Below are 72,089 nucleotides of genomic sequence, written 5' to 3'. Positions count from 1 at the left end.
AGGAGGAGTTAATCCAGGATAGAGCCTTGTGGGAGATGTCTATTTTTTGGATCCACTGAAGGAGTATGGTGTGGGAAATGATACTGAATGCTGCGGAGAGAACAAGCAATATCAACACCATATTATTGCCAGCATCCAAAGTGAATTTGATGGTTTCAGATACTACTAGCAGAGCTGATACAGAAGAGTTTTTGGGTCTGAAACCGGATTATCAGATGTGTAGTGAGCAGGAATTTTCTAGAACGGAGATGAGTTGCCCATTAATTTTTTTCCAATATTTTGAGCAGTGAAGGAAGTAGGCATATGGGGCTAGGATTCAACAGGATGGTGGTGTCAGCTAGGGTTTTTTTTGTAGGGGTATCACAACTGCCATTTCGAAGGGACTTTTGCTGAACATAAAGATGTATTGAGAATCTGTCCATGTATAGTATAGCCGGTGAGCATGGGTCATCAGGAGAGCCAGACTTACAGGAAAGAATGGCTTGGCGAGACTGAGAGAGCAAGATTTCCTGAAATGCGGCCAACCTGGCATTTGTAGCTTTGGGAGGGCTACCTGAGAGATGGTTGGTTGTGGCGGTGTATGTTGAGAAGCCCGGTTGTATGGTCTGAATCTTCTCATCAAAAAAGGCTCCAATTCTCCAACCTCCACATTGTTATGTGGCATATGAATTGGTAGACTAACTACCTTTCGAATTTAATGAATATATGAGAATATGTTAGCTATTTTTTCCTCTGACGACGATGGCTAAGTAACCTCTACGTGGCAGCAGAACGGGTGGTTGTGTGAAAAGTTATATATTAAAGATTCATTGCATGAAATGAACAGATTAGAATTAATTTGATTCCTCTGTGGTTCCAAGGGGCATATCAACAACAACCGGCGATAATTATCGCTCAGCGCTCTTAGCGTGAGGATAATTATCGCCGGCTAGCGTGAATTTTTATCGCTGAGATAGTGTGCTATTAGCAACGCTTATCTCAATAGCGATAAAAATCTACACGCTAACAGGCTAACGTGTGATTATCGCTGGAAACCCAGCGATAATCACACGTTACCTTGTTGATAGGGACAGGCAAACTTAGCCATGATATCCTCCTTCCATAGGATATCATGGCTAAGTCTGAAAATTAGCAGACGTAAAAAAGCAGCGTTAACCGCGGTTAGCGCTGCTTTTTTTGTCTCTAACAGGGTTAGCGACATTCTTGATAATAGGAGAAATGTCGCTTAGCGACATTTCTCCTATTAATTTACTCTGGAACGCCCCCTTTGCATCTCATTAGAGATGCAAGGGGAAGCGTAGAGTAAAAGGGTGCTAACATGCAAATTTGCGTGTTAGCACCCTGTTGTTGATAGGGCGCTAGTTTTATCTCTGCTTTTTTGGCTTTTAAAGCCAAAAAAGCAGAGATAAGTCCCTTGTTGATATGCCCCTAAGTTTGGTGGTAAAGCAAGTTCGATGTTACTCCAAACCTTTCTGTGGTCTGGAGGGAATACGCATAAGTAGTTGGAGCAATGTATCTGATTATTGAAATTAATGTAGTTTTCGCCAGAGTCTCTGTTGGATTTCAGATTTTGTATTTAGCATACGACTGAGGAAGCGCGCTAGGATGAGCGAAATGCATTGAGTTACTTGAATTCATGCACATGCATGGGAATGAAACTCGATGTATATAATATTATTCGGCTAAAAAATTAGAACAAGGTTTTTCCCAATTTACTTTGGGAATTATTTCGTAAGAAAATAATCAATTACATGAAGGCTATATGAGCTAATACACTGGAAATATTTCATATAGATACTTTGATTGTTTATTGTGCCAGACACCAGGAGACTGCTGTATTGGTGTATTCTTGGATAAATATCCACAGAATTGACTTTCATGATATGAAGAATGACGCGTCTCAGAGTACTTCGCCTTTGCACCCATACCTTTGTTCCCAATTTTTATTCCCTTAATTAAAAATAAATGATTCAGTAGAACTGTATACTATCTCTGTGCTACCAAAAACTGTTTGCTAATTACATACTTACCCAGTTTAAAATTGGAATTGCCAGATAGTTTTTGCTCCAAATCTTATTCAAAAAGTAGGAATGTTGAGATTCGACATACTTAGCCAAACTTTTCATGGTGGTACCGTTTGAACAAATGAAGATGTCTTTCTCGAAGTTGACTGCCCTTAAGTCTCAAATCGAGAACCTGCATATGAGGAAAAGTGGTTGATTAATTTCTATCAAAATATTTGACCTGTAGGGAGATCCAGATCAACAGCCCCTGCGATGAAGGGGGGCCCCTAACTCTTCAGAGGGCCCCCACTCCCCAGGGGCCCGCTAAAGCTTTTGGGGTGGGGCTTTAGTTAGCCCAAGATAAACGACTAGCTGGGAAATATGGGAGACTGCGGGGCCCCACTTCACATTCGGTAGGGGGCATCACCATTTTGCATTTAGCCGCTGCAGGCTGCCCCTAGCGGGAAACATCATTTACAACGCGGGGATTACAACGCGATGCCATTACATCGCGGTTTTTACAACGCAAGTCGTTACAACGACTTGCGCTAGATGGCGCTCTAGGACAAGGAATAGTATATTTTACTATCCAACACCTTCCCTACTGTACGTAGACTGGAGTTGGAATAGTAAATTATACTATTCCTAAGTCCTATTCCTTGTCCTAGAGCGCCATCTAGCGCAAGTCGTTGTAACGACTTGCGTTGTCAAAACCGCGATGTAGTGTACCGCGATGTAAATGTATGCGTTGTAACGTCATACATCCCCCCTAGCTCTGCAAGAGGTGGATGCAAGTGCATAGGAGGCAAACCCATCCAAGAAAGTGGTTGTGGGCAGCCCATGTCTCCTGTATCATGACAGTATTGTTAGATAACGATCAACCACCAAGTGCTGTACAGCCACAAGCTTATATAAGGGATAAAGCACCCAATGTTGTACATTATAAGGATATTGCAAGTTACCACTGAGTTTGATAAACATACAGAGGAATGAGGCCGAAGGTCAAATTCCTTTATAAGGTTATGAAACTAGAGGTGACTTGTAATATCCTTATCATGTACAGCAGGGTGTACTTTATCCATATAATCATGGTCACACCATCATCTTTCCCAGAGACCACTTAAAGCCTTGGTGTGTAGCTTATTCCTTTGAAAGAAAGAGCATGTTTGCAAACATAAAGAATAAAAATAAAACACCTAGTGCAAACTTAAATTAATCAAAAAACTGTTACATATTTTTACAAAAAGATATTAGAAAAAGGTCAATGCAAGTCAGTTTTAAAAAAAAGTAGCAGTAGATCGGAATGTGTAGAAACATGCATAAAGATTCTAACTTTTCTGTAATTATCTTAGGAGTGCAAACAATTAACATGAACTTTCTGCTTGATACTGTAAGCTAGAAGAAAAGAGCAGAAGAAAGAAAAGCAACGTTTCATTTTTGCTGCTTTAAACAGCTGCTCCATGACCTGTCTGCCTTTCCTCTAGGCTGCTGGCTCTGGCAGCAGGCATTGTGACATCAAAAGTCGACTGTAATAACTTATTACAGTTGAGTTCTGATGTATATTCTTTATACTAGTAAACATAGGGATCCACCCGTAGGTTGAATGTGTAACAAGACTCCCCAGGGGGACAAAGATGTATCCCTCAGCCGTGGAGAATACAAATCAGTTGTTTAAATACCCCTCACACACCAAAAGGGCCCTTGGTGTCATGCTTCATCATGGGGGTCTTCCCGCCCCTCTACGGGACGGGGCGTGCTACGACCTACGACTACGCGGGAGCACTGTTAACATTGAGAAGACTATGTGTGATGCAAGGGTGTGAGAGGAAGGGTCAGGGGTGAATGGAAAAGTGAATTAAAAAATACCTGGCTCTTTGGTCTAACGAAATTTATTATACCGTATGAGCTGGTATTAATAAAAATTAGTGGGGGGAGGAGGAAGTATGCCTCAATGAGCTGTGCCTCCTAATGGTGCCAACATGTTTCGAAGCTTCCCCAAGCTTCTTCTTCAGGACCTTAAGGATCCCTTCCTGAAACTCACTGTGATGTGTCAATAAATAAAAAGGTGTGAATAGATCAATATAGGAAGAAAATAACCTCCTATGGTAATGCCTAGATAGGTCTTATATGGTCCATAACCTAGAAAACACAAAAAGGAAAAAACCAACGTCACGTAGATCGAGGATCAATCCATCATGTGTGAATAGTGATCTGAAAAAGAAGTGATACAATAGTCGCCTCTTAACGCAATCCATAACGTTATCACGTGATCTGTGGTGAGAATACAGTGTAACACATAGACATTGACTTGAGACGAACAAAACACGTAACAAAAAGCACACACTCTATTCAGAAAGGAACTGGGTTCCTAAGTTCTAAAACAGATGGTAATACAAGCTGGTGGTAATACGTTTAAAAATAACATACTTGCTGTAAAGAGAAAATTGCCTCATGAGCTCTGAAACCGGGTGGTGGGATTGCCCACTCGGCTATCTGAATGATAAGGATTAGAAGAAACGAAAAAAAGCCCCGTCGGTCATCAAAATGGCGTTTGAAGTTAACCAAAGGAGGAAGTCCCTACAGGAACAGGCTATGCCGTACTTACGAATCCCCGGATAAATATCCGCCAAATCACCCACCCCGGCCGGCTCCATCGATGGAAAGGAATATGGGCGTGGGGTTTTTTAAATGGTGAAGCGCGCAAAATATCGCGTTACTTTGCTGGCTCTGCGTTAGTAGACCCGGAACCGGAAGCCAACCGGTTGGGTTCCTGTTGAACGCAAGAGCCTGTATCGCCGCTTGCACTGTCAGTGGTGACCCGGAACCGGAAATACCGGCCGGGTTCCCGGGTGAAAGGGACTAGGAGTAAATAACAACGAATATTAGAAATTACCATAGAATACACAGGAAACAGGCAGGGTAATCTCTACGGGCTGGAAACCATCTAGCGGTGTTCAGGTAACGGAAGTCTAAACGGTGGAATCACTATCCAGAGGAAGCAAATACATCCCAAAATAAAAAATAATAAAAAGTAAAAAATAACACGCATCAATCACCGGCAAGGCAAAAAGGAGGAAGCTAGTATTGCAGGAAGGTAACGGGATAATAAAGGGGGCCCCCCTGATAAAAGGTGGCCAAAACTCGGGACACAATCGATGGGGTCCCAGGTAATGCCCAATATCAGGCGCAGTAGAGGGAATTGATAAGGTGCCAGAGGGTTTACAGTCGTTAATGGGGAGCCAGGTAAACATATACTAATGCCTACAAGGGACGCAAGTAGTGGTACCAGACATTATTAGTGGGAAATCAGGTACAGATACAGTAATATCTGTAGTAGGATAATGTAGATACAACAAGGGGCAGCCCCTACAAGGTGACCAAAGAGAAGGGGAACTGTCAGTTCAGGCTATCAAGTTAAACCTCAAAGATGGAATTGGTTCCATGGTATTTCATCATTTAATCCATCATTGTGGGTCCCCAAACGGAAGACCCAACGTTGTTCTTTCTCAAGGAGACCGTGTTCACCACCCAGTTGTTCGATCACTGTCCACCTCAGATCGTTTATGCCATGACCACTGGATATGTAGTGACTAGACATCTTGGTAGTGCTCCTCCCGCATCGGACATTGCTACGATGTTCGCCTACTCGTATCTTGATTGGTCTCGTGGTCATCCCCACGTATTCAAGACCACATGGGCATGTGATGAGGTAGACCACATTCTTACTATTACAATTAGTAAAACTTCTCTGGTCCCACCTTTCACCATTCCGGAAATTTATGTGTTTGCTTCTCCTCGTGAGGTGACATGTACTGCAATTACCGCAAGGGTGATGTCCTTGTATTGGTGGTAGTAAACCCTCCACTGTAGGTCGAGATGTGTTCCTGGGTCTGGTGTGGACGAGCATGTCTCTCAAGTTTCTGCCCCTTTTGTGTGCGAACATTGGTTTGGTGATATTCAAACCGCAACTGTTGAGAAGTCGCCAGGCATCTGAACTACGCCTAAAATTGATCAAACGGAACTATCCTGACAAAATCATTGACAAAGCCCTAAAAAGAGCAAGGAATAACAACAGAGAAGCCCTTCTGGAAGACAAAGGGGTCACCCCGGCTGAAGGTAGACCTATCTGTGTAACAACATATAACACGCATTCCAATCAGATTACAAAGATAGTAAATAGACACCGGCGACTTCTCAACAGTTGCGGTTTGAATATCACCAAACCAATGTTCAAACTTCAGACCCATCTCATTGTTGCCACTCTGAAGTAAAATCTTGGAGAGTCATATTACCACTTCACTCTCCAATCACATTGAAGCCCATCACCTCCTAGCAACTAATCAGGCCGGATTTCGGCCGGCTCACTCTACGGAATCCGTTGTCCTCTGTGTAGTAGATGAGCTTAGGCGCAGTGCCGACACCAACTCCCCCCAGGCCCTAGTTCTCCTCGATCTCTCTGACGCCTTCGACACGGTCGATCATTCCATCCTTCTCGACCGTGTCGGAGGCATCGGCCTGCGGGGTTCGGCCCTAGCCTGGCTCACCTCCTTTCTAACCGGCCGTACTCAGGCTGTTCGCCTGGAGGGCTTTCTTGCACCCGTCAACCCTGTCACCTGTGGAGTTCCCCAGGGTTCTTCACTATCTCCTCTCCTGTTCAATCTCTACATTTACCCCCATATTGTTGCTTTACAGGATATGGAGGTCACGGCGTTTAATTACGCCGACGACCTCCAGCTCATCTTCAATCTCTCTCCCTCCCCTGATTCTATTTTTAATGTGCACTCCACGCTTACGTTCATATTCAACTGGATGAACTCCAACCAATTGAAATTGAACCCCGATAAGACCGAGCTGGTTCTTTTCGGTGGCCCCTCCAATCCCTGGTCTTCTGTTTTCTGGCCCCCCACCCTTGGCTCCCCTCCCTTACCTTCAGCCTCCGTGAAAACCGTGGTCATTAAAGTCAGTCAAGACCTCTCCATGCGCCCTCAGATTAGTTCCGTAGTTTCTTCATGTTTTTTGGCCCTCAGAACTATTCGCAAAATCTCACGATATTTTTCAGTTGAAGCCCTCAAACTCATCATTTTAGCACTTATCTTGTCCCGCCTGGATTACGGCAATGCCCTTTACGACGGCATTCCTGCTTATGAATGTCGCCGCCTACAGCTCATCCAGAACCAAGCGGCCCGCCTTATTTATAGGCTTCCTAAATCTAGTCACATTACTCCTGTATTACGGACTCTGCACTGGCTTCCCATCAGGGAACGCTCACTTTTCAAGGTAGGCTGTTTGAACTTCATGTCCCTCACTGGTACTGCCCCTGCTTTTGTCAGATCTAAAATAATTGCATATGTTCCCTGCAGAGACCTTCGCTCATCCACTCTGTTTCTTCTTGAGGTGCCCCGTTTCCGTAAGAAGAAATTCGGTGGCACCAGATTTTCTACTCTTGCCCCTCTCTTCTGGAACTCACTTCCTCTTGCGATCCGTTCCACCCCTTCTTACTTGGACTTTTGAGCCAAACTTAAAACTCATTTGTTCTCCCTAGCTTACCCCTTCTAAATGCTCTCCTCCCCCCTTTCTCTCAGGTTTAGTCTCCGGCCTTCAGCGCCAAGAAACCGTTTGGTGATAGAGCGCTATATAAATTCTTTTCAACTTCAACTTCACTTCCACAGCCATTAATCAGGGCAGTAAGAGCTAAAATTTTCTCATTTGTGGAATGCAGCTTCACTCTTTCTGGCACTGTAAGCTAAATTCTGGGCACACAATTACAGGTACATTTGTTACCATAGCATGAAGCCTTAAAGGGAGACAACAGGACAGACTTCTGGATCGCTCTCTTTGGTACCTTTCTGTTCTTTCTCTGACAACCCTGTCAACCTCGACCACACCAGGCTAAGGAAGGGGTTGAGGCCCAGTGGGGCATACTAGTTCACCCGAGTCTACCACAAATTCTGGGCAGGTTCACTGTCACTCTAGGCCCAATAGCACCGGATGATTCACTCACTTCCCTTCCACTGGGCACCTCCACCGAGGCTAATATGAATGTGCCTCTTCGTAAGGCAGCCTCCTGCTTGCTGGTATACCTCCAGACCATCCCTCAGCAGGCCAGACAGGCGTGCATCTTGAATATCTACCCAAGAATATATAGACGGGGCACAATATTGAGGACAAAATATTGAGAAAAAAATATCGACAAGTAAGTAAGCCTTGATTGTCTATACCTAACTCCACATATCTTTAAAGTACATAGATGTGGAATTAGGAATTTAAAATCTATACTTCCCTGTATGCACTTACCATTCAATATTTTGTCCCTCAATATTCTGTCCTCAATAATCTTGTGCCCCAATATTCTGGGGGTCTATATTCAGTAGAACAGTCCTTTATCACTGGATTGTTGGCGGTCAAGGACATTAGCCCGTCTCTCTGAATATTTTCCCAAAGTCATGCTGGTTATCGCCTACATGGGTCAGTGAGAAGTTCAGGAATCCTGACTAGCTGCCTCAGTCCTCTTGTTATACCCAGTCAGTTAGTCAGTCAAAGTTCTTCTATTCGGCTATGTCGCCATAAAAAGGCAAAAACATATTTAAAAATGCAAAAAGTACACATAGAGTCCTGTAGGTACCTGCCCCAGTACCCAAGAAAAGTGATACAAGTATAAAACAATTTGTTAAATACAAAGCATAAAAGTAACAGTTATATGCAAAAACAAGTCTTGCACAACATTCTGCTTCCATACTCATTTTCATTTGTGGTTAGTGCATACCTAAAGTGCTGCCCAGCCCAGGATGGTTCCTTATCTTTGTGCATTCCTCTTCTTCCATTGATGACACACTTTTTGTCTATAGGTGATGGCAGGCAGTAGCACTGGGAGAAACCATAACATGACCACAAAGAGGACAAAGTCCTTCACTCCTGACACCCATGAGCCGTTTGGGAGTAGGACCTCTGGGAGTACAAAAGGGCTAGGTCCAGTCAAAAGGTTAACCCTTCCCTTATCGAGACCTCCTATAATCTCCATCTAATTTAATGTGAGTACTCCACCAAGGAACAAAGGCCAGAACACAGGAAAAGGTCACTTCTGCAGCTCTAAAGCTTACTTGTCTCCATTTAGGAAAGCTAGCAATATACAATGCGAGTCTGGCAGGCTACCTCCGACCGCCATCTTGACCAACATGCATTCAGAGGAAATTCAAGATGATTTTCACCCACCCATGTTACATAAATGTGCTGTTCAGGCACACAGGATTTAGTAAATGGTTCAGATTAGGCAGACTTTTGAGGGTGCTAGATCACTTGGCCAAGTGCAGAAACAGGAAAAGGGGATCTTCTCTGACTATGATACAAAACCACAAGCTGCTACTACTGCCTGGCTAACAGAAATCAGTATAGGAACAGTAAGGTCATCTGCTAAGAAAAGTCACGCATTGGGGAACCCTCCAGACCATACAGCCCTACCTTAGTTCTAGTATTCCACTTATTTAAAGTGGCCCTCGTCTTACAAGTATGATGGCTGTGTGTGCTGAGGCCAGAAAGTCAAAACACAGCAGACACTTGCATTTGGGTTACTCAGGGAAGGGGTTCATGCTTGCAGCATCATGTAGGAGACATTCCTATCCCAACATGAGCCTAATAACAATTCAAAGTAGCTGAGCCTAGATGATGACTGCGGAATGCCAACTAAAGTAAAGAGTATCAATGGAAGAGGATTGTATAATCCTTGGTATCAGATCAAAATGTTTTTTTTCTACAGCATCTGTTTAATGGTCTTGCTATAGCATTTGACAAAACCATCAGTTGCAGTATGGTATCCCGCCATCACGTTGTGGGCTATTTTTAACATTTTGCAGTCTTCACCCAGCAAATAAGAAATCCCATTTGTTTCCTAGTACATGATAATCTCTGGTGAAATACCTAAATGAGCAACAAATGGAATAAGAATGTTGCCTACCTTGGGCAGCTATGGTGCCTCTCAAAGGAAAACTCTCATCTTATCTTGTCACGTAAGCTTGTTGCTGAGGACTACAATGGTGCAATTATACTCATACCGTATCTTATATCTTTTGGAATTAACTGCCATTCCTGGTAAAGGTTGAAGGTGGGCCTGTGGTACATATCATCTGTTGGTGAGTTGGTATTTAGTGCAGTTTTTGCCATTTTTCACTGTTCAGTGTATACCTCATATCAGATGAATCTATAAAGGACTAGTCGCTGTGTCATGTCTGCTACTTGACTGCCTGTAAGGTGTTTATGGGGCGCCAATAGAACTGTTGGTTGGAAGGCCTCTGGTACCAGTAAACATTTCCATTTGGATTAATTCTGCCACAAGATAACTCGATCATCTAACTGCTTGCCCCATTCAAAATGTGGCTTTGCCAGCACAGGGTTAACCAAAATTTCTTTCCTTGAACATAGTAAGGAATGGTGTAACGTGGGATCTTGATTGTGCTCCCAGTGGAAAAAGAGTCAATTTTATGAGGGCCAGTCTTTTGAATGTGGCAAGCTTGCAGGCAAGTTGAGCAGCCAGCAGCCCTACTTTTGAACTATTCTTTACATGTTGTTGACTTTTCTTGGTCTTCTGTGATTGGTTCCCTATCACAACAGTGGATAATCATATTTCAGACCACACCTCTCTCTGAGAAACATATTTATACACTACTTGAAGAAGGATAGCTACTGTCAGTAACTATATTTTTTACATCTACAGCCATGGTTATAACTTTTCTAGGAGTCCCTCTTTGTGTCTCCATGTCTACACATAATTGCTACTGGCTACTCTTGCCCCAAGTAACCAAAGACAGGACACACCACTGTAGCTTTGTGCCCCTATTACCCACAGTCCAAGACAAGTCAAGAATACTTTATTCGACTCTAAAAGAGCCATAAATGATTTCACATACATGTTTTCATTAAAAAAGTCAGCAACTCCATATACAAAAAGGTTGCAAGTTATACAAATATCTAGTATTTGCTGCGAATCTTAAAAACAGTACTAAGATAATTTAAAATACAATATATAATCTCATTTGTTTCTAGAGAGAGTAGGTATTCCATTGCCAGTTCATGATTTCTATCCCTGCTGCAAGCAATAATGGGTGGATGAACTGTTTCCTCTGGGGGGTATAAAATCTACAGAATAACATAAAGTGCGTAGTGGTTTGCCATGTGCAGCTATCACAGGGACAGACCAGGAGTGATGCAAACCATGATCCTTGAGTAGGAAAGGCAACTCAAATGTTTACAGTTTTTAGATGCAGCCTAGTCAACAGAAATTTCCGCCTTTCATTTAAATCAATTTGCAAATAAAGAGCGGGTTCTCTTTGAGGCTGAAAGAAAGGCTCTAGGTGACCAGTCAGATTACATATAGGGCCTGCCCGCTCATGACTTAGAAAAAAGAGTGACTTTATAGTGGCAGACAATACATTTTTTAGGGTGTCGGGATTTGTATAATATTCTGGGACACCCAATTTAGCAAAACTCGTTTTGTCATATCTTAGCCAGGGTATACCTAAGCTATTATCCAGCTTCATACAGTCTGTCAATATTGTCCTAATGAGCACTGCCTCAGGATTCTTCCATGGTTTAATCTACCCGCAGTCAAAATACTGGCCTTTCTTCTCTGGTATTTTTCAGGTGTAGTTTCCTTTCCTGTGTTCTAGTCCCTGGACACTTCTTCCATAGGGTGGTCTCATCAGGGAGGATTGGTTACATGCTCTTGGATTATGAATACTTGAGGTTCAGCATTGGTAGGCATTATTAAAGGCCACTACTTCAAAGTGAGTGGGAATGGAGTGCTGCCCGCTGATCTTTGAATTGAATGCGGCAATGTCTGAACACATTTTTTCATAACAACATTGTCCCTTCATAACACAGTTCACTTCAGTCTTTGCCTTCAGTCATATACTTCTGAATATAGCGATTGCCCTGTGCATTATATAATACTCTTTAAATTTAATCAGATCATTGTCTTAATATATGTAGTACATTGAAAAGCATTACTTCCCAGTGTCTTTCTCATGGGGATGTAGCAGTATAAATGCTTAGGATCTTCCTTCAGCAGTTGCAATTCATTCTCCTTTATGGATTTGGTTTTCTTCCCCCTCATTTCATCCTCATACTCATAGGCACCTGGGTTGCCATGTGTCTCACAAACCGTGAGAGCATGCAGTTGTTTCTGTTGCTCCTGTGTCCCAATGATCACACCTAATACAAGCTTCATAGTATTCTAATGAAGACAAAAATGGCAGCCTGAACATCTTTCTTTCCTTGCAGCTCTCCTTTTGTACCTGTCTGCAGCACGGGCGCACCACCAGCACGCCGAAGGAGTGCCAAAGGCAAGCCTGTGTACTCCCGTCCATGCCCGGACCACGCCCAGTGCCATGAATCCTGGCCCTTTCGTTATCACACAGGTACTTGACCACAGAGCTCCACGCCCGGGACCCGTCATGTGAATACAACTGCTGCATCGCCTCACCATGCACCACAGAGGGACCATTAACCTGTGTCCACTGCCGGTTCTACACAATCAATGATCCCCGAACTACATCACACCCACAACAGACGACGACCCCTGGTTCCACTCAACTGCCTCCTGTTCAATGCCAGCAAGGTCTGGGACACCATCCACGCCCACGACCCAGACGTCACTTTCATCACCGAGACATAGCTCACTCCAGCATTAACCCCCGATGTCGCCATCACAACCCCTGCCGGTTACAAAATCAAACACTGAGACTGCACCAACAAACCAGGCAGAGGCAACACCATCGTACACAAGGAATATATCACCTGATCCATAACCATCGACGTCCACACACCCATCATGAAACACATGAGCTTACAGCTCCAAATCTGACGCCAAAACCACCATCAGAGGCACCCTTGGCTACAGAACACATGGACCACGAACCGGCATCAGCCACTTCATTGCAGAGCTAATCACCCCCTTGCCATCAAATTTGATTATTACATCCTCCTAGGGGACCTCAACTTCCACCTAGATGACCCCACTCACACGAACACCACCAACCTCCTGGAAAGACTTGACAACATCGGCTTCAAGCAAATCTTCACCGACCCCACACAGAGAGGAGGACACGTGCTGGACCCCAGCTTCACCTCCAGCGACAGAATTTAATACACCCACACATCAGAAGTCACCTGGACTGACCATGCTGCCATACACTTCACCCTCATTGGTCGCACGCACCCCACCCACGTCTGAGACAGTGCTCACTGCTGCAGCTGGACCACAGTAATCAAGCAGCAATGGGCTGACGCCCTCAGCACCACCCAGCCCAACATCACAGCAAGCCTGGAACAAACTGTAGAAAACTGCAATGCCTGGATCACCAACACTGCCAATCAACCCACCCCATCCAAACCTCCCAAGATGCACAGACCCACCAAGCGAGCTAGCTGGTACACTCCAGAACTCAGCGCAGCGAAACACAAATGCAAACAACAAGGAGGAAGATGGAGAATCAGCAAGAACTCTATCGACCAGGCCACATACAAAACCCTCCTCAACAACTACCACTGCTAGCTCAAAGCCATGAAAAAGCATGCCCTCGCATAACACATCGAAACCAGCTCCAAATGAACCAAGGAACTCTTCACAATCATCAGAGAATTATCCAACCCCCACAGCGACAGAAAACGCAATCCTGCCTCCCAAGAACTCTGCGACTTCCTTGCCGACCACTTCCACAACAAGATAGTGACCATCAACCCAAACTTCAAACCCCAACATCCTGACACCCTCTGCAACCCATCGGCAACAAGCACCAACCACACAATCACCTCTTGGGAACTACTCAGCACACCAACAACAACCACCCTGATGAAATCCTTCCACTCAGGGTCACCCAGCGACCTCTGCCCCCTCCGTTTCTTCAACCTTAGAAGCTAACTCACCACCATCATCACCACCTCCATCAGCACAACTACTTTCTTTTATGCATGGAAACACGTGGCGGTCTGGCCCCTTCTTGTGAAACCATCAGCTGACACTAAAGACCCTCAGAACTACCACCCAATCTCCCTCCTCCTGTTCCCCGTCAAAGTCCTGGAAAAGGCCATCAATATCCAACTCACACAACACCTGGAATGCAATGATGTACTGGACCCATCCCAATCAGGCTTCAGGGCCAACCTCTGCACCGAGACAGCTCTCATCGCAGCAACAGACGACATCTGAACTTCACTAGACAGAGGCAGAACCACCGCCCTTATCCTCCTTGACCCCTCCGCTGCCTTGGACATGGTGTCAGACCACACACTTATCCAAAGGCTTTGCCAGTTCGGAATCACAAGTGACACACTCAGATGAATAGTGCCCTTCCTCAGACGAGCACCCAGAGAGTCCGCCTTCACCTCACACCCCGAACCCACTATCTGTGGAGTACCCCAGGGCTCATCCCTCAGCCCCACCCTCTTAAACGTCTACATAGCTCCTCTTGCAGACATCATCAGGTCTCTCAACATTAGCATCATCTCCTACACCGAAGACACCCAACTCATCCTCTCACTCACAGTGAACCCCAGCTAGTCTAAGGCCAACTTCCACTGCATGAGGAACCTAGTGACATGGATGAAAGTCAACTGCCTCAAGAAAATACAAGATGGAATTCCTCATGTTAGGCAGACACAACACCCTCTGTAAGGACTTCTGTTGGCCACTGGAGCTCTGACCAACCCCCACACCAAAAGAACACACTCTCAACCTCAACATCATACTGGACAGCGAGCTCACCTTGAGATGCCAGGTCAGCTCCGTCACATCAGCCTGTACAAAACACCAACTGCATGCTCCAAAAAATCTTTAGATGGGTTCCCACCAGCACCAGAAAAACAGTGACACAGACCTCCTCACCAGCCGACTTGACAACGGCAACGATCTCTATGCTGACACAAACTCCAAACTCATGCAAAGACTCCAGACGTTCCAGAACACAGCAGCCAGGCTGATCCTCAACCTATCCAAGAGAACACACATCATCCAACATCTCAGGGACCTCCACTGGCTCCCCATCCACAAGAGATGCTAATTCAAGCTTCTGACCTACACATACAAGGCCCTCCACAACATCGGAACACACTACATGAACCACCGCCTGACCTTCCACCAACCCACCAGGAGCCTGTACTCCGCACACCTTGCCCTTATACAGACTACACGCATCCGCCGCAACCGCACCGGAGGACGTTCATTTTGTCACCTTGCCACCAAAACATGGAACTCCCTCCCTCGCCACCTACGTATTGCACCTTCGCCCAGCCACTTCAGGAGAGAACTGAAGACCTGGTTCTTCGACCAAAACCCACAGCACAGCACCTGGATACCCCCCGGGTATTAAGCAGTGCTTTACAAACACTACCTGATTGATTGATTGTCCTGTGAAGAGGGCAAGTGGATTTCCTGCTTAAACACTTGCTCAGATCACCCTTCAGTTACATTTTCAACTCACATCTCCATGTATATGTGAGGCAACATCATATTTCGAGCTCTCTTGTTTCTCAGGTCTAACGAGAGCAGTTCATCCAGTCCATGTTTTTTCTTCCCATTCTGGTGTTTGTATTACTGTTTATCTCGTTATGAAGTCAGGAGAACAAAGAGAGCTCTGCCGTTTTACAGGTTGCTTGTTATTCTAGTACAGAAAAACAAATTGTGAGTCACAGTATAATGAAGACAGACGGCATTCTAAACTTCCTTATTCCTCTTCTGAGCATCTATTTTTGCTCTTGCTGGAAGGCCAAGTGTGGTTTTTGCTCCAGGCTCTTGCTTGGATAGCCAATGAATTTAATTTTCAATGAACCTTTGCATGCATGTGTGAGGCAGCATCAGATTTGGAGCTGTCAAGTTTCTCGGGTCTGCATGGGAGTAGTTTATCCAGTCCAGGTTTCTCCTCTGCATTTTGGTCCTTGAAGTCCTGTTTATTGTATTATAAATTCAGGACTACTATGGTGAGAGTACAAAGACATTCCTGAAATGAATAAGCCACTCAACATTGAACTTTGAGAGCATGATAGTTCTGTCTATTTACAGAATGCTTGTTGTTGTAGAACAGAAACAAGTTGGGTGTCATAGTTGCAGCTTGGAGTCTGAGGAGAAATCTGCCTATCAGATGAGGCAGTGCACTGGCAGGAGGTTTGGCTAGAAAGAAGCAATTGGAACGTTCAGGTTTAGATGATGGTAGCATAACCAGTCCTTAAAGCAGCCATTAGATTGCAGTGTGCTGGGAACTGCCAGAATGAGAGAATGGCCAGAAGAGCACTGCTGATGATCCACTGAATTTTGTCATCAACCAGGAATGGAACTTTTCATCGACTTCCAGCGAGTCTGACGAGATCGATAATTGAGAAAGCTACAACCTGCTGTTCCAAATACTGCTATCATTTTATCACCCACCAAGGACTCAAACATGGCTCTCTACCACTGCAAACTGCCCTTACATACCACTATCCTATGGCATACTCAATAAACTCTTGCTATGATTTCTTCACCCTCTCAGGACTCAGAATTTTTAACTCAGATATCTCCTCTGCAGTGGCGCTTTGGAGTTTCAGTAAACAAACTTTAACTCAATATTTGCTCGTGAAGGTAGTCTACCACTCCTGTTTGTTTTAGAATCATTGCCAGTGTGTGAGTGACTGGCCTCTAATAGGATGTGAACATTGACAAACCTAACAGGGTATTTGGTGAATGTCACTGTTTACTGTCTGATTACCTTCTTAATTCTTCCTCTTTTGCTCCTAAATAATGTAGGCACCATCTTCCTCCCAACTTTGGAGGACAGTTAGACACATAACAAGCTTTCGATGGGAATGATGATAATCTAATGCTTGCTCCACCAAATATATTAAGATCAGCATTGGTGGGTTAATAATTGAGTCACTCCTGGTGAGATCATACAAAACTATGAGTCATAAAACTTGCCTTGGATGAGTTACATAGAACAGTGTGTTGGTTAACCTTTTCCTCCTTTTTCCTTGACAGATATATGTCTGTGTGTGGCAGTCTTGTATATAATTCAGAGAATAGCTCGGAAGATCACATACAGCTCCACAATAATTGCCTTTTAGCTACCTCTGCAAACTCACACCCTTCGAACCACTCATGCAAGCTGCAGCCTTCATCAGGGAGAAATATGATATTCAAATATCAAATAACATTAACAGTTCAGAATGTAACAAACAATCACTAAGAACAACACTTCAAACCGCAAGTGTCTTACACACAAGATACAGCACAGCGTGCCATAGCATAATCCATTACATAAAAGATACCTTTATGGTGAGGTGCTCCAAACCTTCTTGGGGTGTTATACAGTAATCTTTGCCTTCCTTTTATAGAAATCAATGTGTTTATTATGTGCTACATGTGTGTTTATAGTGCGAATATTTGTGTCTGTGAGATGTATGTGTGTGCTTGTATGTTCCTGTGTTTATGTATGTGTGTAGGATGTTGCCTGTGCAACTGGTATATAGTGTCTCTATTATGTATTAAATTACATTACATTGCATTGTACATCGAATGTCCTGCTGCCTTCTTTGAGTAGAATATATTTTTTATTATTATTTTCCTAATTCAGTTGCTCATTGCTCTGAGGCGAAGGTTCTTGCCGAATGCCTTGTCTTGTTTCACTTAATAAACCATTTTATGCAGCTAACTGCGGTGCCTAGTTTGTAAACTTGCTACATATTTGAAGATTACCCCAAATGCATCCTCAGACCTGAGCACTCTTCGAGGAGAAAGCATCTTTGCCCTTTTGGAGCATTGAGATTTCAAGCGCTGACTTTGCTGATGTTAAAGCCGTCCTTCCCTTCCACTGTTTGTGGGGTATCAAAGGAAAGGGGCATGCTGCCTCCCTCATATGTCTCTGAAAGCATCATCATGGAGTGGAGTTTGTGGCATCTAGTCCTTTGCAAGAAATTTGGGGGGAACAAGTCAGCGTAGCTTTCTAAACTTCACTTCTGTGGGAAAAGCCTTATTTCCACCAAACAGCACATTTTTGGTGAGGACAGATTATAAACCTCTCGTAAATTGCAAGAATATTATTTGGTGGTTAAATTGGCACCACGGGAAAATAATCGCACTACAGGTTGCTTGGCTCATTTACCGTGCCCTGAACAGGAAAGGAAAATTATATCAGATGTATCAGAAGTCGATGTTGGGGTGCTTGCAAAGGAACTTGAGGGCCGAATGTGTGGGTGTTTAGTGGAGAAGAAACAGAAAAGACCTACTAAGCATGAAGTCAATGCAATGAAATACATTATTTCCTTTGTGAAAGTTGCCTATCAGTTAGCAGTGAAGAGGTACCTTTGGTTTATTTTCACCATGTTGCTCACGATTTAAACATAAAAGTTGATATGTAGAAGAGAAATAGAAAGTGGTACCACCAAGAGGTGTTGGAGTATTTTGGAAAATCAATCATCTAGGCCAGATGGGTAAAGCTGTATTGAAAAGCATGTAAAGGACATACCTTTGGCGACCTGGTATCGAATGGGAGGAGAGAGGTACACAATTGTGAACATTTCACGACTAATGATAGAGGACTGAAATTTAAATCTATGTCCTTGTCTTCTGTTTTGCAGACACAGAAGGCATTGTAGAAGATTGCATTCAATATTTGAGAATCATTTAATCTATTATGAGTCTAATTGTACTATGCGATCATAGTAGTTGATTATCATTTTAAGTTGAAGTCAAGCTTGTGGAAACAACCATCATGTAAACTCAATATTTTTGGTAGAAAAATTCAGCAGGGAGGGCTGCTTGAAAGATCAGTAGTCAATGCTCAGTTAGGTAAGGTTCCTGTCGGCTGAAGGCTTTTCCGAAGGAATAGAACATTAAACACATTAGAGCTGCACTGCATGACCTCAAGTGCAACGGGCTTGTGGAACATTTACCTGCTATTTGAAGGAAGGTTTTAAGATTCATCTGGTAGGTGCTAGGTCCTGATTGTATGCTCTACAAAAGAGATTTGTGTTAATGTATAGAATTAAGCCTCACTCTGCCATTACATCCGTGATAGTCTCCATTTTAGTTAGCCTATGTCTGTTTCATGCATCTACGTCATGACCCAGTGCACCTCAGAACCTGGGTGTACAAGAATGTGGGAAATGTTGGTTTTGTCGGGTATATTTTTGATTAATTTCTTTTGTGTTCTATTTTCCCCTTTCATTGATTATTATTGAAATGTTTGCGTACGCTGACATGTTTTGTTACTTTTGTCATTAACAACATGGCCCCTTACTTAAATTTAAGCATGTGGATATATCTGACATACTTTTCCCCATGAATATTTAGTTTGGTAAGAGATATAGGGGTGTATGTGCAAACCCCTATCGCCACCACATCGTCACTTTTTACGATGTTGGGGTGAAGATAGGGGCATTGCCTTATTTACAAGGCAACATTAAGCCACTTATCGTGGCTTAACGCTGCCTTGTAAATAAGGCCCCCTTTCACATTATGATTAGCGTGAAAAGGGTGGGCAGTGAGTGTTGCGGTGGGCGTTCCACTGCAACACCCATTGATTTTGACCCTGACCCCTATTTACGAGGGCAGCGTAAATAGGGGAAAGTGCCAAAATTAAGACCAGGGAAAACCTGCTTTTAAGTTGATGAAACAAGGAGAAATGCACTATTTCTCCTCGTTTTTGTTTTCTCCATGTGTCCTGCCATGTGCAGCCCACATGGAAAAAGCAAAATGCCTTGGATTGTTCATGGGCAGGTAGGTACCCATTCCTGTACATAAACAGCCTTTAAAACAAGCATTGAAAATGCAATAGGTCTCGCCCTTGTTTAAGTTAAAGCAATTCTGTTTGTAATTAGGTGGCTTTTTAGCTTTGCTTTTATTAGTGTTTTTCAAACTTTCATGCACATAACATGCATATGTATGCATATATGTATATGTATATGTATGCATGCATTTATATTTGTATTTATATAGATATGCAGATGTATATATATGTTTATATATGTATTCACTGAACATACCATAGGTTTAAGGGGCGTTATAGTTAGTTGGACATTTCACTCGTACAAAACCATAGAAATTCCCCTGTTATAGTTAGTTCAGCTAACTATAACTCGCACGCCCGCAATGCACTGCTGATGATGTCACATATTACATCACTCATGACATGGTCAGTGACATCACTCATGACATCACTGATGACATCTCAAATGACATCCTCCTTGTGATAGAGTGGCAGACCTCCTCTCACCCTAATACAACCTTTGATACACACACTCAAAAATACAAACTAACATTTTCAAAACAATGGACATACCAATACCAATTACAGCACACCTATTCAGTAATTCCAAGATCTACACTCACATTCACTCATTCACCAACAGTCCCTATACAGTCACTCATACATGTACTCACTCATCATATGTACTCATACACCTATACATCCTGTTACACACCGCCACTCATCCATAGAGTTACTCACACACATAGTCACACATGCAAACAAAGTATCAAACATCCATTTACTTGCATATACAGTTATACACACACTACCACACTTACTTCTACAGAAACTTACACATACTTACTCTCTTAAACAATCACTTATAGAAACACCTACTTATTTGTACAGGAACTCTTCCAATGTCTCACTCTCACATATACTCACTTATATATACCAATACTCACATGTACTAGTTTAAAACATATGTAGTTACTCATAAAGACACTAATGAGACAGTCATTCACTCACAGACACCCAAACACACTCTCATCCACCTAAACACTCCTGCACACATACGGTCTTCAACACATACAAACAGTGAGTCACTCATTCATGCATCTATGCACTAAGTAATACCCCCACCGAACCATACAGTCACTCAGACACTCATACTGATACTCCAAAAACCAACTAATCACCCATATAGACACTCATGTAGCTACTCACCAACCCATGCAGCCACTTATACACAAAGTGAGAGACTGATGCAGATATTTACATATTTAAACATTACTCACTAACCCATGTATTCACTAAGATACACTTAATCAGTCAGTTACACAATCAACTTTACAAAAAAAATCATCCATTTAGACACTTATATACCCATTTATTCTTCCATCAACCTTGAGATATACATAAATAAAACATATTTAATTTTCAGAAAAACACACATTCACTGGATGATGTCATCAGTGATGTCATTTGAGATGTCATCAGTGATGTCATGAGTGATGTTTCTGACCATGTCATGAGTGATGTAATATGTGACATCATCAGCAGTGCATTGCGGGCGTGCTAGTTATAGTTAAGTGAACTAACTATAACGGGGGAATTTCAATGGTTTTGTACAAGTGAAATGTCCAACTAACTATAACGCCCCTGAAACCTATGTTTTTTTCAGTGAATTTCTAAGGTTTTTTAAATGCTAATTTCTAACTATAACGTGCCTGAAACCTATGTTTTTTTCAGTGAATAAATATATATTTATTATACTATGTATACATGTGAAAATGTCTCGGTCCGCCTGTATGCCTCGGTGACACAGAAAAAATGGGCGGAACTGACATCAGCACGCCGATGAGGCCCTCTTATGGCTCCGATGACATCATACGATGTCGCGAGCGGAGCCGTGCTATTATGACGTCCTCGTCTACATGGGAGAGCTAGGAAAGAATTTCTGTGGAATGCTGGTGCAGGGGATATTCACCTAAGTGTTCAGGCTAGTCCTTTGGGAGCAACTGTTTATGTTGCCACTCCAGAAACCGAAACCAGTGATCCGAGGGCAGAGGCCCTGCAGATGGCACACGAGGTGGGGTGCCCAGTCGTGTGCACCGGCAGGGCAGCGAAGTGACAAGCACCACAACCCACAAAAAAGGTAACGAGGGCACTGAATAACACAGGATCTTCTCATTGTATCTGGCAGGAACAACAAAGTTAAAATGCCCTAGTACCAAAATGTAGAATTAGTGCTCCAACGGTCTTCAAGAGGACCTGCAATGCCGCTTCTGCCTCCCGTACCCTGGAGGCGGCACATGGGTCACGCGGTACGGTCATACTGCGGTGGGACGCACACTCGTTGACCTCTAATGACACTGCTCCACACTTCAGGGAGGACGCTTTCCATTAGCTATGTTTTCTGATGACGTGTCGCGCCGGCCCTGTCCAACAACAGAACTCCTTTAGATCCAAACAGACTCTTCCACCTTCTCACCGGAAGTGAAACCAGGCCACGCGGACACTTTCACAATACAAAAGCTGGGAATGCACTTTTCAGTAAAAAAAAAACATTCCTTCCTCCTAATTAATCAAATAAATGTCTCACTGAAGAACAGGGACGAGCTTCGATCGGTAAACAGCCGTTCCAACGACTTTTTTACTTCACAATACCATTACAACGCATGCATTACCACGTATGCGTTGTACATCGCGAAGTCATTACTACACATTTTTTTAGAACGCATGGTCATTTACCACGCATGCCTTTACAACAAATTTTGTTGTAAAGGTATGTATGGTAAATGACCATGCGTTCTAAAAAACATGTAGACAATCCACGTTGTTGTAAGGAAACAGAGGTTGTTCTGTTTCCTCACAACGACGTGCACTGCCCCTCAGAGACGACGTGAAGCAGGAACCACGAGGAGAGAGGAACCACGAGGAGTGAGAGGTAAAGGGGATTGGGCATGGGGTGTTTTTTTTCTTCTAGGGTTTAGGATAGTGCAGTGGTGTTTGGGTAGTGCAGGGGATCATGCTGGGGTAGTGTTTTAGGGTTTACGGTAGTGCAGTAGTGTAGGAGGTCGAACTGGGGGTAGTGTTTTAGGGTTTAGGGTAGTGCAGTGGTGTATGAGTAGTGTAGGGGGTCGTGCTGGGGTAGTGTTTTAGGGTTTAGGGTAGTGCAGTGGTGTTTGAGTAGTGTAGGGGGTCATGCTGGTGGTAGTGTTTTAGGGTTTAGGGTAGTGCAGTGGTGTTTGTGTTGTGTAGGGGGTCCTGCTGGGGTAGTGTTTTATGGTTTAGAGTAGTGCAGTGATGTTTGGGTAGTGTAGGGGGTTGTGCTGGGGTAGATTTAGGGTTTAGGGTAGTGCAGTGGTGTTTGGGTAGTGTAGGGAGTCGTGCTGGCGCTAGTGTTTTAGGGTTTAGGGTAGTGCAGTGGTGTTTGTGTAGTGTAGGGGGTTGTGCTGGGGGTAGATTTAGTGTTTATGGTAGTGCAGTGGTGTTTGGGTAGTGTAGGGGGTAGTGCTGGGGGTAGTGTTTTAGGGTTTAGGGTAGTGCAGTGGTGTTTATGTACTGTAGGGGGTCGTGCTGGGTTCTAGTGTTTTAGGGTTTAGGGGAGTGCAGTGGTGTTTGTGTAGTGTAGTGGGTCGTGTTTTAGGGTTTTGGGTCGTGCAGTGGTGTTTGGGTAGTGAAGAGGGTCATCCTGGGGGTAGTGTTTTAGGGTTTAGGGTAGCGCAGTGGTGTTTGTGTAGTGTAAGGGGTCATGCTGGGGGTAGATTAAGCCTTTAGGGTAGTGCAGTGGTGTTTGTGTAGTGTAGGGGGTTGTGCGGAGGTAGTGTTTTAGGGTTTAAGGCAGTGCAGTGGTGTTTGTGTAGTGAAGGGGGTCGTGCTGGGGGTAGTGTTTTAGGGTTTAGGGTAGTGCAGTGGTGTTTGTGTAGTGTAGGGGGTTGTTCTGGGGGTAGATTTAGGGTTTAGGGTAGTGCAGTGTTGTTTGGGTAGTGTAGGGAGGCTTGCTGTTGGTAGTATTTTAGGGTTTAGCGTAGTGCAGTTATGTTTGGGTGGTTTAGGGTGTCATGCTGGGGGTAGTGTTTTAGGGTTTAGGCTAGTGCAGTGGTGTTTGGGTAGTGAAGGGGGTAGTGTTTTAGGGTTTAGGGTAGTGCACCCAACCAGCCACAACATCCGTGGACAAAGGGGATCCTGACTTTTGAACACTCCGCCAATTGAATAATTTGTGTCAAGGGCCCTACCACGTCCAAGACCTATCAATTCCTTTCTTGGGATCCCACATATACTTGGAGAAAAAGGTACATAGTTTCTCACCAATTTCAGGCGTGTGTGCCACCTTCCCCTTCATTGAGGGCCTGGGGCATTCTCCCCTCATCCTATTCCTGACCTCCCTTTCAAGGGGTTGATGGATTTTCCCCACCACATACTCTGCCACTTTGATGTCAGGGGTCCACCCTGCCGACCTAGGATGGTAAATTTGGGGACTTTCAAAGAAGGCAAGATGGCAGTCGCCTGAGACTGCTGTGCACACATAGCCAAGAGAGCTCGAGCAAAATCAACGGAAGATGCTGTATTAAAAAAATGTGCACAATGGAATAAAGAATGAACGTGGAATCCTGCGATACCTGCGAAGAAGATTTAAAACCGGCCAGGAAATACCTACATTTTCTCGGAACAGTCATCGGTCTGGCCATACTGCGATACCTGGGCAGAGCAATCTATAAGGCGGACGACGGCCAGCAGAGAAACTCTTACCTGTCGTGCATGGTCGTGGACAGATCAGACAAGGCGGACGAAGTAGAGCGTGCAGGGCGCACCACCGAGTTTGGAGCGATGGTCCCGAAGACGGCTGCTGCCAAAGTAAGAATGACCAGGATGGCGGTGCTGAGGGTGTCTGAACCGGGAGATGTCAGAGGGGGAAAGGCTGCCGATCCGGAAGCTTTGGGATCACCCACACAGACTCCAAAGCGTGGTAGAGGCGGAGCAGCATAGAAAAGACGCCCGTCCCGTCCTACTGTGGCTGATCTGTTGCGAGGGTCGGCCGGGAAAATTGTTCCGGGTCAGGAAGGGAAGAGCAAGGCAGGCCCCAGGGTGAACACTACGAATGCTGTGAGTGCTGTGGCTCCCGGCGAGGTCCGGAGGTCGATTCCTGCTACAGTAAAAGCTACATCAGAGGTATGCGGGGAAGCAGAGGCAGAGGCAGAGGGCTTTCTTAACTTAGAGCTGAGCGCTGATAATGATGGTGTGCCCAGTTCTCCCTCCCCCTATGTGATCTCAACTGTGATGGATGCTAAGCGGATTGAGAGTTTGACGAGTCCCGATGGAAATGAACTGGCTGCGAACTCCCCCTGTATCAGTAACCTAGCGAACCCACAGGATGTGACTGGGGGAGCTAGGGGAGGGGGTTTAACATCCACCTCACCTCTGATAAAACTTTCTGGTTCAGACCTCGCTATAGCTCATCAATCCCAGCCTTAAATTGCCCTTAAACCCAGCAAAACATACATTGGGGACACGGAGCCTGGGAAAGAACCTAGCAACTTCTTTTCTCTATCTGATGGGGGTGAATGGTCAGATGATATTTCATGTACGACGGATGAGAGCTGTAGTGATCAGGGTGACGATCCTGGCTCTCAATTAAAAACTATTCTAGGGAAAAAGAAGAAGAAAAGTCAGGGGGCTAAAGAGCTGGCCTGGGACTACACCCCCACGAATCAGCACACCAACCCCTCACCCCTTGACCCGCTCAGCTCTAATCATCCAGGATCAACCGCCCCAACGCTCGAGGCTATTTTTTTAGGCCATTTCAATGCACCGGGATGAGACACGCCAAAATTGGCGTAAGGCTCAAGCCGCCATGTGTAAGGTACAAGGTGTGGTCCGCAAGCTAACTAAGACATGCAGTGTGTTTTGGGACCGAGTGACCGATCTGGAATCTAGTATTGTCTCTAATGAATCTGAGATTGCCCTGAATCAAACGTGAGTGGACTCCCATGAGGCACAGCTGGTCGATGTCAAATGGAAATTAGAGGAAATTGAAAATCGCCAGCGGAGGAACAATTTACGGGTTTTGGGCATTCCCGAAGGGGTTAAGGGTAGGGGTGCACCCTCATATTTTTTTAACTTGTTTCAAGACTGTTTGCCAGAACTCGCTGATTGGAACTAGGCATGGGAAGTGCAGTGCGCTCACCGTGTCCCCCTTGTTCAGAAACAGCCAGCAAAGGCTGGGACTTTCCCCCGTGCCATCTTGGTATATTTTGGGAATTTTTTACTGCGTCAAGCAGTTTTTGAGAAGGCAAGACCCGAGTCGAAGAGATCTAGGAATGAGATCACCTATTTCGTTCACACAGATTTTTGCCACTCCACCGTCGAAAGGCGGTGGAGGTTGCGCCAGCTAATCAAACCATTTCAAGATAAAAAAGCGCAACCTTATTTAAATAATCCAGCTCGGTTCAAAATAATCTGGGGAGGGTAAACTAAATTCTTCTTGTCCGAAATAAAGGCTAGAGAATATCTCAACGGTCTGTCTGGCTAGGCTTAGACTAAGCTCAATATAGCTGGAAGATACAATTATCACAAGGGGGAGAGTAAATCAAACACAAATGGATTGGGTTAGCCTCGGACATCTGGAAGGGCTTCTGTCTTCTTTTTTTTGGGTGTTTTTGGCACAACTGATATATCTGAAATGTATTTAAGGGGGTAATGGTGGGGGGGAAAAACCACACATTTGAAAATTAAACGCACTCTTGAAGAATAACTCTGTGAGGTGTGATTCCATGAGCAGCATCTACTAAGTATTATTTGAAGGTTTTTAACATTAGAGTTCTGGTTACGTGTTGCACTTTCATCACGAAACAGACTCAATATTGAGTCTGTATGCCTTAGGATGGGGAGGTGGGTGTGTTGGGATGGTGGGAGGGGGAGCGGGAGGGGGAGAGCGGGAGAGCGGGGAGTGAAAAGCAAGATAAAAAAAGCATTTCCAGAATTAGTTACGAAATAAAGAAGCAGTTAAAAGAGATTAATGAAGGACAAAAGGTGAGATACATTGTGGAGGAACAAGAGGGCACCAGATTGGTTATAAACGGATTCCTGGAACTCGGTACTTAATTCCAATGGGGAAGATAACTTTATGTTCATGGAATGTGGCGGGGCTGAATGACAGGGTTAAGAGGGGTCGCTATGCTGAAATCATTAGGCTTAACTCTATGGATATAGTCTGCCTGCAGGAGACCCATATTCCATGGGAAAAAAGAGAATTATTAAAGGTCAGTGGCTATAACATTCTTGCCTGTACAACCTAGACCTCTAACATTCGCAGGGTGGCCATGCTAGCAAAAATATCATTAGGGCTAGCTAAGCGCAAAGCAGCTGACACTCTGGGGAGGTGGGTCATAGTAGAACTTATAGCCGGAATAACTATATGTTCGGTGTATGGGTCAAATCAGGATGACCCACTAATATTTGAGGACCTAGAAATAGAGCTTGCCACCTGGCCAAACTCCCTAATTTTCTGCGGAGATTTAAATATCTCCTTAGATTTTGGGGAACAAGGTCAGGTTGCATACTCTGGTCAGAAGCCTAGAGTCTACAGGGCCCTAAACTATCTTAAAAACAGCCATGGCCTGGTGGATATTTGGGACTTAAAAAATCCATCCAACCCTGGTTACACGTATTTCTCCTGTCCAAATAACAAATATGTCAGGATTGATTATTTCTTTGGAACATGAGATTTGCTAGTACAGGCTGAAATTATAAAACTCCCTAAATTAATATCAGATCATAACCCTCTGATTTTAGAAATTGTAGTTACCAATTCAAAAAAACGTCAGAAAAGATGGACGTTTGATAGAAAACTCCTTGTCAATAAAGATTATATCAAATTTATCAAGGAATGGACACAAAAATATTTTGATATGAACTGCTTCAGTGCGGGCAGGGGGGTTGTCTGGGATTGTTTTAAGGCCACCCTTAGAGGTGAAACTATGAGCTATATGGCCAGAGTTAGGAAGGAGCAGGAAAATAAGAATCAGCAAATTTTACGCCAGCTGGTTAGAGCCGAAGAAGAACACGTTCTTGCAATAATTCAGGGACAGGATGGGGTCCACATTCAGCATCAAATGATTGTTTTAAAAACAGAACTAAATAGCTGGTTAACTCAGAGATCTGCAGAAGCGTTTCAATCACACCGGGACGGCTCATATGAAAACGGAGAGCTGGTAGGCAAGAGGTTAGCTTTACAAACCAGGCAGAAGATCTCTCTTAATGTAATACCCTCTATTAAAATAGACGGACAAGAATTTACAGATCCGGAGGACAATTATTAAGGGTTTTCAAAGGCATTATCAAATTTTGTATCAAGATGATATCAAGAGCACTGCAGAAGTTAGGCAGGCCCTATGAGAACTGACCGCAGGCATCAAACTTGAAGGGGGGTTGGATCGGCTAATGAGAGATGCACTAGAAAAGGAAATGACATTAGATGAAGTTCATTTAGCCCTCTTAGGTATGGCCTCAGGTAAAGTCGCAGAATCTGACAAAATTCCGCTAGAGCTCTAAAAAGGTTTAGGATCAACAATAATACCCCTCCTATTGGACCTGTTCAAGGGAGTGCAATATAGTGGAATCTCTACTGAGTCTTGGAATGAGACCGACATAATAATATTCCCTAAGAAGGGTAAGCCGGTAGATAATCCTTCGTCATATCGACCAATATCCCTGATCAATACAGACTCTAAACTATATTCCAAAATCCTGGCCAACCGGCTCGGGAGGGTCATAGTACATCTGGTCTCCCCCTGGCAACATGGTTTTATTCCAGGCAAAGGAACGACCGATCATACATGTAGAGTTATCTCTCTCTTTGATATCATGTCCGGGATGGGGGGCCAGATGGCTATGATTCTCCTTGATGCTGATAAAGCTTTTGATCGGGTGTCCTGGAAATTTTTATGGCAGATTCTTGAAATAAATAAATTTGGGCCCCAATTTATTAAAGCAATTAGAGCTATGTATTGTCAACCTAGGGCCCTGTTGCAACTTATAGGCAAGGAGTCTAATATTATAAATATATCAAGAAGGACCAGGCAGGGTTGTCCCTGCTCACCGATTTTGTTTGCTCTCTATAATAATCCCCTGGTGGTTAAATTACTAAAGAGCAAGAATTTCAAACTTAGATTTATGGTAATCCCGAAGATTAATAGATATACTCCCCTGTGACACTCATCATTATTACCATCTCAGGTTAATGATGATATGGGAAAGAAATGGGAAAGGATGGGAGTATGAACAATCGGAGATTTTTCAGGGGGAGAGCAAGATTTCCATTTTTCTGTATTGCAGAGGGTATTTGATATTTCTAATAACCAGTATTTTAAATTTGCTCAGATTAAAAGCATCCTCACTTTAAACACCCCTGAGATTAAGCTTGATAAGATTCCACTTTTAGATAGCATATTTAAGAAATCCATTAGAATTAGGAACCTGTACAGCCTACTTCTTGATAAAATCCCAGATGATCTGGAAAAAACAGAATCATCTTGGGCTTCGAAGCTTGTCAATCCCGATGTTGACCTTTATATGAGCTTTTCTTTAACATCTAAAATACTTCTTTCCTCAAGGCTAAAAGCTCAACTGTACAAAACTATTTTTAATCTATATTTTACACCAGCTAAATTGTTTACCTGGGGGAAAAGGATAGATAATCATTGTCCTAGATGTGGGCTAGGGCTAGCTACTCTGATACATATGTTCTATGACTGTGAAAAACTAACTTTGCTAAAAGAAGGTCTAGGAGGAGGTATTTGGTCATAGAGTGGAATTATCCCCCACTCTGCTGATCCTCGGCTATGATGGCTCACTGGGGTCAAACGTAGAGGAGGAATTTTCTCTATTCTTGGGGACAGCTGTATATAGAATAATTCTTGCAGCAAGATGGAAAGATATTGAACCTCAAACTTTCCAGATGTGGCTTGCCAGGCTCTTGGGAATTTTTAATCAAGAAAAGGCTATTTATGCCAGCAGGGGCAGAAGGCTTGGTCATGTATTGCCGCCTGGACCAGAAATATAAGGGGGGTCATAGGAAGGTAACCAATAAAAATAATGGTCAGCTCTACTTGAATTAGGCTCCAATGATCTGATCTGTTTGTAAATAATTTTTTTTAAAGTACTCTGCATTTCTGGCTAAACTAATGGTTTGCTGGATTTGGTTATGTATTATTGATTGACGTACTGTATTATTCTTACGATCCCTTTTTTAACCTTTGTAATTTGCTGCTGGTCTATTACTGTCTGTTATATTTTTGTATATCCTGGAACTGCTTAATAAAAATAAAAAAGGATGGTAAATTTGGGTAGGCTCGAACATGTACGAGTGGACCCCGTCCCCAACCCGGGACTGAGAGGAGTGGGAGTCTGGATGCCGGGACACCCGAGTCCTTATCCTCATCGGAGGGGAAATCGTCCTCCGATACACCCTCTCCCTCTAAGGGAAACCTGCTGTCGGGGTCTACAATAGTGGTGACAGCATCGCAATTTTCTCTGGACCCCTCCTCCTCCCGGCAGGGTGCATGTTTTAGCGTTCGCGCATTCTTGAGGAAGGTCTCCGTAAGTTTATCAAATCCTTCCAAGTGCCCCGCGTTATGCTTAACGGCCCTTTTATTCTCCATCTGGGAGCTACTGGGACCTGCCACCATCAGATCTGGGTCACTGAATACCCCAGGGATGCTTTTTGCCAGCTTATCAACCTGATCCCTAAGAGGAGCCAGCGCCCCATAAATAGCCAGAGAGAGGGCTTGGTCCACTGCTGGAGGGAGAAGTTGGGAGGCCATTCCTCCTCCACTTCCTGGTAGGAGGAGTAAAAATGGTCTTCTGGAGAAGACATGATAGCAGAGGGTGTGAGCACAGAACAAATGCCCTTAAAATCCTTTAGGCAGCCCCCTCACCAGTGGTCCAACAGCTGGGCTTTCCCCGAAGCTGTTATAAGAATAGACTGAGGCGCAATACCAATTACCTCCACCGGGTGGCGCTGGTCACTAACATGGCCGTGTGGGGAAATCACTGTGTAGCGGTGTCAAAATTAGGCGAGGGTTGGTCGGGAATCAAGCAGACACTAAAGGAGTGACCGAATTCCCAAATGCGCGTAAAGACCGGCGGGAGCGGTCGATGGAGCTGCCTCGCTCGGACCAGACACGCCTAACAGGATCTCACCGTGCGCAGAGCGCACAGCGGGAGAAACTGCGAGGGGGAGAATGCTCTCGGGCAAGAGCCTGCTGCGCAGGGAATATGAAACAATACCAAGACAATAATGCTAATAACGTGCACAAGAAACCGCCATACAAACAGCAACAACGTCAGATTAAGCCAAGAATGTAAGGAATGCATCAAACAGAGTACAGTTACAGACAGCGGCGGACACAGTGACCACACTCCTCTGATGTGTACCCTTTGTGTAGAGATCAACAATTATTCAGTTTGGGTGTGCATTAACCACTCCAGCACCTGCCGTTGTTTGCTGCTAACTGCAACGCAGAGAAATGCTCAACCCAAGATATGGACTGGTGCACCACCTGATGTGTAGACAAAGTTGGTTTTCAATAAGTCTTTATAGTCTTTATTAGGTTTACTTAAGCAGTCTTTTGTTGCAAAAAAAATCACATTTCAGGAAATTGTCAGCCAACGCGTTCGGTTCATAAGAATGACCTTCCTCAGGGCATGGGATTATGTGGCATCTCGTATATAATAAGTACAGTGGGCTGTGTGAGCCTCCTTGATAAGGGCCTGCGATCTGTGGGACACGATATCTGCAGCCTTCGCAAGCATGACGCAGCTCCAGTAAGGCTCAGGTGCCCCTGTGCCTAACACGCTGCATCAATCCTTACGCCTGCTTCAAGCAGGCGCAGGGTTTTGATGCAGCATGGCCGTAAAGGTGACTGAGTGAAATCTTGTTGATTTCACTCAGCCACTTTTAGGAGGCGTTCATGTGCCGGAACGCCCCCCCCCCTGCGCCGGAACGCCCACATGTGGCGCAGGGCTTTACAACGTGACACATCTCCCTAGATGCGTCACGTTGTAAATACCCCGCAGCATGGCGCTGGCTTTGCGCCGCCGCTGCATCACAAAAGTGACGAAACGGCAGTGCAAATGTGGCGTACGGGCTTGTAAATCTGCCCCTAAATGTTTTAAGTGTTACCAGTTTATTCCAATCAAGATGGCTTCAGGTGTGCAATACTTTTGTCATAAGTAAGGCTGTTAGCGCTCTAGTTGTTATTTAGAACACTCTGGGAAGCTGCAGTAGGACACAAAGGAATCAACTGACAGTCTCTGCCCTTGTTGGATGTACATGATTTACTGAGAATGACAGTCTTCTTTCTCACATGACTGAGAAAGATAATGTGAATTTACAGAAAATATGCTCTCATTTTAGCTTCAGTTTTCTCTCAAACATGATTCATGATATCCCAGCAGAAGGTTTTTCACAGGGTAAAATCACCTTAGAACACACCACAATTCCTCAAATTAGTATGGTACCATCAGCAAATGAATTCTAATGTAACTAAAGTCTATTATCACCCTTTATAGTTCTCCTTTTGGTAACCCTCAAAATCTTCAATTCACTACAATGCATTTCAATGGGGTACTATCATGTATATTGGTCCGAAGATGGCTACCAGCAATTCCAGGATGAAGTGCTGACAGCCAATCAGATCTCACGATGAGATGTGTCGTTAGGCTCCGCCCAGATATTCAAACTTTTTCTTTTTCTAATTTCTCATGAACTACTGAATGGATTTACACCATTTAATAAAAAGGGATCTTTCTGAACCAAGGGCTACCTTTTTGCCAAATTTGGTGTAATTCTGTTCAGCAGTTCGGGCTGTAGCCATGTCTAAAATTTCCTATGGGAATTAACATGGAGAAAACACATTTTGGGACCCCCCATTTTTCTCGGCCCCCGCTTGCCGAATCCCCCCGAAACTTTGAAGATAGGAGCTGACCGGAGCGCCCCACGAGTTTTTAAAATTTCGTGAAGATTCGTCAACAGACGCCAAAGTTATTGGGAAAAGAATGTTACGATTTTCCTATGGATAATAGGTCCTAACTATAACTACCTACTGGCCAGTAGGTAATGTATGTATATATATATACACATACATATATATAAATACATATGCATATATATACATATATATATAAATATATGTGCATATGTGAGAGCGTAGAGGTAGAGAGTACCTCTCTCTACCTCTCTAGGCGAGAGAGGTAGAGAGAGGTAGAGGTAGAGAGGTAGAGAGGTAGAGGTGGACAAGTAGAGAGTAGTAGAGAGAGAGGTAGAGAGAGAGGTAGAGAGTGAGTAGTAGAGAGTGAGTAGTAGAGAGTAGTAGAGTGAGTAGTGGGGAGTGAGTAGTAGAGAGTGAGTAGTAGAGAGTGAGTAGTATTGAGTAGTAGAGAGTGGTAGAGAGTGAGTAGTAGAGAGTGAGTGGTAGAGAGTGAGTAGTCGAGAGTAGTAGAGAGAGAGTAGTAGAAAGTGGTAGAGTGAGTAGTAGAGAGTAGTAGAGAGAGAGTAGTAGAGAGTAGAGAGTAGTAGAGAGTAGTAGAGAGTGAGTAGTAGAGAGTATTAGAGTGAGTAGTAAAGAGTGAGTAGCAGAGAGTAGTAGAGAGTGAGTCGAGAGAGTAGTAGAGCAGTAGAGTGAGCAGTAGAGATTAGTAGAGAGAGTAGAAGAGTAGTAGAGTGAGTAGTAGAGAGTGAGTAGCAGAGAGTGAGTAGTGGAGAGTAGAGAGAGAGTAGTAGAGAGTGAGTCGTAGAGAGTAGTGGAGAGTGAGTAGTAGAGAGTGAGTAGTGAGTAGAGAGTAGAGAGTAGTAGAGAGTGAGTAGTAGAGAGTGAGTAGTAGAGAGTAGTAGAGTGAGTAGTAAAGAGTGAGCAGTACAGAGTAGTAGAGAGTGAGTAGAGAGTAGTAGAGAGTGAGTAGTAGAGAGTAGTAGAGTGAGTAGTAGAGAGTAGTAGAGAGAGAGTAGTAGACAGTAGAGAGTAGTAGAGAGTGAGTAGTAGAGAGTGAGAGTGAGTAGTAGAGAGTAGTAGAGTGAGTAGTGAAGAGTGAGTAGTAGAGAGTAGAGTGTAGTAGAGAGTGAGTAGTAGAGAGTGAGTAGTAGAGAGTAGTAGACAGTAGTAGAGTGGGTAGTAGAGAGTAGTAGAGAGAGAGAGTAGTAGAGAGAGTAGTAGAGAGTGAGTAGTAGAGAGTAGTAGAGAGTAGTAGAGTGAGTAGTAGAGAGTAGTAGAGAGAGAGTAGTAAAGAGTAGAGAGTAGTAGAGAGTGAGTAGAAGAGAGTGAGTAGTAGAGAGTAGAGAGTAGTAGAGAATGAGTAGTAGAGAGTGGGTAGTAGAGAGTAGTAGAATAGTAAAGAGTGAGTAGTAGAGAGTAGAGAGTAGTAGAGAGTGAGTACAGAGTAGATAGTAGTAGAGAGTGAGTAGTAGAGAGTGAGTAGTAGAGAGTAGTAGAGTGAGTAGTAGAGAGAGAGTAGTAGAGAGAGTAGAGAGTAGAGAGTAGTAGAGAGTGAGTAGTAGAGATTAGTAGAGAGTGAGTAGTAGAGAGTAGTAGAGTAAGTAGTAGAGTGAGTAGTAGAGAATGAGTAGTAGAGAGTGAGTAGTAGAGAGTAGTAGAGAGAGAGTAGTAGAGAGTAGAGAGTAGTAGAGAGTAGTAGAGAGTGAGTAGTAGAGAGTGAGTAGAGAGTAGAGAGTAGTAGAGAATAAGTAGTAGAGAGTGAGTAGTAGAGAGTAGTAGAGTAGTAAAGAGTGAGTAGTAGAGAGTAGAGAGTAGTAGAGAGTGAGTACAGAGTAGATAGTAGTAGAGAGTGAGTAGTAGAGAGTGAGTAGTAGAGAGTAGTAGAATGAGTAGTAGAGAGAGAGTAGTAGAGAGAGTAGTAGAGAGTAGAGAGTAGTAGAGAGTGAGTAGTAGAGATTAGTAGAGAGTGAGTAGTAGAGAATAGTAGAGTAAGTAGTAGAGTGAGTAGTAGAGAATGAGTAGTAGAGAGTGAGTAGTAGAGAGTAGTAGAGAGAGTGAGTAGTAGAGAGTAGTAGAGAGTGAGTAGTAGAGAGTAGTAGAGTAAGTAGTAGAGTGAGTAGTAGAGAATGAGTAGTAGAGAGTGAGTAGTGGAGAGTAGAGTAGTAGAGAGTGAGTAGAGAGTAGTACAGAGTAGTAGAGAGTAGTAGAGAGTGAGTAGTAGAGCAGTAGAGAGTGAGTAGTAGATAGTAGAGAGTAGTAGAGAGTAGTAGAGAGTAGTAGAGTGAGTAGTAGAGAGTGAGTAGTAGAGAGTGAATAGTAGTAGTAGAGAGTGAGTAGTAAGCATACTATAAACATTGAAGGACTACCATTAAAAGTGCAAGTTTTCATTATTTTTCTTAATCCAAACGGTTGCGTGTTTTATAACCTGAAGGAGATTGGTTTAATTAGAACACAACATGCAGAGAAACATTTTCTAGTCAACCTGGTAGCTCCTGTGACTTTTCTTGGGGAGTTATACTCTTGCAGAGATATTTGCAGGATCACTGGAATGTATTTCACAAAATAAGTGTAATTTTCCAAACGTTATCCACATATCATTAAAAAAAATCGGATACCTATTTCTAAACAAACGTGATAATCATTTATGTATTTTCATTGTGTCGCATTTTAAGCTTGGTGCGAGCATTGATGTGGCAGGAATGGGCCTTCATGCATTTATTTATACATAACTTTTGCTATTGTTCGATTTGAGTGTGAACAGAGTTCTTTCAGCTGCTCAGTGCCAAAGACAGGATGTAAATATTTGAGCAGATGGCAAACAGCGGATGCATCTTTCCACAATATGCACAATTTGCGTGTTGGAAAAGGAGTAGCTGCGAGCCGGGGCACAATACATAGCACCAGCAAACAAGACCTTTCACTTTCCTCAATTAGCATTTGTTGATTTGGAAATTTAAAAAAGAAAGATCTAGATCAGCTCCTTGTCATCAGAAACATCCCACTCAAGTACAGTTTTTGTTGGACAAACCAGTGTAATGTGGCACGTTCACTCAATGATGGTGAACAGCGACTATGACTTCCAGATAGGAAGTCTTTGCTCCTTGCCAATCTTTGTAAAACAAGCGCGGGCTCTTTAGAGGGCAGACAGAAGATGTGCACGCGGGGACTGGCTTTACTGGCGGCAAAAACAAAAGTCTCCAGAGTGTCACTCCGCCAGTAAAGTATGCAATCCCCGCATGCACATCTTTCGTCTTGTCTCCCCACGTGCACGCTGGAATCGTATCGATTCCAAAAGGTCCTCTGCATGGCATCGCAGCGCATGCACTGCTTTTCGCCAGGCCGAGACCTAAAAATGCCTTTTTGTGACTTACATGAGTGCTGCATTAAGCAGCACACATAGAAGTGACAAAATGGCATTTAAAGATTGTTTATGTACAGGAAGGGGGACCTTCCTGTACATAAACAGTCTTTCCCCTGCACGCAGACACCCTTGCACTAAGGGTGCCTGCATTGGCGCTCCACTGCTAAGTATAGCCCAGCGGAGGGGGAAACGCAAGGCTGCACCATATCGTTGTAAATATGGTGCAGCTTTGCGTTTCTAAAGTGGCAGAGTGAGGCGTTAAGCCATGATGGCTAACGACTCACTCCGCCACTTCCTTGAATATATGCCCCATAGTTCCTCTGAGCTCTGTATTTGTTTGAAAACATAAGAGCAATGCTGTGCAGAAGGCGTCCCAAAACGAGCGTGCACATTCTCGCACCCTCAGATGAGCTCTGATAAGGAACTGCTGAACTAGTTGCTCGAAGGGATGCAAAGCAATCCATCTAGAGAAACTCAAAAGGCAAGTTTTACTTTTTACAATTTAGTATGGCACTTAGAAATAGTGCTAAATGTTAGGAATCGCACATTAAGGGTCATATGTACAAAGGAAGTGGTGGAGTGAGGCGTTAGCCTTCTTGGCTTAACGCCTCACTCTGCCACTTCAGAAACGCAGGGCTGCACCATATTTACAAGAATGTGATGCAGCCCTGCATTTCCCTCTGCACTGGCACTACACTTTACAGACTAGTGCCAAGGCAGGCACCCTTGCAAGGGTATCAATACAACAAACACCTGGTTTGAGAGAGATATTCAGATAACACTTCTAGTCAATGCTTTCAATATGGGTTTCTCTTTTTCACCCACTTTTTGAAGAAGGCTTCTTGGAAAAGGTTAGCAACATGAAGTGCTTTTAATTCGAGTGAGCTCACGTTTTCAAATAAAGAGGGCAACGTAATAGTGAGTCTAAACTCGATTTTAAGTTGCATTGAACACGTTGTTCTCTGCGCATCACAGGTTCTATACATGGGATAAGTTGATTTCTTCTTCTTTTTTCTTTGCTATCCTTGGCTTTCTCTTGCACACTAAGAGGCATATTATCAAGACAGGCGATAAAATTTTCGCCGCTTTAGCGGCAGAAAACTACCGCTAAAATGGGGATAATGGGCTTGATAAAATGCTCTATAAAATTCCAATTGAAGCTCAGGTTAGATGTCATTCCCATCTAACATTGCCTTCAATTGGAATTCCATAGAGCATATTATCAAGCCCATTTTCACCGTTTTAGCTGCAGTTTTCTGCCGCTAAAGCGGCGATAATTGTATCGCCTGTCTTGATAATATGCCCCCAATGTTTCTGTTTCAGTGAGTGGGCAACCAATGATGATATTCGTGGGCATACTAGCGAGAACCTGCTGGTAGCCTCCCTGGTGTTGCATACGTGAGGTGCCCTCTCACTCTTTCACTTATTTTTCATTTATTATTCTTGAATAAGTGGTTTTCACCCATACGTTGTGGGGGTAAAAGGAAGGTGTGGTTAGGCGGCTTCATTAACAGTGACTCTTCTTTCCCTTTTTTATAAAAAAACATTACGTTGAGAGTATTGGGACTGGCGGAAATTGGACGGGATGCCAAAAATTGGGTGAAAAAGAGAAACCCATATTGAAAGCATTGCCTAGAAGTGTTATCTGAATAACTCTCTCAAGCCAGGTCTTTGTTGTATTGATGATTTTGGGAGGAGGGTGTCCTGGCTTTTTCCCTCATGAGCTCCTTGTTGTGAATAACCCTTGCAAGGGTGTCTGCGTGCAGGGGAAGATTGTTTATGTGCAGGAAGGTGTCCCTTCCTGCACATAAACAATCTTGAAATGCTGCTTTATAACTTCTATGTGTGCTGCTTAAGGCAGCACAAACAGAAGTTGCAAAACAGCATTTTTTTAGAATGTTTGTTTATGTGCAGGAAGAGGGACCTTCTTGTACATAAACAATCTTTGGCCTTTTGCTGTTTTCATGTGTGCTGCACAACACAGCACACATTAAAACTGCAAAAACGAGGAGACATGAAACATTTCTCCTTGTTGCTCCAGGGTTAAATCAGGTTTTTCCTTGTCTTAATTCTGGCACTGCTTCCTATTTACGCCTACCTTGCAAATAGGAGGCAGGGTCAGAATCAATGGGTGTTGCGGTGGAATGCCCACTGGCAGCGTTAAGCCACGTTAAGTGGCTTAACGCAGCCTTCTTAATAAGGCGAGGCCCCTATCGCCATCATAACGTCACTGAAAGTGACGCTGTGATGGCGATAGGGGCTTATACATATGCCCCAAAATTGCAAGGAAAGTTTTGAATGTTTTTGCTGAGCATAACATGCCTAACTGTTCTCAATTTTTACAGTCTGTTATTACCATCCATATTTCATGCACTAGGCTGAGGATTTAAAAATAAACATTTTAATCTACATGTCTCTGTTTTATAGTGCCATCTTTGAGTGATTGAATAAAAGTATTTGCTCCTGGGCATCCTGTGAAGGGGGTGGATATCCAACTAGTCAGATTGATACAAGTTGATAAGTGTATCATTATTAAACATAAAAGGTAAATTTTGGAACATGAGAAGAGATATTGTTTAAAACGAATGTGCAACTCCCTCCAACTGGGGATTATGAAGAGTCAGAGGGATCTGATTCTACATTTTTTTATCGTGCCTAGAAATGTCTATACTGACCATATAAGTAGATCAGTCATGGCTGCATTGTCTTGTGGCTAGTGGCTCTGTTGATATGCCACTGAAATGTAGCTCTTGTAATGCTGGAGTTTAAGTGAACAGGTGAAAAACTGGTTGACAGTGTCATGAGTGTCGTTAGATACTGCAAACATTCTTGGAGGTTTATACAATAATCTTGTCTTCTTATTAAGGTAAGAGACGAGTTACATCAGGTAGTAGATATGTGGGTAAAGTGTGAGCTGTGGTATGTGTGTATCCGTGAGCTGGGTGAGTGTATGTGTGTGTGTGCTCCGTGGAGTGTTGCGTGTGCGTTGTGTTGCATTACATTATATGTCCTTGTTCATAAAATATTCTACTGTCTTCCTTTTTAGAATAAAACAAACCCATTTGGAGAGGGCCGCAGCGCATGTGCAGGTAATGGTGGCTAGAATAGTAGTCGTCTTCACTACCATGGAGTAGGATGTTGGCTGTAAGGATCCATAGGATTGCCAACTGTACACTACTATGTTTGAACAGTTCCAGTCTTGCAGGCCTTTTTACATGCAGGTACAGATGGTGGATACTAATAACCAAAGAGCAATGAATGTTCGTGCTGTAGTGAAGGTAGCTACTTACATTGCTATGTTAGCATAAGCGCGTTAGCTTTTAAAAAGCCATCTTGCCACTTTTGCTGCTTTTGCACGCGACGATGCAGATACATGTTATTATTTGAGAAACTGCTTGCTTGCCTTTGCTTCACATGAGAACTGTCTGTTGTTCACCTCCTTAGACGTGCACTGCGACCTTGATCTGAACATTGTGTGCAAAACACTTTGAGCAGCCAGACAATGTATGTTTTTGAATCCAGGTTGATCGTCCCACTCTCTAGTCATAATATGCACACAGCTGCAAATACCTGAATGTCGAGAACCTTTAATGTTACAGTTTGCATGCGTTTGAAACACATTCTGGAGAAGAACATTTCCAGGCGCAGAGCAAAGCTGATCCTGTGATGTGATCCTCATAAAGCTGATCTTTACGGTATGGGGTTCCCCATTCAAGTCTAAGAGACCTTCTACTAGTCGAATAATGTTAGTTTACTAGCAAAAGGAATGTGGCTGTATGCCACTGTCATTTATACTATGATTTCTCCTTTCATTTTCTATGGTATTGTAACAATGCTGATGGTTTTATTAATCATTTTTCTGCTTATGTTAGCCAAAGTACTGCATCTTAGGACACGTACGGGGCATATGCATCAACATTGGCATTTGCGATTCCTTATTAGCGAAAAATAAGGAATCGCTAATAAGGAATAGCAAAAGGCTATGCATGTAGGAATCGCTATTCAAATAGCGATTCCTTAACTTTCCTTAATTGCTACTAGCAAATTGCGAGTAGCAATTAAGGAATGCCATCCCAATCATTCCTATGGGCCTCCAGGCCCATAGGAATGAATAGGAGATTGCATGAGCAAATAGCGAGTACCAGTAGGTTCTCGCAAATTGCTCATGCAATTTCAAGGGTGCAAGGGTGTCAAAATGACACCCTATTGTACCCCTGAAATTGATATGTGCACATATGTTGCACACACACATGCTCTAAGGGCATGTGTGTGCGCAACATGAAACTTTGAAAAATGCACAAAAGTGCATTTTTCAAACTTTTAGCAAATTACCATGCAGTTCATCTTCATGGTAATTTGCTCCCCCTATTAGCGAATTCGCTAATTTTTTCACTTTCATGCATTGCATTTAAGGAATCCCAAATAGAGATTCCTTAAATTAAGGAATCTCAATTTGGGATTACTTAAATGCTATCGCTATTTAAGGAATCGCTATTTAAGGATTCCTTAAATAGCGATTTTTGCTTTTGGGTTGATGCATTGGGATTGGGTATTTTTAACTCAATACCGGGAGCTATTACCGAATCGGTATTTTACCGACTGGATTTTGGCTTGATGCATGAGGCTGGTAGTTTATAAAATAAACCTTTTAAACTTTATCGTGTCTCTGATTACTTTGTTGTGGATTGATATATGTATAATAGCGAACGGGTGTTTCCGATTCCCACCATTCCTGAGAATACTCTAAGTCGCTTGTTCTGGGTTGTCTATACATTGGGACCTCTGAGATAATACGGATAACGAATGGGACACTGATGCTGGTAGGATAGGGGTTCTGGGTACCGAGGTGAGTGTTTGGTACACCACAATTCACTGAGGTCCTGGTTTCCTGCGCATAGTTCTGTGCATAAGCAGAATCCCTGCAACATGGCGCACCTAACGTTTGGTCTTTTGATTTGAAACGCCTTAGTAGCACTTATATTATTCCACAACACCCTCAGTCTTGTTTCCGGATAATGGGAGTGACGGATTTTCACCTACCTGTTAGTAACATAATAGGTTCATACAAGCTTGTATATTAAAAAGGTGTTTTTATATTTCTGAACCAGTGTGCTACCGTAAATTATATTGTTGTTCTTCTCTGTGTCCTTATGGTGGTTGACATTGCAGCGCATAGTCGTACGCCTTTGCGGCATCATTTGACGCAGTATGGGGTACCGGACGATGGGATGGCTGTTATTTTTGTGGTGAGTGCTGATGGCTCTCACCCTTATGAGTTGTTTTACTCTTGGGTGACGCTCCCGGCGGTAAATGCGGATGATAAAACGTTTCACTCATATACTCACACACGGGTCCCAGCCAATTATACGCCATATAGGACACTAGAGATTCTACTTTCTGCCTGGCAGCATAGCATTTGGTTTAATGGTGCCCTTCCCCATGCGGTTCCACCGGCTAGACTCGGCCCTTTGTCAATTCCAGGGGCCACGTGGCCGGTGCTGGCCAACTTTACGCCTCACCCCCGCTATTTGACTATTGCGGTGGATGAATTGCGTACACTCCATACAGCCCTTATTACAATATATAGAGCTTTGGTGCAATACGTTTCCCGCAACGTGCAGGTGGGGGCAACTGCTGTTGCGGGTCTACCGGCTGATCATCCTGCGGTTGTTATTAGCCCAGTGATAGTTAATTCAGTGATGGGCAAGCGCCCCAGAATAAGGACAATTTGCCTTATTGGCTTGCCGAGAAATTTGACCAACTGGAAGCAAAGTTTCCACACTCTACGACAGTGGAGAAACACAGAATACTCACCATAAGTTTGCCCAAGGACTTGGTCCCAGAAGTGTCCGATTGTGACACCTGGGGTAAAGTTTTTGCAGCGGTCTACTCGAAGTGCTTTGGCACTCCGTCTATGGCCGTGCTCCCCTCCGTTATTAAACGTGTTCAGGATAATCACGGTCCGGAGGCGGCAGTTGAGTTTGGAATGCGACTTGTCGGGGTGTTCGACGTAGTTGCCTCTCTCGTCCTTGGTAATCTCAAGGGAGATGCGGTACAGGTCCAAGTGGCTAATGGCTTAGCCCGTGTCGATGAACTCGATAAGCCGAAAGAGTTGCCTAAGATTATTGCGGAAGCATATTGAACTATTGGCCGCAGTAGTTTAGGGGTTAAACCGACTATTGTCATTCCTGACCTGATACAACAAACTAAGGTGAGCTCGTCTGTTAAAGACGATCGTCCTAATTTTCTAAAGCAAGATTGGAGACAGGGGTCTCGTCCTGCGTCTCCCACTCAGCCATCTAGTGAGCGCACATATGATTTGCGTGATCGCACGAGTATTAAGTCACCTGATAGATTTCAGGTTACTGAACGTTCTCCTCGTTCTTCACAGGATACACTGGCCTCACAGTCCAGTGGAGGAGAACGTGGCAGAGGTCGGGGTGCCCAGCAAGGTCGTGAGCAACCCCGTCAGGTTGAAGGTAGAGGCAAGCAAGACGAGTTTGCACGTCAACGTCCCCCGTTTCAAAAGAAGAAGGTTGCTGCATTAACAGCAAGGTATGCCACAGATAGTATGGACGCAACTTCTGAACCTGACATGGGCGAAAACGCTGCTCAACAGCGCGGCGGAGGTTACAGTAGTGCGGCCTACTCGAAGTCTGGACACGACAGCAACTGACACGTTCATTACTGTAGAAACTGCGGATACTAGAGTGGCTCCCCCTGACAGACTATATGACATAGTCCTCTTAATAGAAGGTGACATACAACGCACAATTCAAAGGGATTTTTTGGGATAATCTGAACTCTTCCTATGACATTCTCTTGGCGGAGGCGGACTGGCCCCCGACTTTCATTTTAGATGCTCCTAGAGGGGAGGAGGTTATCCTCCCGTCCTTTGCGCATACAGTGCCAAGGGAGCATGCTGGAAGGTTTGCTGCGGAGTGGGCTCAGGTGCTTGCACCGGCTTTGTATCATACTCAGGTAGGCTGGGATAAATTGTCCCCCAGCCATGAGATTCCCTTACGGTCTATGCCCCAGCCACAACCCCAATATCCCATGAGCCGCAAAGCGAGATCTCACGTCGCGGATATCCTTGATCAATTGGAATATCAGAGTGTTATTGAAACATTTGTGTCACCAATGAATAATCCTTTGTTCACTGTGACGAAGCCTGATGGGTCGTACCGCCTAGTTTTTGGATTACCGGCACCTAAACTCTCATTGCCGGACATGCGCGGTACAGAATACCCACAGTTCTGCATTAGTGGATAGTCTTGTAGTACGTAAACGATTTAAAATCACGCTTGACATATCCAATGGCTTTTATAGCCATAACCTGTCCTCACTTAGCAGTCAGTGGACAGCATTTACATCTGGCGGCAAGCAAAAACAATTTAAATGATTAGCCATGGGCTATAAAAACAGCCCTGGCGTCTTTGCCACACGTGTAGTCTCTCTATTGGAGAGCATAGACCCTGATGCGTACTCGTATGTTGATGATATCTATCTCACAGACGACGAGTTGTGGCCGCATCTGTGTCGCGTTGATCGCATTATTGTAATGTTTGCAGACTTCGGATACAAATTCAACTTTGCGAAGTCTCACATTGCAGAGTATACAGTGTTGTTTTTGGGCTGCGAGCTCAACAATGAAGGTCGAGGACTGGCTCCTCACTTTCTGGAAAAATGTGCATGTTTGTGTGCTCCGACAACATTGAAAAAATTACAGTCTTTGCTGGGCTTTCTGAATTTCGGTCGTACGTATATTCCTGATTATGCCCAGCGTATCAAGCCGCTTTATGCCTTGGTACAACCTACTTTTTCCAAATCGAGCTGGCTGCCAGAGCATTCAGCCATTTTACAATCATTACAGGCTGATCTTCTAGCTTCAAAGTACTTACTGACGCGTGATAACCACACCAACCTGGTAATAAGAATTGTGCCAGGCGCAGTGGGTTTCACGTACTTAACGTTCAATGAGGGCGACACCGTCCCCATTACATACAAATCACACCTGTACACTTCGGCTGAACTGCGCTTTTCCTCCGTCGAGAAAGTTTTGACGGCGGTACAGATGGCGATTCTGAAAGAACGAGCGCTGTCGCAAGGAAAATGCATGATGGTGGTGGTGTTGGACTTGGCCCTTCTGGCAAGTTCACCCCTAGAACTTTTTTGCATTATCCTAGCCTTTTTCCTATGTTGTACTAGTGGTTTTAGGCCTCTAGGCGCTTTCACACTGTGTCCCAGTGGAAAGTGCGTGCGCTCTGTGTATGTTTTAGTGAGACTGACCTGCCCTCCCATAGGAATGCATGGGGATCTGAGTGACCGTGTTAGGTCCTGATGTGAGAGGAGTTCAGGGTCGAGTTTGGTATGTGCGAACTCGTGAGAGTGAATGCTGCGCAATGATGTGTGCGGCGTTACGGTGTCTCGTGTAAAAGTGCCACTTCTAAAAGCTGGCCTGTCTGTGTATTAAATGTGCAGTGACTGTCTGGCTTGTGATTGGCTGGTGTGTCTGGCTCCAGGAGTCAGGATGGGTCTGCCCCGGTGGTGAATGGAGAGATCTGCATGTGATGGCAGGGAGGAGTACACCTGGGACCTGAATAGGGCTGGGCTTTCCCTACACAATGCTGGCTCCACCCCCTGTGGTGCATCTGATGTCCCTGGCCTGTCCTGTGAATAGGGAGAGGGGCTGAGCAAAACAAAGTGCTCAGGAACCAGTTGCATCTGGTTCGCCCCTTCCCTGCACCTATGGAGACAAAGGATTCTGTGTATAAAAGAGGGGCTGTGACCCCATGAAAATATTCTTGTTCTTGGACTCGAAACGACCAGGGGCGTGCTGCTGCTGGGGCCCAGGGGAAGGCTTACCTCCCTGGGCCCTGCCCAGCCCTTGGATGCCTGATGGACTTCTTGGACCTATTTGCTTCCTTTTACTAGCCTTTTGGATTTTAGGCTGCCCTAGCGCCCTGTGAGCGCTTTGCTTTATTTCTTGATTTGCCCCAGGACCTTTGCCTTCTTTTAGCGCCTGGGAGCGCTTTTACTTATTTGGCCCTTTATTTTAGGAAGAGCGCGGAGGCCTTGCTGCGCTGCTTCCCAGGAGGGAGAGGGAATCCCCAGCTGAGGGATTCCCCTGTGATGCCGGCCTGGCGGGTGCCCACCCCGCTCATCTTTTGCTTTTGGTGCGCAGGTGCCCACCCTGCGTCTTCGTTGTGCTGGCGGGATTAAAGTGGGTGCCCACCCCACGGATGTGAGCCCTTGCCGGTGCCCACCCCGCTTGTTTCGTTGTTTAATGCGGGTGCCCACCCCGCGTTATGTGCCTTAGCGGGAGCCCACCCCGCTTCATCTTTATTTAAAGTTGCGGGTGCCCACTCCGCACTTTACCCAGGGAATCACTGCCGCAGCCCGAGCCGCACATTTAATTCCTTCCGGGCCGCTGCCCTGCGCGACCCGGAAGGCAGGGACTCCGTGGGCGGGGCTTCCGGGAAGGGAAGCCCCGCGAGAGAACAGTCCAGCGCGAGGCGGGCGGCGTGAGAAGAAGAGTCCTGGGTCCCAGGAGGGGGCCCGGGTGAAGAGACATGCAGCTGGATCCCCAGCGAGGCTCTCATGAGCGAGAGAGCCCCGCCTGCTGCCCGCGGTGTCCACAGTGAAGAGGAGCGCCTCCCCAGACCAATCCGATGAGTGGGGGCTCCAGGGTGCACATTGTCGGTGCCGATCGCGGCACCATGACGGTAGAAGTACTGAGTCAGAGCGGCCACAGATGGCAGCGGGCCGCTCCAACAAAGGGAGCAGAGTGGTTTACAGAGCCCCGTGTGGCTCTAGCGATTGGCATAGTTATTTCAGAGCCCTGAGTGGCTCCAACACGTGGGCAAATTTGTTCTTAGAGCCTAGATGGCTCCAACGTTTGGTGCATATTAAATTCAGGAGCCCCGTGTGGCTCCACAGTACTAGGGGACATGTTGTTTGTAGAGCCTAAGTGGCTCCAACGTTTTGGCATATTGTGTCAAGGACCATTTGAGAACCCATGCCTCATCGTTTGACTTCCACAGCTGCGCACCACTTAGTGCCAGCTGCAGCGTTTAGGCCCTGCTCTTGTCCCCAGTTGCCCAGCAAGTAGTGGACAGCTGCTACGTTTAGGTTCTGGCGCATCCTGGACCCTAAAGTGATTTAGGTGTTATTGTGATTTATATACTAATGCGTTGGGTGTTAGGAAATGTACTGTGTGTAGTATGTTTTGTGCACCCTGTGTTTTATATCTCTAGATATGATTTCTGCATAGGAGGTTGTTTTACCTGTTTAGGTTGATGTTAGGGAGATAATACTTCCCTGGGTGATGTACGCCCCTAGTGTAATTATACTTAGGTGGTAGGGTCTAATGCGTTAGACTTATGAGAAATTGCATAATGTGTTTATGCCCCTGTGATGTATGCAGGATAGGTTTTATACCTGATTCTATTATGATAATGCTGAGGTCATTATTGCGCCAGTAGTTACTGGTTGTGCTCTACAGTGATAATTGGTGTTACAGTTGGTATATGTTCTACATTTACAATTGGTGATTGGTGCTAATTCTAACAGTGGTCCATGTGGCCCTGTCTTGTGTAAATAGTCCCCTGTAAAATTCTGCCCAGTGCCAGTTGGCACAGTGTAAATTATGTGATTATCATCTAATGTGTTTATTATAATACAAAGGCTATTTTTTATATAAACCTTGTGTGGAGTTTCTTTTGTGGTGGGCCTAGGGTGTTGTTGCTGTGTGCGCGCGCAAACGCTTTACACATTGCCTCCGGGATAAGCCTGACTGCTCGTGCCAAGCTACCAAGGGGTTGAGCAGGGGTTATCTTTGGCATGTAACTCCCCAGCCCTGACTTAGAGTGGTGGTTTCTGCCTGGCTTTGGCGCAAGCCCTAGCCAACCAGAAATCCCATTTCTAACAGGTGGTAACAATATAGTAGTGAGATGCACACCGGCGTACTCAAAATTTTAGAGTCATGTACTCCTTCAAACTGTTGTTGGCGTGCAAACATGATTCGCGCTCCGTCCAGTTGCGCTTTACAACATAAACAAAACTCATTGACACCTCATCCGGTGCCACTTCAATATGCACAGCCGTTTAAGAATGAATCCAATCAATCAAACGTTACTTATGCTTTACTTATCAGTTTATCCGTCGTTTACTCCATCTCTTTTCTCTGTTAATTATTCGATTCATTATACTCATTCCAATCAAAACGTAGGAGGCATTCTGGTTTCCACATGCCACATCTTTATTAAAATGACCCAATGCATTTCGGGATAAAATCCCTTCGTCAGGGGTATCTAGAATACAAAGTTAATATATAAAAACCCATTGACATCAACGTTCCGGCTAGTTACAACAAAACAATATTAACGATATATCTACCTATGTATTCATTACAGCAACTCATACATAGGTGTCGATCTGACTCAATCATAGCAATATGTAATCTCTCTAATTTATTTAGAAATCTGTTTATTGAGTTTTAAATTTTTGCAGCAAAAAAAATCATACAATGTAGTTCAGAATGGCAAAGTGCATAATTACAACTAATGCACGGTAAGAACTCAGAGCATATCACACATAATCTTAACACTTTACATCAATTGAGGGGCATTCAGTACTGACTAAAGGTGTAACCCGTGAGTCTGTAAGGACAACTATCATCACGCGCGATGTTGCAGTCTCTGCGCTAGCTGAGAGTAGCAAGTCGTCGTCTTATTCGCCAAAGACGTATGCTGCCTAGTGTACCCCCTGATCAATAATCAAACAGCTGTGTGCTCCCGTACTGCAACCGGGGAACTGTCCTTCTTGCCACAGAACAACGAAAACAACATCCAACAGCAGCTCTCCTGTTTTAATTCTAGGCGTCCTTCCCCCTCAAACCCCCCTCCCGTCGAGTCCCTCCTCCGGCCCCCACCCTAGGAATGTCATGTGTATTAACATCCGGGCTGCAACACGCAGGGACGCCAGAATCCAAGCAAACCAGCCCCAGCGCTGCGGCACCCCGTCAGATCGGATTACCTCCCTGCAGCGAACGCAGTTCCTGCAGCTCACCCTCATCCCCAGCCAGAGTCACCCCATCAGATTGTAGCAGGACCTGCAGCATCTCTCCCCATTGGGATGCGATCGGTGTCATCCGGAGGCCCAGTGTTTCCTCCCTCCGAAGTGCCACCTCCTCCACCTTGGCCCAGACTAGAAAAGAGCCGCGCCACGCCCGCACGTGTGGCGCAGCGTCTGCCTTCCAGCGTTTAGTGATGAGGCGCTTTGCCACTATGATCCCCAGATCTATAAAATGAGATGCTACCTTGACCGGGGGCGACCTATGAAAGAGGTGCAACAGGTAGGTAGGCCACTCAGGGGGGATCTCCCGTCCCGTACACCTACGGAGCATCCCGTGTATCGTCTGCCAGTATGTATGCAGTTCCGGGCAGCCCCACAGCATGTGAAGCAGATCAGCATCAACCTCCGCACAACGGGGGCAGCTGGCATCCACACGGTGGAAATACCTATTAATGGCAGTAGGCGTTAGGTAGGCCCTGTGCAAGACGAAGAACTGTATTTGGCGGAATCTCATGTTTCTAGGTACCCTCCTCTGCCCTTGTAACACCCTGTCCCATTCTTTGTCCGCCATGGGGCGGGCGAGGTCTCCCTCCCATTTCTCGCGTAGTGCACCCAGACTCGGCACAGCATGTGTGCGTAAGGCCGCGGCAAACCACTTGATCAGGTGCCCCCCTCGGCCCAAGACATGGAGATATTGCATCACCAAGTGTTGTTCCGGCTCCTCCCGTAGGTCTCCCCAGTGCCCTGTGAGCGTCTCCACCAGGGCCCGATGGCGGAGGAACTGGCCCTGCGCCAGCCCCGTCTCCTCCGCAAGGGTCGCGAACGACAACAGTTCTCCCTCACGGTAGAGATCTTCTAACGTGTGGATATCCACCGCATGCCAGTCCCTCAGTTCCGCGGCCCCAAGTGTGTCCCGGCCACAAGGGGAACCCTCTAGGGGCATAGCTGGGGCATAAGGGATCCTGGCACTGGTGAGCCGGAGGCTTCTGCGATAGCATTTGTACGCAACCGCTAACAGCACCGGTGCTGGCCGTGAAGCACCCGTCGTCGGGTGAAAGATCCGCAGAAGCTCCGCCACTGCCATCGGAGGACTCTCCGCCGTTGCAGTATCCTCCCGACACCTATCCGCAAGCCACCGGGCCACCCATTGCAACTGCGCCGCCAAATAGTAGTGTTCAAGAAGGGGCATTGCGAGCCCGCCCTGGCCAACGGGAAGGCATAGCTTGGGCAGCGCAACCCTGTGGCGTGCCGCTCCCCATACAAAATCCCGGAGGGAGCGCATGAGGCCTGCGAAGAAAGACGCCGGTAAATACAACGGCAGATTGGCAAAGTAGTACAACAACCGGGGCAGCACTACCATCTTGACCAGCGCTATTCGGCCAGTGACAGACAGGGCTAGCGTACTCCAGAACGCCATCTGAGTCCGAAGCGCCGTCACGGCTCGTCCCAGGTTGCCCTCCACCAGGTCCTCTGGCCGGCGATAGATCTGGACTCCCAAGTAACGAAAGGTGTCCGGTTGCCACTGCACTCGTACCCCACCAAGCTGGTAAGCGGGATCCTGAGTGTCGTCTCGAAATGCATAGAGGCAGGATTTGGCCGCATTCACCCGGAGTCCCGAGAGCTGTTCAAAAGTGGACAAGACACGCTCCAGGTCCGCAGGGATAGAAGACACATCTCTAACAAAAACTAAGAGGTCATCCGCATAAAGGGATACCTGGTGTACCGCATCTCCCAGCGGAATGCCGTCTGCCAAGTCTCTACGAAGCGTCGCCGCCAATGGCTCCATTGCGAGCGCAAACAGGAGGGGCGACAACGGGTAGCCCTGCCTGGTGCCGCGTCCGAGCTTGATGGGTTCCGAAACATACGGGCCAGTACGCACTCTCACCGTCGGGCCCTTATACAAAAGAGCCGCCAGCTGGAGAAAGCCGAGTCCCATCCCGAATCGCGACAGTGTAGTCACCAGGTACCCCCATTCCAGGCTATCAAAGGCTTTCTCCAGGTCTAAAATCAGACATCCTGCCCGGGGCCAGAGGCGGGTGCTCTCCGCCATGACTCGAAAGAACTGCCTCAAATTGAGAGAGGTGCTGCGCTTGGGCACGAAGCCGTTTTGATCACCGTGTACCAGCGCAGGCACCACCGGCGCCAGCCTCTCCGCCAGTATCTTCGCCAGGATTTTATAGTCTGTATTGAGCAGGGCGAGCGGGCGGTAAGACCCCAGCTGGGTGGCATCGCAGCCCGGCTTAAGTAGGGAAATCAGATAGGCCTCCTTCATCAACTCCGGTAGCGTGCCTTTCTCCAGAGCTGTTAAGTAGAGGCTGTGGAGTTTTGGTATCAGGGACTCCCGGTAGGCCTTATAGTATTCCGCCGGGAGCCCATCTGGCCCCGGCGCCCTACCCGTCGCCAGCGAGGAGACAGCATCCCCTATCTCTTCCATTGTGGGGGGGCTCTCAAGGAGGTCATGGTGCTCCTCCGGCACCACAGGCAGAACTACACTGCCCAAAAATTCATCCAAGTCACACTCTCTTCTCCTCCCAGTTGACCGGTACAGCGAGGTATAGTACGCCGTGAATGCTTGGTGAATTTCCCATTGGGTGTGGACAAGCGTACCATCAGGACTGGCAATGGCGCCTATAGGGGCTCGCGCGGTCTCCTGCCGAATCAGCCAGGCCAGGAGCCGCCCGGCCCTATCTGACGTAGCGTGCACCCTAGCCGAGTGGGCCGCATAATTAAGGCAGTGTAGTCGGTCTAGAAGTTCGGTATGGCGTGCCCTGAGCTCCAATAAGCCACTGGAGCCTGCACCGCCACCCTCCCCGAGTAATTCACACGCGAGGAGGCGGGATTCCAGGTCGGCGCCAACTGCCTACGAATATTCCATGTCGCACCCAAGCAGTGCCCCCTAATATACACCTTATGGGCGTCCCATTCCAACAACTCACTATCCGTAGTGCCCTCATTTAGGTCAAAGTATTGTTCGATCGCCGTACCCAGGGAGGCACGAAACTCCGAGTCCTCCAAAGCCACCGTCTGAAGGCGCCAGGTCGGAACCGGAGGTCTATCCGGTCGCCACCGGAGTCCCAGGATGAGGGGGTTATGGTCCGAGTGCTCCGGCCCATATATTCCGCCCGAACCACCCACGGAAGCACCGATTGGGTACCCACCACCCTGTCCAACCGAACATGGAGGCCGTGAACCGCTGAATAGAAGAAGTAGACGCGGTCACCGGGGTGTATGCTCCGCCACAGGTCAATAAGGGTCCACTGCGATAGCCAGGCGGCCAGGGCCCTAGCGTTCGACCCCACCTGTGTGCTCCGCAGGGGTGGGAAGGACCGGTCTAAGTGCACATCTAGGACGGAATTAAAATCTCCTCCCAAGAGCCAGGGAAGGCCAGCGTAGGGCGCCAGCGCCGCCGACAGACCGGCCAGATAAGAGGGCTGTTCTACATTTGGCGCATAAAGGAACCCCAGCAGTACCTGTTGCCCATCAATCTTCCCGTGCACCAGGGTATACCTCCCCTCCGGGTCCACCAACACCTCCAAACAAACAAATGGGGTACCCGCCCTCACCCATATCAGCGTGCCTCTAGCGTGCGCCGAGCATGTAGTGCCATACACCTGTCCCCTCCAGCGCATGCGCAGCCTATCCAGTTCCCTTGGTGTCATGTGCGTTTCCTGCAGGAGAGCTATGGCCACTGCGTGTCGCTGCATGTATGCATAGACCGAGTACCTGCGCGCCGGCGTGTGCATACCTCGGACATTCCACGTGACTACATTGGTAACCGCCATGTGTAGATCCGAAGTGGAGATCTGCGGCAGGGGCCAGGGACACCGCCCCAGAGCGGGAGGCAGAGGGCCGTCACTAGACTACGTAGGGAGCTGCATTGATAACCCATCAGAACAACATCGTGTAAACGTACAATCAAACACAAAACCAGACCAAACAGGCCAAAATAACCATCAGGGCAAACCCCTCTACGGGTGTTCGTCCAAACCATGAGGCAATGCTCACAATATTAAACTGAGCCTAATTATGGCTGATGGGGCGGGCAAGTGGTGGTCGCTGCGTGTGTGTGTTCCCCTGTAAAGGTGCCTGTGTATATGCGGTGCAAGGGACTCCCTTGCTCAGGGCGCAATGTGAGCCTGAGGAGTGCGCGGCCCCCACAACATATGCCCGCAGTCGGGAACGTCTAGCACAACAGGCGCGCACCCCACTACAGAGAAACACGAGCCCGGCCGCCTCTTCCTCATCCCATCCTCCCCGCCAACCCCTCCAGAGACCCGACAACAGGCCTCCCCCCCCGTCCACTCCCCATCACCCCATCCACCCCACAGGCCTGGGCCAAGCGGCGTCAGCCCACACGAGTCAGGGCCCATCGCTGGGGATTGCCTTTGGCGATGACCCCAACCTCCCCACCACTCATGCCCTATATGACGTAGTCCGATGTCTGTGGGGTGACCAGCGGCAACAGCTGGTCATCCGATATTACAGTGGACGGGGAAGAGGAGCCGCTGGCCACCAATCCACCCTGCTCCCGGGTAGCTTCCCCACTCCTGCTGTCCGGGGACCCGAGAGTGGCCACCGCTTCTAGCGCCTCTTGCCTTTCCATTCTGCTCCTCTCCGGGCTGGGGGCCACTCCCAGGCTACGTCCCTCCTCTTGCCGGTGTCCTCTCCCCCTGCGTTGCCGAGACCTCCTTCTGCGCCGCGGAGCTGCTTCCACATCCGGCGGCCGCCGGCCATCGCTGCGCCCAGTGTCCTCCAACCAGTCCCAGACCTCGGATGGTGTATCGAAGAAGCGGGTGCCGTCGGCGGTGACCACCCGCAGACGGGAAGGAAACAAAAGGGCATAGGATATCTCCAGCTCACGCAGGCGACGTTTGACCGCCAGATAGTTGCTGCGGCGTTTCTGCACCAGGGCAGTATAATCCGGGAAGAATTGTACCTGTCCACTGCCAACGGCGATGTTACCAATCCGCCGGGTCTCCCGGAGCACCACATCCCTGTCCCGGTAGTTAAGGAGCTTAAACAGGAAGGGCCTAGGTCGAGACCCGGGGCCGGGCCTCCGCGCTGGTACCCTGTGGGCCCGCTCCACCACAAAGTGCGGCGAAAGCTTCTCGGGCCGATCAGGCCGCGCAGCCATTCCTCCACGTAGTGTTCCGGCTGCCGCCCCCCCTCCCCCTCCGGCAGGCCCACCACGCGCACATTGCTGCGCCGTGAACGTCCTTCGGCATCGTCCACGCGATCCTCCAGGGCATGGACGCGGTCAATTAGGTCCTGGAGGGTGGCCGTGTGGGTGGCCACGACCGGCCGCACGTCTTGCAGAGTCTGCCCCTGCAGCGTCACCTTGTCCGCCAGTTTGCGATGATCCGCGTGGAGCAACGTGAAGTCAACGGTGACCTTGTCAATGCGGGCCTCCAAGGAAGATCTTGTTTGCTCGAGCGAGGATCCGATCCGCTCCACCGCGGCCAGCACAGAGTCCAGCTTAGCCGCCAGTAGCTCAGTTTGTGGAGTCGGGCCAGGGTCCCCAGGCGCCGTAACCCGGCCCGGGCCGGCCGCCGGTGGCTGGCCATCCCTCTGGGCATTGCGCAGCCGACCCATGACTAATTGTTGCGCAGTGGGCATCCGCCCGCAGTCCGCGCGGTCAGCTACCAAGTCCAGTCCAGCCCAAGCCGGCCTTCCCTCCTCCGCAGCGCCGGCGCCACCGGCCCACCGCGAGTCCGCAGCCCCAACAAGAGAATGGGGGGGGGGAGGAAGGAAAGATGTCCCAATCCGACTCGTGCCACCAGGCAGGCAGCACCGTGAATCCCCTCGCTGCACTCCCACGCAGACTCTCACGTGCGGGCCTCCACGTCGGTAGTCGAGCGCCTGGGCACCGCCAGTCAGCCCCCAGCAATGGCCCCACGCGAGGCGTCGCACTCCCTGAACACGCAGCGTGGGCAGCAGCGGAAGAACCGCTATCTGCGGGCCCCGGGCGGCGTCTCGCTCCCGGGCCCTCACGGTTCCTTCACAACAGTCCTCCACAGGCAGCCGGGTGTCGCAACGGGGAGCACCTCCCCCTCCACAGCAATGCGATCACGCCTCGGTGGGCTCCGGACCGCAGGATGGCTCCCGCTGGGGTGTCAGGCCTACCCTGCTCTCTCCGCAGCCGGCCAGATCGTCCGCCGCTCAGAGCTGCCCGCCGTCTACACCGTCGGCGCTGGACACCCGTTTCTCCGCTTGGCTCCTCAATGCGAGGCGTCGCACTCCCAGGACACACAGCGTGGGCAGCAGTGGAAGACCCGCTATATGCGGGCCTCGGGCGGCGTCACACTCCCCGGCCTTCCCGTTACCTTCACCGTAGTTCTCCACAGGCAGCCGGGCGTCGCAACGGGGAGCACCTCCCCCTTCACAGCAATGCGATCATGCCTCGGTGGGCTCCGGGCCGCAGGATGGCTCCCGCTGTGGTGTCAGGCCTACCCCGCTCTCTCTGCAGCCGGCCAGATCATCCGCCGCTTAGAGCTGCCCGCCGTCCACACCGTCGGCGCTGGACACCTGGTCTTCCGCGTGGCTCCTCAATGCCGGCTCATCGCAGCATGTGCACCGCACTGGCACCTCCTCGGATCCTCTGCGCTACTTCAGGATCCCGATCGCCGGCGCCGTCACTGTCGCGGCCCAGAGGGCCTTCGCCAAGCCGCGGTGTCCAGTCTGGCTCGCTGCCGGGCGCCGAGCTCCAGCCTCATTCTTTGACTGCCGGCCGTAGCTCGCAGGCGTCCGCCGCTGTCAGCACAATGCCCACGCGTGCCGACTGTCACGCCAATGTGTTGGGGGGTGAACGAGCCGCCCCCGCCGCAGTCCACAGCACCCAGGAGGGGTCCCCCTGCAGGAGAATCCCCAGGATAAGGGCACCAACAAGACGGAGCTCTACAGGGCTGCGACCATCTTAGTCGCGCGCCAAGCCACGCCCCCCAATATGTAATCTCTCTAATACACGTAACGACCATAACCCCAAGCTTAATCCTAGAACCTACTATGCATCATTCTTTTATCTCATATTTCCTTTCAGCCCATGCTTTATGAGACTTAACTACGATTAGAACGCTTACCGTGGCACATGCATCATCGCGCATTTAAAATAAACCAAGTTCGCTTATAAGCCCTGTTCCTGAGCACATCTCGACATCGCGCCGCAGTCACAATTTTCTTTAAGGTTAAACCCAAAACAACTGCTGTAAACTGATGCAATTTATATCCTACATCCCTGATTCTCCCCAGGTGAGTGGTCACGTGCACGCTGGTCTGCGAGCCTAACCGACACTGAAAGCAAACTTCAAGCCTCACCCTTTAATGCAGTATTCTGTGACTTAGGTGCGAGGTTCTGGGAATTGTAGTTTCTCACAGAATACTGCATTAAAGGGTGAGGCTAGAAGTTTGCTTTCAGTGTCGGTTAGGCTCGCAGACCAGCATGCACGTGACCACTCACCTGGGGAGAATCAGGGATGTAGGATATAAATTGCATCAGTTTACAGCAGTTGTTTTGGGTTTAACCTTAAAGAAAAATGGGACTGCGGCACGATGTCGAGATGTGCTCAGGAACAGGGCTTATGAGCAAACTTGGTTTATTTTAAATGCGCGATGATGCATGTGCCACGGTAAGCATTCTAATCGTAGTTAAGTCTCATAAAGCATGGGCTGAAAGGAAATATGAGATAAAAGAATGATGCATAGTAGGTTCTAGGATTAAGCTTGGGGTTATGGTCGTTACGTGTATTAGAGAGATTACATATTGCTATGATTGAGTCAGATCGACACCTATGTATGAGTTGCTGTAATGAATACATAGGTAGATATATCGTTAATATTGTTTTGTTGTAACTAGCAGGAACGTTGATGTCAATGGGTTTTTATATATTAACTTTGTATTCTAGATACCCCTGACGAAGGGATTTTATCCCGAAATGCATTGGGTCATTTTAATAAAGATGTGGCATGTGGAAACCAGAATGCCTTCTACGTTTTGATTGGAATGAGTATAATGAATCGAATAATTAACAGAGAAAAGAGATGGAGTAAATGACGGATAAACTGATAAGTAAAGCATAAGTAACGTTTGATTGATTGGATTCATTCTTAAACGGCTGTGCATCTTGAAGTGGCACCGGATGAGGTGTCAATGAGTTTTGTTTAACAGGTGGTAACATCATATCCTGCCCTGGAGGCAGTGACGAAAGCAAGTGTACCTAGTTCTAAAGCTTTGCATCCACGTTGGATACAATGGGCCACTTCCTTGACATCGCCAGATGTCACCTATATCTTTGATGCCTCATTACAGACTCAGGAGTATTTACAGTATGAGTTTGTTCATCCTGCTCCTCTGTCTTTGAGCCTGCTCAAAGATTACCATTGTGTCATTTATACCGACGGTTCGGCGCAACTGGCGACTGGATCGAAGCATGCATATTCCGCAGCCTGCGCAATTGTGGCAGGTACTTTCGTAAATGTCGAATTCCTATCTGATGTCGTGCATACGCAGACATTGGGCGATTGTACCGCACAGTTAGCAGAGCTACGTGCTCTGGTGCTTGCACTGGAGTTTGCTGATCCTCGAGTCACTACTCTTATAGTAAGTGACTCATTTTACTGTGTTCAGTCATTCAACGACAAGCTTTTCTTTTGGTCTCAAAATGAATATCGTGATTCCAAAGGTAGCACAATTAAGCATAAAATTCTCTCGGTTTGAGTCGCAGAACTTAAAGAACATCTGCCTCTCGTGAATGTAATTCACACTCTTGGGCACCAACGAGTTGGTGTCCACGCTGTCGGAAACAGCTTAGCTGATGAAGCAGCAAAAACAGCAGTGGCGACATATTTAGTAGCGGCAGTTACAAGATCCAAAAGTAAGATCGATGATGACATCTTGGCAGCTATTGCTGCAACAGAGAAGGGAGGTAATTACCCGAGAGGGTTCCCTTCTCGTTACCATTATCACTTAAGTCCTGATAAAGTCCCATTAGTGAGAATTAACGACGTTGGTAACAGATTGATTCCCAACGCGGACTGCAGACCATCTCTGATATCAGCGGCTCACGAGGGCATGGCGTCTGCCCATGCCGGCGTTGCAGCAACTGTTTCTATGTTACAACAACTTTACTGGTGGCGTGGGTTATATAAACAAGCTCGCACTTATGTTCTTGATTGTGACATTTGCCAGCAGATTAAACCTTCAACTGCTACGCGTCCACCACAAACTCAGTTGTACATATCCAATAAACCGCTTGGGTGTGTTTATCTGGATCATTGCGGTCCTTTCTCCTCTGATACTGTGTACAAGTATATCTTAGTTGCAGTGGATTCGTGCACACATTTTCTGTGGGTATGGCCACAAAGGAGTGCTGATGCCCGTACTGTCATCAGGGATTTGGGTGTCTTTGTGGGAAGTTTTGCGTGTGGTACCTTTCATTCTGATCAGGGCCCTGCGTTCGCCTCTAAGGCGTACAATAAAGCCATGAAAAATGTGAGGGTCCAAGTCAAATTTTCGTCTCCATACCAGCCAGAGGGTAATAGTGTAGTGGAGCGGATGAACCGTGACTTAAAGCAATCTTTGACAGCTAGGGTTTTAGGCACTGGTCGGAACTGGCTAACCCATTTGTATAACGTCCAAGGTGCACTTAATAATCTCCATGGAAGGTCTCTGGGTGGGCAGACCCCATACATGATGCTCTTTGGCATAAATATGTTTGTCCCGGACCTTGATGGTCTAGACATGGCGGCGTCTGCCGCACCCTTTGACGTAGATGATCACTCTGCTGTATTACAGAATCTACAAGAGACCAGAGACAGTCTCGCGAAGGAACACGTGCCCTCCACATCTGATGCTGCGCTTCAGATTCCGATAGTCGGCTGGCTACCTCGAGTTGGTGACCTGGTCCGTGAGAAGGTGGAGAACAAGAAGGAGTTCGGCCCCTATCGTGCCCCGGTTCCAGTGCTCGGCGTGCAGGGTACGAGAACAGTAATTTTACCTCCACTTCCTGGTCGCAAGGATAACAGGTACATCTCCATTGACAATGTCAAACTACAGCGAGTGGCCGATTCTTCTTAGTATGACTCCAGCGGTTTCTTGCCCTGCGATGCTGAGAAATTCTGTGCTGGCTCCAGCTCTTAACACCATGCCTGATGTTGCCATTGAGATGCATACAGTTACTGCTCCTTTATTGCTGCCACTGGCTGGTGGTAAACCTGAAGATACAGAGTATGCTTATCCTGCAGATGTAACATTACCTGTTTTACAATCTACCGCAGTTACACAGTCGCGTTACTCTTTTGACACTAACTCTATGACTTCCAGGGCCCCATCAAAAGTTTCTATTTTTGCTGTTTGGTTTAAAAAACATTTTTTGATTCCTCCTTGGACTTACATTTGGCTGATGCTCATATGTGTTTTTTTATTCGGATTTGTGGTGGTATTTTTTTGTCTAGTGAACGGACACTACCTAAAAGAAAGATCTACAATTAGACCATTCGATGGAACTTTGGCCCCTCACTCCTCGTCACACATCATGAAAAGAGACCAGACATTTGTGAATATTACTGCCTGGCCTGTGTTAGATGGGATTGCGTGGGATGCTGTTAAATTTCAAATTCATGGTCCGACTGAGGTTATCAATGTACTAAATGTATTTCGTGTTTCTATGGGGGATGTAGTTAAACAAAACATCCGTTCTGATGATTGGGACGCTCAGGCTATTGAAGCACTGTTTTCTGATTTGAAATATTATGCCGCATTTGATGCTGAGGATTTGTATTTAGATACTGCTAATTATGGAGAGCAGTTTTGCTATCAACATTATGGCAATCATTTCCTACATAAAGCCAATACATTTCATAATTTTGTGAATTATACACAATGGGAACATTGTCCAACACCAATGTTAGGCAGCTCAAGCACATTGGTGAACAAATTAGCCTATTTTACTGATTTCAGTATTTCTGAACATGCCGCCTTTTATTTTAAAATGGCAGCAGAGTCTGCCTCGAAGGTTAGGCTGACACACACTAAATTATTATATTCCAAATCCTTTTTGGATGATTTAGCGGTCAGGGGTTATGATCTGTGGAAAGATACTATTGATCTGAAGTCTGTCTGGGGTTCTAAACCTTGGCAGGTACAAGGAACAGAAGCTTTGCATCGTGCCTGCCTCATCCCGAACCACATGTTGTTTTTGAATTCGACTATTTTTCAGACCACATGCTTTGGATTGGCTACTTCTAAAAAACTGAATTCCCCGTCTATTCCGGATCTGGGTGCTTACCCAAATTGGGATAATCATAAAGATCTGTCCCTTGATGCGTTGCAGTCGTACGTTACTAATTCATCCTTCAATATTTCCAAGTTCGACTCTGAAGGATGGTTGACTTGACAAACGAGTTCAGATTCCTGTCAACATCGTTTTTTGGGTCTGAAGCCTGGGTATCCGGAAGAACGTGTAGACCCCCTCTTTGAATCTTCTCATTCTGTTACTACCTACTCCGTTGGGAAGTTATGCCAGTCTTGGCTACAACACTCCACCTTAGCATCTGTTAAAGTTCATTTATCTAAATTACATGACAAAATTGATTTGAATGATTTTTTTAAAGGTCCTGTGGGTGGCAGGTCCAAGAGATGGGTGTATGCTAACGAGGTTTGGAAATTGTCGCAAATTAAAGCTGCTTCCAGATTGAGAGCTATTGATCAAGCCAATATGGAAAAAGTGCTAGCTTTTATAGATAATAGCATTAACACCCTTTCTTCCAGAATTTACACATTAGATAATATTGTTTCATCTGTTGTTGATATTGTGCAGGATGAAGTGTCTGTTTTATATCATGGTCAGAATCAATTGCGTTCTATAATGCAGTTTGCATGGACATTGCAAACGTTAAAAGCTGGGAAAGTCCCCTGGGACTATATGAATACTTCATCGTTATTCCTTCCTTTTAATTTAACTGTGAAACAACAATTCATGTCCATGAAAGATGCAACATATTCATTACTGCATATTGAAAAGTTAGAACCTTTACCTTTCTCAGTGGCCGAATTGAACTCAGCTGTGTGGCTTATCCACGGGTTAATCACATTGCCGTTTCCATTGTTTAAGTTCAGTTTGTGCATGAAACATTATGCCCTAGGCAGATATGAACCATTGGGTACTGCTTTCCTGCATGAAATCTGGTCACTCCCATTTACATACAGGTGCATGAGAGACGGTAAAGAGGTCTACTTGAAAGATGAGGAATGTACTTCCGCACCTGATCACTCTGTAGTCTCTAGGCACATCTAATTGCATGGCGCGTGCAATGTGCACGCTCCTAATTTAGCATGCATCCTGAAAGGGATTCCAGTGCCAGCTATTACACCTTCTTTCACGTTGCTAGCTAACGGTAGTTATTTGCTTTTGAATAACGAGGCTTGCTGCGGAATGCTAGTGGGAATTCCCTACATTGTGACTGTATCACAGAGAGTAGTCTGCTGTAAGAATGTCCTTTTCCCACCCCCGCATGGGCGGCTGGATGTATCCATCTGGCCTTCCATTTCAACCTTGAAAGCAGAGTTCAACAAGATGAGTAGAATAAGGGCTCTATTGTCTCAAAAAGAGGTCGCTCTGACTTCGTCCCGTGAAACATTTGTACTTCACGTAGCTAACACCCGTACCGAGGTGCAAGCTCTTTTAAATACTGATCTCCCACTTCATTTTGGGGTCCTGATTCAAACTATATTCAACGGGGAACAACCTTTACAACGCAACTTTTACAACGCACTACACTTACAACGCAATTTTTACAACGCAACATCCACTACAACGCATTACATTACATCGCATGACACTACAACGCATTTTTAAGAACTACCTTTACAACGCATTCCATTACATCGCATACTACCTTTACAACGCATACCATTACAACGCATAATATTACACTACACTATCCAACACTTACCCTACTGTTGCACCCCCTGGAGTTAGAATAGTAATTTTTACCCCTATACTATCCAACACTTACCCTACTGTTGCACCCCCTGGAGTTAGAATAGTAATTTTTACCGCTATACTATCCAACACTTACACTACTGTTGCACCTCCTGGAGTTAGAATAGTAATTTTTACCCCTATACTATCCAACACTTACCCTACTGTTGCACCCCCTGGAGTTAGAATAGTAATTTTTACCCCTATACTATCCAACACTTACCCTACTGTTGCACCCCCTGGAGTAAGAATAGTAATTTTTACCGCTATACTATCCAACACTTACCCTACTGTTGCACCCCCTGGAGTTAGAATAGTAATTTTTACCCCTATACTATCCAACACTTACCCTACTGTTGCACCCCCTGGAGTTAGAATAGTAATTTTTACCGCTATACTATCCAACACTTACACTACTGTTGCACCTCCTGGAGTTAGAATAGTAATTTTTACCCCTATACTATCCAACACTTACCCTACTGTTGCACCCCCTGGAGTTAGAATAGTAATTTTTACCCCTATACTATCCAACACTTACCCTACTGTTGCACCCCCTGGAGTAAGAATAGTAATTTTTACCCCTATACTATCCAACACTTACCCTACTGTTGTACCCCCTGGAGTTAGAATAGTAATTTTTACCCCTATACTATCCAACACTTACCCTACTGTTGCACCCCCTGGAGTTAGAATAGTAATTTTTACCCCTATACTATCCAAAACTTACCTTAAATGCAATGTAATATTATGCGTTGTAATTGTATGCGTTGTAAAGGTAGTATGCGTTGTAATGGAATGCGTTGTAAAGGTAGTTTTTAAAAATGCGTTGTAGTGTCATGCGATGTAATGGAATGCGTTTTACTGGATGGGGCGCTGTAAAAATTGCGTTGTAAGTGCATGCGTTGTAAAAGTATGCGTTGTAACGTCATACATCCATATTCAACGCCTCGTCAACAACTGGCTTGGTGCATTTTTTCAAAATTGTGGGCTCCGGCCTCGTGACCTCCTTCCAAACTATTTTTGGTGTGATACTGGCCTTTTTCATTCTATTTTTTCCAGCGTCTTTGGAGGGCTTCCATTGATTCTCGCTCTCGTGGCTGGCATACTGCTGTTGGTCTGCATACTGCGCAATGGCTGCACACTCTGTGTCACGCGACAGCCTGACCCAGCTCCTCCATCTTCGTAACCGGATGCTTGAATACTATGGAACTTTACCTCTGGCAACCCTGAGCATTGCCTATGGATTATCTTTCCGGTTCGCCTACTTTACATGCGTGCACCCTGTTTTTCATTGCCTAGATTGTCCTTTCGAATGGGCTCTGGATTTGTGCTTGTCAAACTCGGTGTCTCCTGCCCCGGATTATGATCGACTAATGAGTCCATTAGTGGCTCATGAGTTGGACTGTTCGGGTGTCAGGATTATGGCCTGTGGAGAGGCACATGGAGTCCTTGGGAATTGGGACATCGGAACGGCAGCGTATGACTTCTTGGCACGAAGTTATTTAGAAGAACATGCCAGCTGTCCTCTGAACGTGCTAGAGGCTCCAGTGGTCGAAGAACATGTATGTTTGTTTACCTTGCTAAACTGGATGGTGGAATTTTTTGCATCTCGTTCCAATGACTTCCTTTTGGAAGCTGTTGCTACGTACTGTGCTTACACGTTTATGGATTAACTTTCATTTTGGTATTTTTTTTACGTTTTTTTCGAACTTTCACTGCTCCTTTTGGATATACAATACATGCACTTGGTTCTGCTCTGTCGATCTTGAACTCTGCGTTCCTTATTGTATCCATATTTGCTCGTAGTCCGATCAAGGGGGGGTGTAGTGAAGGTAGCTACAAACATTGCTATGTTAGCATAAGCGAGTTAGCTTTTAGAAAGCCATCTTGCCACTTTTGCTGCTTTTGCACGCGACGATGCAGATACATGTTATTATTTGAGAAACTGCTTGCTTGCCTTTGCTTCACATGAGAACTGTCTGTTGTTCACTTCCCTAGACGTGCACTGCGACCTTGGTCTGAACATTGTGTGCAAAACACTTTGAGCAGCCAGACAATGTATGTTTTTGAATCCAGGTTGATCGGCCCACTCTCTAGTCATAATATGCACACAGCTGCAAATACCTGAATGTCGAGAGCCTTTAATATTACAGTTTGCATGCGTTTGAAACACATTCTGGAGAAGAACATTTCCAGGCGCAGAGCAAAGCTGATCCTGTCATGTGATCCTCATAAAGCTGATCTTTACGGTATGGGGTTCCCCATTCAAGCCTACGAGACCTTCTACTAGTCTAATAATATTAGTTTACTAGCGAAAGGAAGGTGGCTGTATGCCACTGTCATTTATACTATGATTTCTCCTTTCATTTTCTATGGTATTGTAACAATGCTGATGGTTTTAATTATAATCATTTGTCTGCTTATGTTAGCCAAAGTACTGCATCTTAGGACACGTAGTTTATAAAATAAACCTTTTAAACTTTATCGTGTCTCTGATTACTTTGTTGTAGATTGATATATGAATAATAGCGAACAGGTATTTCCGATTCCCACCATTCCTGAGAATACTCTAAGTCGCTTGTACTGGGTTGTCTATACATTGGGACCTCCGAGATAATACGGATAACGAATGGGACACTGAGGCTGGTCGGATAGGGGTTCTGGGTACTGAGGTGAGTTTTTGGTACACCACAATTCACTGAGGTCCTGGTTTCCTGTGCATAGTTCTGTGCATAAGCAGAATCCCTGCAACAGTGCCTGGCCTGCAAATAGTATTGGAAATGAATTTGAGCCATTCCTTACTCCAGTAGCGCCCTAGGCAGAAGATATTTGCCGCCCTTGCTATTGCTGGTGAGTAAAATAAGACACCAGCCCCTTTTCACAGGCCAGTCTCCAACCTGCTACATCAGGTCAGCGACTATCCTGTAAAGACCTCCCCCAGCTCACTTGAATCACCCAAAATGTGGCTCCGCAGGCTAGTTCCAAGTTGTTTGTTAGGTTATGGGTGTTGATGTGTCCCCGCAAGGGGGTTAGAGATAGATGGGAGGGCAAGGTGGGGGGCTGATAGGGAGCTAGAAACTGCAACACATGCATGTTAAAATACATTATTATGAGCACTTTCAACAAAGTCACTGGAACAACAAACAGGGGTGTTGCTGTTTACATGACTTTTAAGTAGGCCTGGGCAGATTTTGAAGAGTTCTACTCCACAGACCTCCACGGAGTGCTGCAAAAACTCTTCTGCGCTCCGCAGAGTTCTCCCAATGGCGAAGTCTATTAAGTCGTACTGCTCACACCGATTTTAAGCACCGGGAGTTTGTCCCATGCTGGAAAATCAGGCAACTGTGTCTCGCCAGAGGGGGCTGCTGCTTTCTTCCACTCGAGTAGACATTCTACCTGATCGGCAGCTTCCTCAACGCGAATGGCAAGCTCCTCAACATGAGCGGTCTCGACCTGTCGCAACCGCCTTCGCTGAGAAATTTTGCTGGGAGGTCTATAACGCATATTTTCTTGCAAACGCTCACCAACTTAATGTTGGTGAGCTGCACAGGAGAAAAAAACTCCACTCCACGTCATTTCGCAGAGTTTTGAGGAACTCCACGCTCTGCACGGAGTGGGCAAAACTCTGCGAGCTCCACTGGCGGAGCGGAATTCTTCGCCCACCCCTACTTTTAAGCTGACAGTTCTTTTCGCCCCTCTGAAGATTGGCACTCTGGGCTTAGACCCAGCTTGCCCATGCTAAAGGCCGGCCCTGTTTATAAGTGTAAATAAATAACAAAATAACTTTTGCATGTGTGGTGTGCCCATTTTGCATGCACTAGTTAGCCAGGCAGTTACCTGGGTTAACACAGAAAATTGAAAGTAACTCCTAACTAGAGTTAGTGCTAACACTGGCGTAAATACACTTTCTCCTGTTTTTCCACAGGAATATGAGTTTAAAAATATGTAGTGCGTATGTTATTGACTTTGACTAAAGGAAACCTATTTTATGTTCCCAGCCTCCTCAATTCAACAAAAACACTATTATTGAGTATAAATGATTCCATCTCCCTAAATCTCAGTTCTGAAAACCGTTACATTTGGAGCACTTACAAACATCCTGAACACCAGTATAAAGTGCATACTAAGGACCAATCCGGGAGCAAATTTGTCAATACTTTGCTCTGGTGCAAGGTTACAAAAAGTGGCGCAAAGTATTGATAAAGTATTTACTTTCCACTGCAAAACTTTTTTACGCTGGAAAATAGACCTAAACGTTACACAAAGTAGTGCGAGAGCTTGGGACAAGCAAACTCGAAGGACCTAGAGGGTACATGAGCTTTAACTAGGCCCGAGGCCCAAAGAATGACAAAAGAGGGCAAGATGGTGTTTGGTGCTAATGGGCACAACAAGAGGGGTTGGTCCGAGGCAGATTGGCGCAAAAGGAGCACCACTTGATTGGTCAAGCACCCCAGTGACCTTCAAAATAACCAATAAGGTTGGGGGGGCGCAACATACAGGACAGCGAGCATCCCCCAGCCACACAACTCATTGCAATTTGTGTTTAATGAGCACAGCTTAGCAAACAGGCACTGCCTGCTCTGTTCTCCTAGTGCAGTGATACTCAAAGTACGGCCTTTACATGCAGCCCCCGGGGCAAACGAAGCACTGGGCCGCTGTTTACACAACTCAGCACTAACATAAAACATGTTTTAAATAAACAGCACTCATTTATTTAAAGGTTATTTCCAGTTAAAGAAAGGAGGTAGCTAGGGTGTACTGGACCCCTTAACTTTAGGAACACCTTTGTGAAAATATCATAGTCTCTTCAAAAATGTGTATTTCCTTAACCTGCAGAACCATTTCACCTTAGTAAATCAGATTATAGCAGTGCATTCAGAAGTATTTTTTTAAGTAACAGTTTTCAAACTGCCCCCCCCCCCCCTTAACAATGCCATTAGTAATAAAATCCAAACACAGGAGAAAGTTTTATACAGCACGCATGCTGAAGTCATGTATTTCATGGTCATCTTATATGTGATAATAAAGAGAAAGGAAATTTTAATAAAACAACTGCCCACGATCACACAATTTGGTCAAGTGAGGACGCCGGGATTCATCACAGGTTTTCTACATCCACATAGCGCAATTCAGTTCAGCCACTAGATCACGGGTACTCATAGTACGGCCCACGGGCCGCCAGCAGCCCGGCAAGCCTTCCTTGGCGGCCCGCGGACCTTACAGGCAACATACCTCTGTTTTTTTATATCGCCGGTTGCAGCAGCACGGAGCTATGGGGGCCGGGCGATTCTTTTAGAAACCATTCACTTGTTAATAAGGCTTTGTTGTGTTTCACCTCTTCTTAGCGCCCCTGCATCTCCACTCTGATTGAGTGGAGATGCAGGGGCGCTTTTGCGTGGAGATGCAGGGGCGCTAAGAAGAGGTGAAATTCAACAAAGCCTCATTAACAAGTGAATGGTCTTTAAAAGACCTGTGAAGTACTTGGGTGCGGCGGCTGTGTGTGTTCCAGGGAAGCTGTCTCAGCGCGGGGTGAGGTGACAGGGACAGCAGGGTGAGGTGAGGGGGGGCAGCAGCTAGTGAGAGCAGCGGGTGAGTTTACAGCGGAGGGAAGACAGTGCGACAGAGGGAGGGAGAGAGAGAGGGAGAGGGGGAAGACAGAGAGCGGGAGACAGAGAGGGAGAGACAGAGAGAGAGGGAGAGGGGGAAGACAGAGGGAGAGGAAGGGAGAGGGAGGGAGACAGAGGGAGAGGGAGGGAGGGAGGGAGACAGAGGGAGGGAGGGAGACAGAGGCAGAACAGAGGGAGAGGGAGGGAGGGAGACACAGAGAGAGGAAGGGAGGGAGACACAGAGAGAGGGAGTCAGAGTGAGTGAGACAGAGGGATAGAGAGAGACACAGAGAGAGGGAGGGAGACAGAGAGGGATGGAGACAGAGAGAAAGGGAGACAAACTGATTGAGAGAGAGAGAGAGAGCGAGGGAGGGAGACAGAGGGAGGGAGACAGAGAGAGAGAGGGAGGGAGGGAGACAGAGGGAGGGAGACAGAGGGAGGGAGACAAACACTGAGTGAGACAGAGGGAGAGAGAGAGATAGAGGGAGGGAAGGAGAGAGAGAGGGAGGGAGGGAGGGAGGGAGACAGGGAGAGGGAAGGAGAGAGAGGGAGAGGGAGGACACAGAGAGAGGGAGGGAGACAGGGAGAGGGAGGGAGCGAGGGAGAGGGAGGGAGACTGAGAGGGAGGGAGGGAGGTACTGAGACAAGAGAGAGGGAGGGAGACAGAGGGAGGGAGGGAGAGAGGGAGACGGGGAGGGAGACAGAGAAAGGGAGACAGGGAGGGAGACAGAGAAAGGGAGAGAGAGAGAGGGAGGGAGACAGGGAGAGGGAGGGAGAGAGAAAGGGAGACAGACAGAGGGAGAGAGAGAGAGAGAGAGAGAGAGAGAGAGAGAGAGGGAGACAGAGGGAGAGAGAGAGATAGAGAGAGAGGGAGACAGAGGGAGAGAGAGAGAGATAGAGTGAGAGGGAGACAGAGGGAGGGAGAGTGATAGAGAGAGAGGGAGTGATAGAGGGAGGGAGGGAGACAGAGCGAGAGAGATCGATAGATAGATAGAGATGTGTGAATGCCGGGTCTGGTGGCTCAGTGGACGAAGGTGTCCGCTGCAGGGGCCTGTATTCAACCTCAAACCTCATGGTCACAGTTTTTTTTGGTTTCTTTGCTCTAGCCCCGCCTCCCTCCCACTGCCCCCACCCCCACCGGTGCGGCCCTCGGCCACAAACCACACTGTAAATTTGGCCCCCGAGAGAAAGTTTGTGAGTACCCATGCACTAGATGTACACACTTGGCTTCCCCTACACACACTTTACGCCACCCCACCCCCTCTTCCTGGTATCAATGCAGCCCTCGGTCACGCCAAAGACCACACCTTTCGGCCCCCGGGAAAATGTTACCCAAATCCTAGTGCATGCGAGAGCAGCAATTTATATTGCTGTGCTGCGTTTCACTACAAATTACTAATTCTGCTCCATTACAATGCAATACAAAATGTCGGCCTTCCTTTGCAGCATTGTACTAAGCAGTCCTCCTCGCTCACTCGTGTTTCCAGTCAGGAGTTCAGTTTTGGCGCGCTGCAATAGATGACCCATGTATCCATCCATCAGTGATTGCTGTCTAGGTCAGGACTGATTGATGTGGGCGACAAAGACCATTCAACAGGTGCGATTGCCGAATAAAGGCATAGATCTAAATCCTCTCCTATCGAAGACCCTCTCTGCCGGCCCCGGACAATACTGATGAAGTCATATCTGATGCAGTTTACAGCCCCTTTCTTTCGCAGGGGGCGTGTTTCACAGCAACACAACAAAGAATAAAGACTTTTGCTTTCTGAGGAAGATGAAAGGACTGCGCCAGGACTGGACGATAAAGGGTTAATCTCATCACCCTAATGAGCCCCTTGGCATTACAATGGCGCTGAGCAGGGACGGAGCCTAGAAGGTCCCCCATCAGTTACTGAATGTGACTTTTATTATCTGTTTCCAGCGTGGGCAGGGCGTGGCCAGAGCTAGCGGGTAGCTTGAAGCCCACCTCCAGTGTGCCTTTGTGATAGGAAACTCTTCTGACAACATTCAAAATATCATTACAAAACACGCAGTCCTTAAAACCTGCAGAGAAGGCAGCCTGGCCTGAAAGGAGCATTTATTATGGTATAATTCAGACAGAAAGAAAATAAAAGCACCAATTGCAAGAAGGAAGAAGTGGAAGCGTAAGTGGAAACATCCACTTAAAACACAGGCAAATGCATCCTTTCTCTATTTGAAAATAGCAAATACAAAAAACACCTGGCGCATCTGTAATTGCCAGTGGCGGAAGGCTGGGTAGAAAAATATCTCTGTTAAAAAAGTGATTTGGTACAGAAAATGAAGCAAACACGTTTTCCTGTTTTTAAGAACAGCTCGTTTTAACATAGCGATTTATATAATTTTTTAACATTTGCTTTTTGTTACTTTTTTTAAGTTAGATCTCTGCGTTTCACGCCCGCAGATTTCTCCTTTTCTGTCAGAGGGTGAGGGGCTAAAAGCTTGTGGAATGCCATTCTCGGAGCTGTGGTGCCCCCTCCCCCTCCCTAAAGGATTGCAAGAGACAAACACTCCGTTATGACGTGCAGGCCTGATGCTCGGTATCCACTGATTAAAATACCGACTTGTCACACAGGTTTTCACCCCTGCAATCTTGTTCGATAAAATAAGTACCATTGAGTTGGGGCAATTATACATATATGCACAGATACTTACAGTGCCATGGAAGAAACTGCTGTCAAAGTAATGATTTTACCAGAGTGCACCACCATCAGGGCCGCACTTGGCTTGTATTTTATTGGCCAGTTCCTTTGTGGGATGGAGACTTTAGAGGTCGGTTTCAAAACTCCAGTGCAGCTGGTGCCTCTGTCACTTTTCCCAGCTTCCCAAGGTTAATTGCAGTAGGCAAAGTACTGCAAAGTTGGGGATCCCACCAGATCCCGTTTCCGGCAGCTATTTCTGGGGCGGGTCTGGGATCTGGCCAACTCAGAGAAGCAATGCAAATGTGTCCTGGTGTCATTTTCCGACATGGGACATAAATCAGCAGCACCTGCACCTTGTCTGTATTTGTAGCAGCAACCTGTAAGGAGGAAGAGGGCTTTCTCATTAGGTCTCAGCTGGCGTGGGCTGCGCACATGCGCAGTCTCGCTGGCGAGATTTAATGATTTAGAGTAAGTTCTGTAAAGGGCTTTAAACCTCGCCCCTCTTTTCCATTGGCTGGCGTCACCGTTTATGCTAAACGGTAACCAGCCATTGAGAAAGAGCTGTTTGTGACGTTTACTTTTGGCTCTTTCAGACGACCCACTTGGATGGGCTCGTCTGACTTCCGTGCGTCGTGAAAGCTTTCTTATCTTTATGGGGCCATGTGTTTCAAACACATGGCTCCATAAAGACAAGCTCCGCCGCGTTTATTTTTTCATCTCGCTTTGAAAGCGAGATGCAAAAATAAACCGTGGCTGCCTGGAGAGTGCTTGTTTTTTTTTTAAAGTTAATTGGTTCTGGTCGTAAATTGCAACGTCTTCCTGAGAGACCTTGGAAGCATTTGGCAAATACTGCTTCGCGAGACGGAACAAGAGAAGAGTGAAAGCCTCTGAGCCCTACCCTGTGGTAAATGTGGCTCCTGCACTGGCAGTCACGGACATCAGCTGAGCTCGGCTGAGACGAGGACCACTCCCTGTAAGAGCTGTGCACTTCAGAGGAATGCCTAAAGTGTATCTGATATAACCCAGCTTTTACTCCTTGGGATCCCTAGCAGAAGAGAGACAGGTAGTGTGGAGGGGCAGTCAGCAGCGCCTCGTCTCCTGCTCGAGTATACTTTGCAGCGCTGTATTATGTGCACGTGGCGGCCTCCGCTTCTCTCAACCGTAGGCCCTGGAGTCGGGACAGGCTGGACCGAGTAAGCCTCATGCCGACACTCACTGGGAGCTGCTGTGTTGAAGAGCAGCCCCCTGACCCCCCGGGGGACATTGTGCCTCAGATCCTTGGAGAAAGCCAGGGAGACTCTTTGAGGGGCAGATGAAAGGGCAGAAGCTGAGGAGAGGCACTGCAGAGGACAGTGGGCAACAGGCAGATCACAGCCCAGCACTGGGACCCCCCAGCAGTGAGAGGGCCCCAGGTTGCCAAAGGGAGGCCGCTAATCCCCCTCAAATGACAGAAGCGCCCCGCAGCCCACTGGGCAGGATTAACCTGAACTTTGGTTCACCCACTCAGGGCTCCCAGAAGCCTTAGCGCGGTGGGGTTGGTGTGCTGAGGGGGGCAAACAAAACTGGGTTGCAATGCCCCATTCTAAGAGGGGAATGCGACACAATCGGTGGTGGGGTGCAAGACCCCAAAGCAATATGGGGGGCAGGACCTGCTGAGGGGGGGTACAGCAAAACAGAGAGGAGCGCGATATGAAAGTTGGGGGCGTAGCAAGAAGAGGGCCCCAAAAGGAAGAGGGGAGAGAGCTGAACAGTAAGAAAGTTCTAGAACCCTCGAGATGAACGTCTGGTGAGACCCCAAAGCAAGTGAGAACAGGAGCTACTGAGGGGAGGGGAAGGGCCCCAAAGGAAGAGGGAAGCGGTGGGAGGAGTGGGATACAGTAAGAGCAGAACCCCAAGGAGGGAGGCCAGGGGCACTGAATTAATAAAATGGCTCACATGTTTTTTCTTACTAATTTTCAATGACTCCAACTCACTAATGCAACTTTCCCTCCACAGCGCCAAGAAGCTCGAACGTGCGCTTTAGAAATACCAAACCACAGGCCGCGGGGCAGGGTGATCCAGTGCGGGGCAGGAGAACTGATGGTGGTGAGGGTGGAGCACACACAGGGGAGGTGGGGCGGAGTGAGGCAGAGCACCGCCACAAGGTTAGGAGGGAGCGTGAGTGGTTCAAGGGAGAGAGCGGTGGGGGGGGCATGGAGACCCCCGAGCCCAAGAGAAGGAGGGCACAGAGTCAATGCAGTGGAGGGAACAATGGGGCCGATCGAAGGGGAAGAGAGAAGGCAGATATGGCAAGCGCCTCGACAGGCAGAGAGGGAGCAGGCGCTACTAAAGGGAGAGATTAGATAGGAGGGGAAGAGAAGAGATCACACACGGGGGACTACAGAGGGAGCAGGGCCTCGAGGTAAAGAGGGGACTGGAGTGCTGAGGGAAGAAGGGGACATGGAGATCTGAGGGAAGGAGGGGACATGGAGTACTGAGGGAAGAAGGGGACATCGAGTGCTGAGGGAAGGAGGGGATATGGAGAGCTGATAGAAGGAGAGGACATGGAGTGCTGAGGTGAGATGGGACATGGAGAGCTGAGGGAAGGAGGGGACATGGAGAGCTGATAGAAGGAGGGGACATGGAGTGCTGAGGTGAGATGGGGACATGGAGAGCTGAGGGAAGCAGGGGACATGCAGTGCTGAGGGAAGGAGGGGACATGGAGAGCTGA

The sequence above is a fragment of the Triturus cristatus genome, chromosome 9 (assembly GCF_964204655.1).
Source record: "Triturus cristatus chromosome 9, aTriCri1.1, whole genome shotgun sequence".
NCBI classification, from domain to species: domain Eukaryota; kingdom Metazoa; phylum Chordata; class Amphibia; order Caudata; family Salamandridae; genus Triturus; species Triturus cristatus.
Note: the sequence above shows the minus strand (reverse complement) of the source record.